The sequence below is a fragment of the Porites lutea genome, chromosome 1, assembly GCF_958299795.1.
Source record: "Porites lutea chromosome 1, jaPorLute2.1, whole genome shotgun sequence".
NCBI lineage: Eukaryota > Metazoa > Cnidaria > Anthozoa > Scleractinia > Poritidae > Porites > Porites lutea.
The window spans coordinates 32,505,915-32,578,003 of record NC_133201.1 but is presented as its reverse complement, the minus strand read 5'-3'; the positions used below and the strand labels follow the sequence as shown (position 1 = coordinate 32,578,003).

The following is a 72,089-nucleotide window of genomic DNA, read 5'->3' as shown; positions in this document are numbered from 1 at the left end:
GGCGTGGTTCGATTTCGACATTATTGCAGATCTTTGCGCTACAAACCCCCCCTTTTTACAAGAGAGGGCCTGACTAACGGTGAATTTATCCCCACATATGCAATGACTTGGTAAATCGACTAAGGGTAAGTCATAACGCAAGCGTAGCGAGTCTCTGAACTCTTGCTTGTTGAGGGCTAAACCTTTGTCTGCGAGAGGCATCGCATTCAGCCAAGAACTTACGCCCTTGTCCCTCGATTGATTAACCAGACGCAGCAGGCCTGGGGAGAGGCTTGAATCAATGCTATCCATTTTCTCTTTGGCACTTGCTCTCTTAAGTGATTGTTGATGCCTCTTTAGCTCCTCCGTAGATCTTTCTCCTGGCACCATGATGGAACTCTGTGATGTAATAGAATCTACGTGGGCGGTGGTTGTTAGTCTCGAGGCAGCAAACTGCTGCGTTGCCTCTGATTTCAGATCAGGAATGCCTAGACCCCCTTGACCCGTTGCTAAGGTAGCAAGTCTGCGCACCTCGTTAGGGAGAGGCTCTGATTGACCGAACAAAGTAGGGAGTAGTAAATCTTCAATCACTTCCTGGATTGGATCGACATAATCTTCAAACGATTCAATCGTGCGCATGAAGTAGGTGAACTTCGACTTGTAGCCTTTTGTGAAAGCAATATACGCCGCATGGGGCTGGCTCTTCGCTATTTCAGAGAGACGTTCGATTTCCTCTTTCCATGCACGAACCTTCTCCTCACAATACTGATCTTTGTATTCTTGCGACGCAATAACTGCTCCCAGATGGCGCTGACCTTCAGTCGTTATGTTGACTTCCTCTCCAAACACCCTCTTTGCTTCCTCCGCTAGTTCCCTAGACTTCACAATAAGCCAGCTCTTTGTCCCATTCACAAGGTAACCAAACTTTTGACCTTCCTTACTCAATTGCCTGTGCCAGTTGTATAATAGTTGTTATTATTATTATTGTTATTATTATTATTATTATTATTATTATTATTATTATTATTGTCTCTATTATCACAGTCTTTGCTGGTGTTCTTTTTGTGCATCAGCCGGGCGCAAACCATGCACCTAGAGCGTCAGTGACTCAAGTCAATCATTCTGTTCATGCACTGAGCACCTTTCTAAGGATTCGTGCAGATCCCAGCATGCAGATCTTTTGAATCTCTGTCATAGTAGCTCTCTCTGATACTTTCTTGATGTTTTCTACCATACCCTTCTTCACTGTACCAAGCGCACCAACAACCACATGGATCACTACGGTTTTCATATGCAACATTCTCTGTACTTCTAGTTCTAGGTCTTTGTACTTGCATTTTTTTTCAGTTTCCTTCAGTGCGATGTTTCTATCTGATGGAACAGTCATATCAATAAGTTTGCAGGTGGAATTCACTGAATCTTTAACAATGATATCTGGTCTCTTCGCTGTTATAGTTCTATCAGTATTGACTGGCATGTCCCACATGATGGTGATGTTGTTATCTTTATTGTGTGTCACGGTCTCTGGCTCGTGTTCGTACCATTTGTCTGTAATCTCTATATCATGATCTTTACATATGCTCCAATGGAGATATGCTGCAGCATTATTGTGGCTGGAGATGTACTCTGTTTTGGCTAATACCTCACATCCAGATACAATATTGTCCACTGTCTCTTCATGTTGCGAACACAATCTGCATTTGCTCTCCACTTGCTGGCCACATATTACTTTCTGGTAGTTTCTGGTGTTTATTGCCTGGTCTTGAGCTGCTACAAGTAATCCCTCTGTTTCTCCTTTCAAATTACTTGACAACCATCTGTTGGTGGTGACTGAGTCTACATGAGGCTTCTCAAGGATCTTTGGACACTGGCCATGCAATGCTTTGTTTTTCCACTTTTCTTCTTTCATTGACTTCATCCTGGACTTAATCACGTGTTTCAGGGCTTTAGCATTTTCAGCGGCAGATTTATCTTCTCTGGCAATGTTACTTCCCTTTTGAATTTAGTAGCATTCTTGGATATTGAATTTTTGGCTTTAGATCTTTCATGTTCAAGCACCTGCTTTGGATATTGCCCTTCCTTGTGCTTCAGATAGTGATCAAGCCCTATTGTTGCAGTTTTGAATGCTGTTTCTACATCAATCAGGCCCCTACCTCCATCTTTTCTTGGGATGTACAGCCTTTCCACATCTGCTTTAGGATGTAACATCTTGCGCATGTTCAATAGTTTGCGTGTTTTTGTGTCAATCTCCTTCAGTTCTGAGATTTTCCAGTCAATGATGCCAAAGCTATATTGCACAACTGGGACTGCAAGACTATTGATAGCTTTTATTTTGTTTCTTCCTTTGAGCTCAGTTCTTAGGATTAATCTTACTCTCCTATTATATTCTTTTCTTATCTTCTCTTTCATTTTGCTATGCTGGATACCATTACTTTCATCTACACCCAGGTTTTTTGTATACTCCTTCCTGTTCCAACTCTTGTATTTCCGTGTCATCATCTATTACTATGTTTCCAGTTGAGGCCAGTTTACCTTTCATGAAACTGGCTTTGGCACATTTCTCAAGTCCGAATTCCATACCAATATCATCACTGAATTGTTTCACTATTTTCAGTTCTCCAACTTTTTCTTGCTCGTTCTTGCTATACAATTTTAGATCATCCATATAAAACAGATTGCTGATTGGAGCACTTGTGTTTAAGATCTTGTAACCATACCCAGATGTAGCCAGCTCTGATGTTAAAGGCACAAGGGCTGAGCAAAATAGCAGAGGTGAGAATGAATCTCCTTGAAAGATCCCTCTTTTGATCTTGATTTGATCTGTTCTGATACATCCATCATTGTAAGATAGCCTCATCGTAGTTTTCCAGTTGCTCATTGAGGTTCTCATGAACTTGATTAGTTTTTCATTAAATCTGTAAATCTGTAAGGTCTTCAGTATCCAACTGTGAGGAACACTATCGTAGGCTTTTCTGTAGTCTATCCAAGTCATACTCAAGTTCTTTTTCTTCTTTTTGCAGTCTTCTATGATCATTTTATTTATTAGGAGCTGATTTTTGCATCCATATGAACCCCTGACACAACCTCTCTGTTCTTCCGGCAATATATCATTCTTTGTGATATAGGTGTAGCGTCTTTCAGTTAAAATCGATGTGAGCACCCTGTAGGATGTTGGTAGGATGTTGATAAACAGGCAATTGGTCTATAGCTTTTGGGGTTCTCTGTGTCTTTGTTCTTTGGTAGTAAATATGTTTGTGCTGTAGTGAACCAATCAGGCAGATTTTCTGGGTTTTCTATTGCTTGGTTATATGCATTCAGTAGGTGTTGATGTAGTGCTGTGAGTTGCTTTAGCCAGAAGTTAGGAACTGCATCAGGGCCGGGTGCCTTCCAGTTGCTTGCTTTCTTTAAAACAGTCTGCAGCTCATCTTAGCTTATGTCCTCCCATGGTTGGCATTCTGTATCAGCATATTTCTGCTCCTCCCTCTTTATCCACTCTGCTGAATGGTTGTGCTCTCTATCGTTCTCCAAGATGTTACGCCAAAATGTTTCTGTTGCTTCTTTCTTAGGTGGTTTTTCAACTGATATCTGGTCTTTACCAAGCTTTCTGAAGAACTTTTTCCTATCGTTTACAAACATCTGGTTTTGACTGAATTGTTTACTTCTTTTTACATATCTCCTGATTCTTTGGGCTTTTGCTTGAATTTTCATTTTAAGGGATTCTCTTACTATTATTATTTTTATTTTTATTATCATTCTTCTTCTTCTTCTTCTTCTTCTTCTTCTTCTTCTTCTTCTTATTATTATTATTATTACTATTATTATTATTATTTGTTTCCACTTGAAGTTAGTTTTTGTTGCGGTTTCGATCGTGCACAGTATAAGTAGGTTTATTCGTATTTCCTTTTCTTAAGAAAACTTCATTGATTAATAGAACTCAAATTCAACAGTTGAATTGATCGCCCCTTCATAGGCACGTTCTTCCTAGCTGGACATTGTTGTCCGCCATTTTGTAAAACGGGTTATGTGATACCGCTTACCTAATGGACAGGCGTGCAACACCAAGCTGGCATTGGTAATTGGGCCAGTCCTGGAGTCCACACACTCACTCAGTGGTATAAACCAGTTGAATTTAGCTGACGTTTTTTTCGATAGCTAATAAATGTCGCAAAAAAATTAAAAAATAATTTAAACCAAAACTTGCCAAGAATTTTAAAAGTTGCCGAAAATCCCAAAAGTTGCCCAAAATCTCAAAAGCTGCCGAAAAGCTGCTGAGCCTATTGCTTGGACTCTTTCATGATCAACAACTCCTTTCAAAGATATCCCCTCACAGATTTTCGGTCAAAAATACAAACGCATGTCAACGTTAATTTATGGCGTCTAATTGTATCATGAAACTCGCACCAGGCCTTGCTTTTTCCTAGTCCTTCTTTTTAGTTGTTAAATAGTTAAAAAAGTTTCTGCACCAACTATAAATAAACGATAACTAACAAACATCTTTGATGAACAGATACATTTATTGTTTTCATGATCAGAGATTAAAGAGTATTTAGTAAAAAGACGCCGGTTTTTATTAGGAATAACACCAGGCTGCTTTCCTGACGTCATCAGGGTTTTCGGACAAGTTTAGCCTTCGTGGCAGACGTATTTTAAAGGAAATATGACCCTTTATTCCTTGTGTTATACACCTGCTTCTACCCTTTCTCCTTCCCTTTATAGAACCAATTTACTGCTTGTGCCTTCCATTTGAAAAGCTGGATTAGCTAATACGTATTTCCTGTATAAGATCTCTACTAGACATAATTAAGACTAAAATAAAAATCTAACAATCTATCCTCCAAAGGAAAAAAACTTTTTTGGGGAACTCTCAGGTTCAATGACACTTTGTTTGAACCAAGTCACATTTTTAACTTTAGAGGATCTGACTGTCTTTTTTTTCTTGTATATTCATCGAGCTTGTAGTATTAATACAAAGAAATTCAGCCCTCAGAAATGAAGCAATGGCCTAGCTTATCAGTGAACTGGTCACCTGTTTACACGCCGTCTGTTTTTCGTTGCTGGTAGAGGAGACCGCTATCAAATACGGTTGCAGAAAAAGACTAAACCTTAAGTAGAAAGATAAAATAAAGGTTGATAAAGCCGTTAGTGACCTTTTTAAAAGAATTAATCTGTTCGCTTGTGTTATTAAACTGTTCACAAAAGCTCAAATTTAGCTGACAAAATTAAAAGCAAGCCGGTTTGTGTCTTCCGTGGCCACTTAAGAATATTAAGAATTTTTAGATTTTCTCTTTACCTAAACAATGCGATGCCAAATAGTATGTAACTTGACGTAACGTATTCTACTGGAATTATATTTACCTTCTTTTAAAAGGACGCTAGCATTTAAAAAAAAAAAAAAACAGCAAAACGAAGACTCACCGGCGATATAAACGAGTGGAGCCAGACAAGGTCTAATGTATCCTGACCTGTTTGAGTTTCTTTGTCGATCACAAAGCACTTGCCACTGTTTAATATACTGCCTAGAAAAGATAATTATCTGAGCTTTACTTCTCGGGTGCGTAAAGGTGCTTGTTACTAGTTAAGGTTAGTAAGGGTGTACCTTGCAGAAAAGAAATTCCTCGTTACTTTTGGGATTTTTACAAAATTTGAGGCCTTCTCGAGTCCCTTCTTGGCCTGTTTTTTTCTCTAATTTTTTTCAGTGTTAAATTTGTCATTCTTGCTATTTTTGTGGTATTTGTTAGTCGGTGTTTTTAGGTAGCAAGAAAAATCCTTGTTACTTTTGCGCTTTTTGCGGGATTTTCGGGCCCTTTTTTGCCTTTTCTCTTTCTAAGTCTAGAATGTTGTCAAATTGGTTATTCTAGCTATCCTTGTGATATTTGCAAGTGATTGTCTCACAAAATTTTCTGGTGAATCATTTCTTTTGCGAAAATTGCGAAAAGAATTTGCTAGCCAATTTTTGTTCACAAGATCCTTCCAATACATATCTCAACTCTTATGAAGCTTCACTTATTCTACTGGAATTAAACTGTCTTACCTTCTTTAAAAAGGACGCTGGCAGTTTGTAAAAATGGCAAAATGAAGACTGGTCGGCGTTATGAGCGAGTGGAGCCAGACAGGGGCTAATGTATTCTAACTTGTTTGCGTTTCTTAGTTGATCACAAAGCACTTGCCACTGTTTAATATACTGCCCCCTAAAATGATTGGCATACAGCTGTACTTATTGGTATATAAAAAGTTGACAGTATTTCATTAATATGCATTTTTAGTTATTGTTATTATCATTATTATTATTATCATCATTATTATTATTTTATTTAGGTGTAAAGGTGCATGTTACTAGTAAAGGTTAGCAAGAGTGTATGTTAGTGCCACGATGCCAGTTATGTGCAAATTTAACAACAAAATGGAGACCGTGCCGGTGTTATGAACGAGTGGAACGAGACACGGGCCAATTTAGTCTGACTTGTTTGTCTTAATTGAGCAACATTTGTGGCTCGCTTTTTAATATACCGGCTAAAAATAATTACTTATTGCACTTTCAAATGTTTATTAATATGCATTTTTAGTTATACTTTTTACTGTAAATATTTGATGCGAAAGGAAGCGAAAAGGTGCATATCTACGAAGAAAACAACGGATAATTGGTGATGTAAAAACTCTGTAATATCTTACTACGCGGCCATTCCACACTAAGGCCCCCTCCCGCCAAACCTTACTGTTTTTATAAATGTTTTTGTGGTGAATAACAGCAGTCCCTCCATTAGCCTGCATGTAAGCTCTCGTGGGCGCTCTGGCGGCCGGGCGGGAAAAGGAAGTAGAGCTTACAACTACGTCTTTGGAATTTGAATTCCGCCTCCAATTTCCCTGTGGCTCCCCGTCGACTGAGCTGTCTGATTTCCGCCAATCGGCGTGAAGCTTAAACGAGCGCGAATGTAAACAAACTGACGCGGTTAACAACTAGAACAATCACTAGCTCAAATATTCGAAAGAGGCAGTTGGTTAGGATAGAGAACACCCAGTCGAAGCTTTGGTAAAATTATACTTCCTTAGAGGCCAGCTTGGGTGCTCGCTTGTCATAGCATTTTTTTTTTCTTATTTGTTGTGGGCTGGCTCTTACAGTTTTTAAACTGGTTTAATCATTAAAAAGCCTGAAAGAACAAATATATACGCATTTTCTTATGTAACTTCTTAATGTGTTTTCTTCTTGCTTACGAAGATTACGGATTTGAGCGGTAAAATGTTATTTGACAGCTGCGTAACAGGCAGTTAACGATATATCGTAACGTTCACTCAACCACATTTAATGTTAGAGACAACTAAAAATCATGCTTTAAAAGGTTGACATGCTCTTTTTCTTTATTCCTCATGAAATGAATTGGCTTTTACAATTCCTCTTCTACAGAAATAAATCAAACTTCACTGTAATTATAACGCGAGACAGCGACAATTCTTATGCTGTATTTCAGTTGAGGAGCTGTGGTATAGTCATTTAAATAACTGTTTACTGCATGGTACTTACTGTCTTGAATTATTCCAATTTGATTGGTTTCTCCCTAATTACAGCTTAAAAATTTTCCATAAATTAAAGTTTATGACTTTTTTTTTATTCTTCTAATTTTCCTACACCAAATTTACAACTGAACAGGTGTACCGGAAATTTATCATTTATCAGTTAATTATGAGAACGTGATGGATTAGATGAATAAATAGGAAGTGCTTTATGTAGAGAAGTAAAAACACACCACGACAATAAATACACCTTATTCGATGGTTTAGCATATGATACGTGCGGATATTTTGAGAGTTGCCTAGTATTTTTTCGAGCCCCGCAGAGGCGAGGAAAAATACGAGCAATGAGCAGAATGTCCGATCATATGATATGCTAAACCATCGAATAAGAGGTTTATCATTCTACTAAAAAAAAGTGTTCTTTTGCAATTGGCCTCTATTTCTATTTTTAGGTAAGAGTTTTCACTGAACATCCTAATTCCGTCTGTAAAAATGATGTTAACAGTGAGCAAAATGTTCGCCCATATTATATGCCAAACCATTGAATGAGAGGTTAATTATTTTACTGCGAAAGAAAAATGTTATTTGGGCTTCTATTATCCGGTAAGAGTATCCAAAATATCCTCGGCTGATTCTCTCAACCATAGTTGCTCCTTTTCCATCCGCTGGTATTCCCCCTGTTGTAAACCGGCTCAACCAGACCATTACAATGTACTAGGGTCTAGTATTTTTCGCGTTCTCTTGACCTTATATGGTAAAGTGACATAAGGGTGGAATAATAAATGTAAATAACTATTTGTCTGTGTAATTTGTAGCATCTTGTTTGTTATAAATTGTGTTCTAATGTCATATTTTTGTTTGTTTGTGTTACGCGGGTAATCTTTTAGAGGACGGGTAGCTTGCAAACTAAACTGAACGCAGGGTTGTCGGAACAGCAACAAGAAGATTTATTCCAAAATGAACGTAGTTTCCACGAAGTAAAACTCCACAACAGCACGTAACTCGTTAAACTTACACGGCCTCCGCCAACTTCAATTAAGTTGATCAACTTACACGGCCTCCGCCAACTTGAATAAACACTGCTTTCGTCACACTTGACTAAACACGACTAACGTCGAACTCTCCTCACTTGTGAAAACTAGTTAAACCTTAACTTGGGCTAGCCTACTTATATATGTTTACAATAAGATTCTAGAACTTTCCAAATAGTCTAATTATAGAAAGATTACAAAATATACCGCTTTAGGAACGCTTACGCAAGATCCTAAAATAAACAAACTACGAACTCTCGCGAAGCTTCTTGAAAGTCACGCTAGTCACGCAATACAATTTTTCGTAACATAACCCCCTTTCAGAAGAAATTTCCTAAATTTCCACTACAACAGAAAAATTGTACGCTAATATACAACAGGGGTAGTCCAGTGTCTCTCAGGTTACTCTTCTGCTCGACTGAGATAATCCGCTCCAACATTCTCTGATCCTTTGATGGCTTCTACCTTGAAACTGTAACTTTGTAGAAGTATGGCCCATCGCATTAGTCGTGCGTTGGTATATTTTAGACTGTTCATGTACTTCAGCGGCTCGTGGTCTGTCTGCAGCACAAAAGGTACACCGTACAAATATAGATGGAATCTCTTGATTCCCCATACAATCGCTAGGCATTCTTTCTCGATTGTAGAATAGTTGCGCTCCGCACTTGACAATTTCTTGCTTGCATAACAAACTGGGAATAATTTCTCATCGTGCGTTTGCATCAATACTGCTCCAATTCCATTGTTGGAAGCGTCCGTCCGTAAGGTAGGGTGTGAACCAATATATCATCCCAGTAGAAGTCGACATCATCTAGATCTTCTATCAATTTCTTCATTGCACTCTTCAGTGTCGCCGCCGAGTTCATCATTCCAAACGGCATCTTCAAAAACTCGTACGACCCGTCAGGTGTTACGAACGCAGTTTTCGAAATGTCCTCCTCTGGTATAGCTATCTGCCAGTATCCCTTGCTGAGGTCAATTTTTGAGAAGAATTTGTCTCCACTAAGCTTCTGGAACAAGTGTTCAGCGGTTGGCATAGGCTCAGGATCAAATACAGTTAGTTTATTCAATTTCCGATAATCAACGCACACGCGGTTTGTGTTGTCTTTTTTCTTCACTACTGCAACAGGTGACGCGTACGGAGAACTGGACTCTCTAATAACTCCCATCTTGATCATGTCAGTAATATCTTTTCTCAGTGATTCTCTCATGCTGTAAGGTACTGGGTAAGGTCTTGATCTGACTGGCTCGTCTGAGGTGAGTTTAATCTGATGCTGAACAAGATCTGTGGTACCTGGTGCTTCAGTAAACAAATTCGTGAACTGCTTAGCCAGATCCGTAAATTCAGTTCGTTGCTCGTCCGTAAGATTTGGTCCAGTTGCAATATCCTCAATTGATTCCTTGGCTACATAACCACCAAGCTCTAGGAAATCGACCTCTTCTTCCTCTGCTTCATCAACTTTAGCCGCACAGTCGACAGCATCGTCTATACTCGTAGCGCCTGCTCCAACAGCTACTGCTCCTTCGACTGTAGTCTCCTCTCGCTCAAAATACTTTTTAAGGAGGTTAGCGTGGTAAACTTTCTCCTTGCCTTTTACTTTCACTTTGTAGTCATTGAGACCTACTACTGAACTGACTTCAAAGAGACCTTTCCACTGCATAAGTAACTTGTTATGGTCGGTAGGTAGCAGCACAAGACTTTCTCACCTGGTTGAAACTTCCTAACCTTAGACTTGCGGTCGTAATAGTGCTTTCCTTTCTGCTGAGCTTTCTCCAATTCACTATGGGCGAGCTTAAGGGTATCTTCTAACTTCTCTCGCAACTCAAAAACGTACTGGTAACTGTTCTTTACTTCAGGCTCCTCAACTTCCTTCGTCCACAGCTGTTTGAGTATGGTCATTGGTCCTCCAGCAGCTCTTCCATATAACAGCTCGAACGGCGAAAAACCAGTGGACTCTTGGGGGACTTCACGATAAGCAAACAACAGTGGGTTTATGTAGCGATGCCACTGTCTTGGCTGCTCACTACACAGTCTCTTCAGCATAGACTTCATCGTTCCGTTGAACTTCTCCGTCAAACCGTTACACATCGGGTGATAGGGCGTTGTTGTAAGCTGTTTAATGCTTAGTAGTCGGGTTACTTCTCTCATGCACTCCGAGACAAACTGTGTGCCCAGATCACTCAGGATTTCTTCGGGTACTCCTAGACGGCTAAAGATATCCACCACTGCCTTTGCTACTGTCTCCGTATCAATGTTCTTTAGTGGTACAGCCTCAGGGTAGCGAGTCGAAAAATCTACCAGCGTCAATATGTACCTGTGTCCTTCTTCACTCGGAGGACTGATAGGCCCAACAAGGTCTATTGCTACTCTCTTAAAGGGCTTATCAATCAGCGGCATCTTCTCTAACGGTACTTTCGGCACGGCTCCCTTACTTACAGTCTTCTGACAAACGTCACAGGACTTGCAAAATCGAGTCACGTCACCTTGAATTCCAGGCCAATAAAACGCACTCTGGATCTTGTCTGTTGTTTTCTTGATGCCCATGTGACCGCCCATGATCGATCCGTGAGCCACTTCCATTATGGGGCGACTCAACTTTTCAGGTACCATGACTTGTTTAAGCGGTTTTCCACCATTCACATAAGGGTGCTTGTACAGACGGTACAGTACTCCACATTTTTCTTCAAATGAAATCTCCGCCTGACCCTTTACTAGCACATCGCCTCGATCCCAGTACTTTCGCAGGCTCTCATCTTCACGCTGCATCTGCTTGAGCTTCTCTCTATCCACAATAGGGCTCTCACGGCTACTTGGCACCTTCAACGCTGTGCGTTCATCCTTTTTCTTAGCTTGACTTCTTGTAGTTACTGTACAGGCCTCTTGCCAACTGAGGTCTGGGTTTTGTGCGTCTCTTGCCTCAGGTACGTTGCCAATGATCAGGTCATAGATAGGATCTGAAAGGCACTGCGCTTCTACATGGCCCTTAAGATAAGGGGTATCAACATAAATTCTCGCTATAGGCACTTTCCTTGCCGTGTTGTCAATAAGCAACATAACGTTAAAGTCTCCGGTGAACTGATCCTTGCCGACAAGGTCCTTCTTGACTACTTCTCCGCTGCAACCAGTATCTCTTAAAACGTCAACAGTCTTCTCTCCAACTCTACCCTTTACAACAGGCATCTTACTTCTTACTCCAGTTAAGGGTTTCATACAGGCATTACTCAGCAACGGGACTTTCTTGCCACAGGCTAACAGAAGCTGATCATCTTGAATACACGACTTGACTTTCTCGGGGGTAGCGTTAAGATCGGGTGACTTAACCAAACAGCCAGCACTAACTTGAGCACGTTGCACAGGGTTACCATCCTTACCTTGGCCTCCTGACTTTCGTCCACCTGATCGGCAGTTCCTCGCTTCATGACCTTGCTAGCCACACAGGAAACACCTTTTAGCTAGGGTTGGGAAGTTAATAGCTTTGTGTCCGCGAGCATTACACTTGTAACACTGGAGGGTTGTTGCGTCACTCTGTGTAGTCTTTGTTTCCTCCGCCTTGGGCTGTACTTGTGCCTTCTTGCTCGCAGAGCTGAACAGATGCTTTCCATGTGATTCCAAGTATTGATCGGCGATCTTCGCTATCTGAGCAAGCGTTTCCGGGGCTCTTTCACGGAGGTGAATATCTAACTCTTTTGGACAAGAGTCAATAAACTGTTCTTTCACTATTAAATCTTTCACGCCTTCGAAAGAACGATCAGTGTTCGACAACTCTAACCAACGTAACAAGTATCTGTCCAGTCTCACTATAAACTGTTCAGGACTCTTGTCAACCTCCGGCTTTAATGCTCTAAATTTACGGCGATAGCCGTCCTCTGTAAGGTCATATCTCTTCATTAAAGCTAACTTCACTCGGTCGCAATCTTGGGCTGCTTCCTCAGATAATCGTGAATAAACCTCTAGCGCACGTCCAGACAAAAGAGCACTGAGTTTCAAAGCCCATCCTGTCTTCTCCCATTTAGCTGTGGTTGCGAATCTCTCAAATCGTTGCAGGTAAGCATCCAAGTCGTCCTTACCATCAACAAATGAGGGAAGCTTGGGTGCCTTGGCCCTATCCTCTCTCACTTCAGGGTGTTCGGCAACGTTACCGCCTTGTCCAAGACGAGCGAGCTCTAGTTCATGCTCTCTCTAAGCGGCTTCAATAGCTTCTTTCTGCTTCAACAGGTCTGCTTCCAGTTCTAATTTCCTCAGTTCGCGTTCGAATTCTTGCCGCCTAGTTTCTCTTTCTTCGTCTTCTCTTCTACGCCTTTCCTCTTTCTCTTTTTCTTCCTTTCTTCTTTCTTCCTTAAGTTTTCGACGTTTTTCTTCTTTTTCCTCTTCTAATTGTCTACGTTTTTCTTCCTTTTCTTCTTCTTCCCTCCTTCTTTCTTCTTCTAACTTTTGTTGTTTTTCTACAAACTCGAGCAGCTTTTCTCTCTCCAATCCGAATTCTTTGCCTATCTGCAAAAGCTTTTCCATTTCCACAGCAGTAGTTCACAGCAAACTTACATGATATACTTCCTCGTAGCAGTTCTTCTCACTTCTCTGTACACTCCTTTTTCTTGAACTGTCCTTTCCTGGTTACTGTAGTCGGCAAACAATTGAATTCCTCTCCCGGACAGGCCCCCAATGTTACGCGGGTAATCTTTAAGAGGGCAGGTAGCTTGCAAACTAAACTGAACGCAGGGTTGTCGGAACAGCAACAAGAAGATTTATTCCAAAATGAACGTAGTTTCCACGAAGTAAAACTCCACAACAGCACGTAACTCGTTAAACTTACACGGCCTCCGCCAACTTCAATTAAGTTGATCAACTTACACGGCCTCCGCCAACTTGAATAAACACTGCTTTCGTCACACTTGACTTAACACGACTAACGTCGAACTCTCCTCGCTTGTGAAAACTAGTTAAACCTTAACTTGGGCTAGCCTACTTATATATGTTTACAATAAGATTCTAGAACTTTCCAAGTAGTCTAATTATAGAAAGATTACAAAATATACCGCTTTAGGAACGCTTACGCAAGATCCTAAAATAAACAAACTACGAACTCTCGCGAAGCTTCTAGAAAGTCACGCTAGTCACGCAATACAATTTTTCGTAACAGTTTGTTTATTTCTTTGTTTTTAATGAAAATTCATTGAAAGGAAATGGTTTTTGAGGGGGAGGAACGTGAGGACGACGAAGATGATGATGATGATGACAATGTTGATGATACGAACAGTCTTGAGCTAGCAAAGAATTTGACAACTGATAATTAATTGGCCCGCACACACTACTTCGCCGAGTTTTTCTTGTCCATGCATTGTACGTGAATCGACTCTGATAAAATTATAATCTGTGGCGTTAAATTTTGGTTTCACATGATGTCATCAAAAATTCAAACTAGAATTGTCGATCCTTCAGATTTTTCACTTTCATAAAGTATGTAAGAGCAGCTAAAAACTAATATTGAGACAAATTTTCACTTCGAAGTGGTTTTCGTTTTGCGATAGTCAGTACGCTTAATTTCTTCTCTTTTGCGTCACGTGCCATTTACATGGCAGCCTAGAGCGACTATCATGTTGGTTAAAAAAGTGTGGTATTTGAGGGGTATCTATTGTAGTTTCGCCGTAAGAGAAAACCTCAAGAATATTGCTACACTTAAGTACTCACACGGGACGAAAAATTGGATTTACTGCACTTTACTACGTGTCAAAAGTTACGTCAAATATGGTATTGGCTTTGACTTTACCTTTGACTCGCGTCAAAGATGTCGCCAAATATATAACCACTTTGCTTACTCCTTTCACCTCGGTAAAGGTGAAGTCAAATTGCTAACAATTTTGACTTCTCCTTTGACGCGCGTCAAAGATGAAGTCAAATGAGTCGATGCTTTGCTATTCCTTTAACCCTACTTTGACTTTACCTTTGACGCACATCAAAGATGAAGTCAAAAGTGTAGTGGCTGTGACCACACCTTTGATATTAGTCAAAAATGAAGTCAAATACGACCGCTACACTTTTACAACACTTTTGAATGGTTTCAAAGGTGATAGCAAATATGCAATGAATTACTTCTACAAACACTTATGTCGAAAGTGATATTAAGAAAGGAAATTAAAAAGCTGTATTTGAATACTGTTTTAAAGATATTTATACGACAATACCGAACACAGACTGGTAATCATGGTAATTGCCGTTTTATAATTATTTTTGAAAACGTTTTGGAATATTTATTTTTCGAAGTTTTTTTGTCTTATCTTGAGTGGATAATTTTCCCTTTGATCGATCAATATACGATTTATTTTATTTATTTAGTCACTCGCAAAACCTTATACAACATGAACAAAAGTTGTTAATTAAATTATAGAATTAATGTGACAAGGAAGCCTAACAAAGCTTGAAGCTTATATCAATAGGTTTCCTTCAACTACCTAATGAACTAAATTCATGTCTGAGTGCAGAGTAGGGGTGACGAATGGTCTTTGCGAGCATTCGCGAGCATGCGAGCACTGCGATTTTTTTTGCGAGCACGAGCAGAGATAAAAAGTTTGCTTTCGAGCAGCGACCAGTGTAGAGAGTACAACTCGCGAGCAGCGAGCACTTCTTATATTTTCCGCTTGCAACAATCCATAGGGAAATCCTTTTCTTTAAAATAAAACAGAATATAGCTTAAAACGGGGTTTTAATTTAGAGCACAAAACCCTAAGAGAACTTCGTCTAAAGTAAAAATACAGCTGTACGCAAGCGATCCCAAAGATTGTCTAATATTCAATTACAAGTTCACCGCTCAGGTAGAGAAACATCTTGTGATTGGAACCGTTTGGGAAGTGCAGTTCACAGACGAAGGTTTTCATATCGATTTAAACCAAGAGCTCAACGAAGAATGTCTCGAGCGTACAAGGGGGGTTGAAGAAAGGGACATGACTGATGTGGATGAAGAAGAACTTGAAGAGGAACAAGATCCTCGGGTCAGAACAACCTCTTCTGGAAAAATTCTAAAGCTTCCAAACCGTTTTAAAACACGACCCAATTAAAGCCCAGTGAGTATAGAGCGCTAGAGAAACTCGCAAGAACTCAATTGGTAACAACATCTTCTCTTTTTAACCATATATACCTAGATTAGCTAATTTATTATTTATCTTTCATTTTATCCCGTGCATTTCTACTGAACTTGATAGCCACATTTATAGGAATTAAGCACCATACAGAATTAGAGTTACTATTTCTCTTGCTTTAACCCAACGAAGTTTCGAGCAATACTGACAAGAAAGCGAGCATGCGAGCAACTGCAAAAATTTGGGGAGCACGAGCAAGCGAGCACTGGTTTAAATTTTGCGAGCAAATCAAGCAAAGGTAAAATTTTACGAGCAGTTAAAAATTTTAATGAACCATTCATCACCCCCCAGAGTGAGCAAGATCAGAAAATTAAGAGACAGATCAGCTATCATTGAGATAATTCTTTAAATTTTTTTAAAAAACAAATATAGAAGGAGAGCTAATTAGTAAAATAGGCAACGAATTCCGATTTTAGGTCCTCGGTAAAGGATACTGAATTGCTTTATATTTGTTCTACAAAAATGAGGTCTATACTGAGAGGCTAGTCGAGTTTCGTATTGATGGACTTGATTATTACTTAAGAACAAGTCACGAAAGCTACTAAGATTGTGGTGATAAGAATTCATAAAAGTAGCGAGAGAAATGAATTAATTCTAAAATGTCAAGGACTTTAAGCTGGCTAAATAAAGGGGCGGTATTTGCTAGATAGTGAGCTTTTGTTATGAGCCGCACTAGGCGCTTTTGTAAAAGGTAAATACAGTTTAGGTTAGAACAGTAGGTGGAGGGCCAGGCGACATTACAGTATGTTAAGAAAGGATATACAAGGGAGTAATACAAGGTCATCAAAGTTTGGGATGATAGGTAAAAGTGGGCTTTCGCAATTATTCCAACACTTTTCGAGATTTTTTTTGAGACGAAATCAATATGTGGTTTCCAAGAGAGATGCTGATCAATGAGAACACCTAAAAATTTTGTCTCCGTGACTTGCTTGATCACAGTATTTTCCAAAGTAAGAGGGACATTAACATTGACTTTCTTTTGCCTTGGATGAAAAATCATAAGATTTGTTTTAGTCAAATTTAGAGATAACTTATTCACTTTAAGCCAAATAATTATTTTGGCAAGTTCATTGTTAACAATAGAAACGAGGTGGGTTTTGAGTTTTGTGCCACCACAGTGGCAGCTGGTTATGTTTCAACATTTAATGATAATCATTTAAACATACCGAGCTGACCCTTCTTTATTGTGACTGGATAATAACTTTGGAGGTTAAAAAGGTATAAAAATAGCCCGCTAAGCAAGCTTTTCCGCGCGAGTTTTGTGTGAGAGACTAAGTTTGTAGAGAGCAAAAAAGAGGAAGGAGAGGCTGAGAGGGGCTAACTCGCTCAATTACTCGATTGCAAACGCTTGTTATGCAGGCTAGGTATAATATGAAGTGTTTCTTTAGTTTAATTTTAAGCTTTGGTCATAGAGGGAAATTTTGATTTTATTTTCCTGGTCCTTAGGATTCAAACGTCAAATTTCACACGTGACAAACTTAATGACAATACACGAAATGTAATGTTCCCAGGTCAAAAGCATTAGGTTCGCTACACATTTTTAACCGGGTCTTTAAGTTCTGATATTAATAAATGTTAATGAAATGCCCAATTGCTTAGAAAAGGCAACTATTAGAACATTTGCTGATGGCACCAATCTATTGTACTCTTCCAACCCTCTAGCGGTATTAGGACTCATGGCAAACTAATGATTATACTCAACCTACTTCTGAAATGATACCGAATTACACAACATATCGCATAAATTTAAAATTCAGTTCAGTATATAGAGTCAGATAAAGGTTACAAATTTGTACTGAATAATAAGCTAACATTAAAGAATAACAAAAATGTGGTTACAGGCGCCGTAAAAGTAATCATTTATTTACGTACAGGCAGTACATGCAACATTATGTCTAATAAACTAATCTATTAAATTTACAAGGTGCTAGATTGTTTTCTCAGTGTATTTCATGTATTTGCATAAGCAGTTATCCATTACAACAACTTAAAGCATTTACTCTATATATAATGTCTAATCAGACAGGATTGCAAATAAATTACTGGATGAATTCTTGGAAATACAGGTTTTTAAATTGATTTTACCGTTGAATATTATCGTTTTGTTCCCTTTACAACTGAACACATTTTTAAAAACGTATCAAACCCCCTTTCCTTTGAGGAAACCATATCTAGGTTATTAAGCAGGAAAAAGAGGATAATAAATACTCGTAAATGTACATGTTTGGTCAGTAGTGTTAGTTTGTTACTCTTACGTGCTTCACAGAAGCCTCCGAGCATTATTTTGGCCTCGACACATTCTCCTCACGCAATGGCGGCTCCGCTGTCAAAATTTTTCCCGAACTCGAAAAAGTGAGCCTGCTCGCGGGCTAGCTATACTGACTTCGAAGGATGCAAATACTGCCGGCACTGGCGACTTAAAATAAACAAAACTCTGTAAGAACGTATACTTGGGCGTCTGATGAGTGAGTAGTAACACAGTGCTTTTTATTGTTAAAAGTTCGTTGAGATATGTGTAGTGAAAACGTCAGAGGTGGAGGTACATTTCAGAGTCGCTTATCAAAGTTGCAAGAGCCCAGTTGTATAGTTGCGACTTCTTTTATCAGTGAATTCCCATGGCGGTGGTTCTTTACTATTGCTTTGGGAGTATTTGAAATCAAGGTTCAAGAGCATAAATCCTAACATCCAGTTTATCAAGTTTCTGAAAAACATGATTATGTATGTATGTTATGTATGTTACTATAAATTGATACTTGAAAAGGGTGACGTAACCCAAGTATTTAAAGTATACCTATGAGGCTAATACAGAAGACGTGGACGCTATTTATTGAAGGTACTTTGGCGTTCAGGCTTCTTGGTAACAGGGAAAATCAGCATTTAAGTTCAGTTTTCACGTCAATCTCTTCCCCGCCCTCCTTTGCGAACAAATTTTTATCGAGAGAGACGTCTGGGTATGAGACAGTCACCATAGTATTTAATAAGGACAGCTTCTTAGCTAACACATTTTTTTCCAGTGTTCAGCTCGTTTTCCCAATGATGTAAGCGGTGGCAAATTCAACAATGGCAAAGCATATTTGTTCGGTTCAATTATCTTTATCTGCCGGTGAAACTCAGGTCTACATTCACTTACATGCTTAATAAAAAGCATACCCATTACATCGTGCACTATTACACAAACTATATCCATGGCCTACTCTTACATCATGTAATATTAATTACACGGTGATCGAATACACGTACTTTAACATGAGTAGGAACTGTAAATGCTGTCCTCTTTTTCAGAATCAGAAGAGAGGGGGAGGCGACAAAAAGGCGTGCGCTCACTTTTTTGAAAAGAGTATCCTAATGCAAGCATTTAAGTACCTTAATGAGGCTAAAACAGAAGACCTGGACACTATTTATGGAAGGTAATTTGGCATTCAGGCTTCTCGTAAAAATCAGCTTTTATGTGTACTTTAGCATTAAGTAGGAATTATACCGTTAAATACAGGTTGTTAAATCCATTAAAAAGCTAGTTATATCTTCTTTGCAACAAATTTGGAATGAATTTAGCTCCAACGAATCTTTTTATGTTAAATTTTCGAGGACGGAAGAGATGCTTAACTCTTTCACAAGAATCGGTGTTAAGACCTGGAACTAAATTCCACGCTCAATAAAACTATTTAGCCGAACCAAATGTCGGAAAGTGATCAAGTCGAGTTTACTTGAAGACTTCCTCCAGTCTGAAGATGACTATGTTAAAGTCCCTGCCCCGTTTTATTGAGCGTTTCTCTTCCCTATCAGCGTTACCTTCATAGTTATTTAGCTCTATTACCATAACATTTTCAAGAATTCTCCTTGTCCTGTATATAGTGTTTTCTTTTTACAGTGTTCTCTTTAGTTATTTATAGTTTATTTAATTATTTGTTAAATCATCGTAAGTTTTCTTTCCTTTCTTTCATGATCATTTTTCGTTTGTTCAGGCAAACGAGATTTAGATGGGGTGGAGATAGTTTAAAAATAGGTACGATGCTGATGGCCAATTGCTTGATTTAAACTAGAATCGTTTGGAATTAGTTTTAAAATATTGTAACTGCCACATGAATGCTGGCTTTTGAGCAGAACAAGAACTTGTCTAGGTGCATGCAAACATACACGGAGACGGTGAGGACCATGATGAGCGAACGCAAAAGTCATTATGGCTCGAAGTCAAACCAGAGCAAGCGTCAATCGAGTGAGCTAATTCACTTCCAGTTTCCACTCATTTCCAAGACGCCTACGAGCGCAAAATCGTTCGAGACGCGTAAGCATTTGAATATATTTTAAAAGCTTAATTGATAAAACCAGCTTTAAACTCTCCCACCGATGCATTAGGAGTGTACCTTTAGAAATAAAAATCCTTATCGCAGCGTATAAATTTATATCAGCAAATATAGCAACTGTGACAGTCGCACATAAAAGGCTATTCCCGCATTCTTTTTTTATCCTTGACATCACACACTTTTTGCGCTTAGCATGTATACTATATCAAAAACATTAACTTTACCTTTTTCACATTGAGCTTATAACAAATCTCTTTTTCCCTCGAACAGAGAAAATTGTTAATTACACGATGTATCGTCATGTACTCGAATGTTTTAAATCATCACAGTCACAGCTCGAATTAATGAGCATTATATTGATCACTAAAGTATATTTAGGTATTCTTGTCACTAAAATCAGTAATGATTTTAAGATGACTAAATCTAAGAATACAGTGGATATAATCGAGAAGCATGGAACATGACGTATATGGGTAACAGTTTTGTACCGTTTTCCTTCGGAAGTTGTTGATGCGAGTTCGCAAGTTTACGAAAGCGTGCGAAAGGAAGTTACATATACAGCTTTACATAATTATTTCGGGATGCAATAGTACAGATGTAAGATTTAAAATATCTATTAAGACAATACATATTGCCAGGAAAGTTGTGAGGTTACCCCTGTGTTAAAACTCCCCAAAGTTTATTATGAATGTAATCCAAGTAAACGTTGACTACAGCACTCCAGACATTACAAGAGTATGCGCAATTTTTCACCGCCACGGAATTTTGCAACAACATTACATAAAAGTTAATATAAAAACATAAGTGTTTAAGAGAACATACAGCATCTAACAAGTGTACGTATACATATTTGGTAAAACATAGCGATAGCTCAAGAGGCCCTATTCATATCAGATTTACGGATGACACGAACTCACAACACTCGAAGTTTTGCGGGAGAGCGCAAACATTGATGCAAGACGAACAAAAATTGTTATTTTCTCTAAGAGCGATTAATCACTTACGGATGTTCAAGATATACAATGAACAGGAGAGCAATGATTCAATTCATCACTCGACACTGATGTACATTGCATTTCAAAAGGGCACAAGGAGTGTCGCTAAAGATAATTTGTGTTAATAAAGGAATACGACAGTTAAGGCCGAACTATAGACACCAAGTAACTGTAGGTTCACGAAAGCAACGCAAATTAACGACAACCATAAAGCCGTGAAGTGTGGGAATTTTTGAGACACGCGAAGCTGATGAAAGACGATCGGTGATGAAGATGATGATACCTTTATGTAAGTTTCTAAATGTAATAGCGGTGTAAGACGCTAAAATAAGTTTAAAAGAATAAATGAATAATTAAAGCTAAAAAAACCAGGAGGTTAACAAATTAAGATAAACTATATTCAGTATGTGCAAATAAGAAATTCGTGAGAACTATAGGCGAGAGTATACACAATATGTACAAATGTATCCATAATCATATTAAATTAAGAACTTCAAAGAGAGCAGTTTGAGCAATTTTTGTCTCCTAATAGCATACTAAGATCCACTTTTCTAACGTTATATTTGAAAGAAGACAACGCGGAAGCTTCTTTCGCATTTCTAGGAACAAATCTCTATACCTTTGGGCTCATCTCATATACCTGAGCGACTGCTTTCCAAAGGAGAGCGTGTTAAATCTGGGTATAGTGAAGTCAAGTTTGCGCAATTTATACTTAATTGCAGGCTGTTCAAACAGAGTGCTTTGACGCCGGGCACATGTTGTTTTTAACTTTATACATGAGCATAGCTATGTCCTGTAATCGCAGGTAGGAAGAGTATCACATCACTGTAAGTTTACGAATAAACCGAATGTTTATTGCAGTGTGTGCAATTTGACGGAGACAAAGGCAATGCTAAGTAAACAAGAGCATAAACGCAAGCCGAAGTACGTGGACCATAGTTGTCGCAAGTTATCTATAGTAACCCGAAGGGCGGACAGCGTGCAATTTGGCAAAAGCATAATAATATGGTTTACGATAGCGCGCGTTCGTAGTAATGGTACGTGACTGAACACAAAGATTAATGCAGGCCGAAGTAGTCAGCAGTGCACGGTCGCAGGTAACTGACAGTATCCGAAAAAATGGCGCAAGAGTTTCATTACAGTGTACGCAATTTGGCAAAGTCAAAAAAGCGTCTACCACAGAACACGTTCGTGAAGTAAACACGAAGATAAATGCAAGCTCGAGTAGTCGACAATGGTCGTAAGTTACCGACAATACCACAAAGGATGGCGATAGTATTCATTACCAGCTGAATACAGTGCACGCATTTCGGCAAAAGCATCTAGTAAGTGATTACGATATATTGAGCGCTCTTAGTGATAATAAGTGAAAACGGAGATAAACGTTGAGAACGCCAGCCGAAGTACTTGACGATAGTGGTCGAAAGATACCGAAAGTACCGCCGAATGATGGCAAGATTGTTGAGTACAGTTTACGCCATTTGGCAAAGACAAATAAGCGTTTCCGATAGCGTGTGATCGCAGTAATGTATAAATTATAATCAGGAACATTTAACGGAAGCTAAAGAATCCGAGAATATAGTAGTTGAATGTGACCAATAGTGACCCGAAGGTAAGCGAGAGTCCAATAAAAGTATTGAAACGCGCCTATCCTTAGAAAAAGGTAACTAAGAAACAGAATAAAAAGGCCATTGTTGCTTGGTAGCAGTCATTTTAGTTAGAAGAAAACCTCCTCCTTTAAAAATGACTGCTACGCAAGCATAATTCTACAAAGTGTTTATTCACGTTTTACGCTTTTGAAAACATTATTAGATTAAGTTATTTAAATATTTCTTCTTTAACGAGACATCTTCGTGATGATAGACTTGACTGTAATTGTGTTGTAAGTCGCAGGCACATTTCATTTAGGGGAATCCGACAGCCGGTGAGATAGTGACCATGAAGTCCATTTAAGCAACATGTCCTAAACGTAACAGAAGAAAGTCCAACGTTAATTATAAGTCAAACCGTAGATTAACCATGGCAATGGTTAGTTCTAATAAAACTACGATAAATGAATGCCTCGGAATACCCCTGCTCGAAAACGCTTGTAACAAAAGCTACTAATTATTTGTTACTGACGAAATCACATACCTTACAGAGTTGATATTCTTGCATCAATGACATGTTTTTTATCAGATGACGAACAAGTGCAGTTGGGAACGAACCTAAACTCAGCAAAGATAACGATCAAAGCAACCATTCGTTAACAAAATAAAGCATCTGAAATAAATACAGGTGCTCGAGCAACACCCATCACAATTTTTGGGGTTTACCCGCACTTAGTGTGATAAGCGCTATAAGAAACTTTTTATTCCTGTCTCCTGTTTTGCAACAGGGATAAATGAGTTCATTACTGTTGTTTGCTTATTAAGTGCTCTATTCTCTGTTAAGTAGACGACATGTACTACGTCATGCTCTTATAATAGATTTTATCGTCAAATAAAGGATACGTGTATCAACCCTATCTTCATAACTGGTTTCAGTGCTTAACTATCATGGGGCTTGATATGCAAGTTTGAAGAGAAAATCGAGGGTTAATAGAATACAACTAAAAAAACAGTTATAGTACAAATTACATGAAGTTTAATAGACGTTTTCCCACTCGATGCCATGAGCAAACTGATTCGGCGACTCAATTTCATTCCAAGGTATTTTTCGGATACATTCAGTCTAGAAAATAGAGATGCTCAAGAAAAACAAATAATCCGTTAGAAAATGTTACCAGCAGATATCAATTAAACTAATATTGAACCTATCAGTAATGCGAATTACTGCGCTGGTTTCTGTTTATTCTTTACAGACCGCCTCTTCCCGGTGCAAAGAGATCCTAAAATTAGTTCTAAAAGTGAGTTTGGCTTCTTTAAGACTCAGTCATAAGTTACTTCTTCTTTCGTGTTCTCTTAACACAAGAACATTTACAGCTGTAGGTGTATAGTAATACATGTACTCAGTAAAGCTATGACCAATTCTTCGTAGTACTTCAGAGAGCATCTGTCTCAAATATTTTGCTGAGCTGGAATCCCAGTTTACCTAACTATATATTCATTACTTTAGAGAAATATCAGAGTTCCTCGTAATAGTTCAGGAACCGCATGTCTCCAATATTTCCTGGGTTGGAATCCCAGTTGACCTATTATAAACTATGTTTTACTTAGAGTATCCCTGCAATAGTTCAGGAACCGCATGTCTCCCATATTTGCTGGGTTGGAATCCCAGTTGATCTAACTATAAATTAGTAAGAGTATCTTTTCTTGTTGGGTTGGAATCCCAGTTTACATAGTTTCAATACTAATATTTAACTTTCATAGACTGAAATATCAGTCCAAGGAGCTCCTGTGTCCCTTGCTTACTAGGTTTGAATCCCTGTATATCTAGATTTATTACTACAATTTAACTATCACAGACTGAAATTTCAGTCCAGGGAGTTCTTGTCTCACTTGCTTGCTGGGTTTGAATCCCAGTTTATATAGTTTTAATACTAAAATTTAACTACAGTATCATAGATTAAAATATAAGCCCAGGAAGGTGCTGTCTCCCTTGTATGCGGGGTTTCAATCCCAGTTTATCTACTTTTAAAAGTAATAGTTGACAAGTATAGGTTGCAGTATCAGTTGAGGGAGCTCCTGTCTTCCTTGCTTGCTGGGTTGGAATCCCAGTATATATAGTTTCAATACTAAAAATTTTACTATCATACACTGAAATATCAGTCCAGGGAGCTCCTGTCTCCCTTGCTTACTGGGTTTAAATCCCTGTCTATCTAGATTTTATACTACAATTTAACTATCATAGACTGAAATATCAGTCGAGGGAGCTTTTGTCTCCCTCGCTTGCTGGGTTTGAATCCCAGTTTATATAGTTTCAATACTAAAATCCAACTATCATAGACTAAAATACAACGGAGCTCTAGTCTCCCTTGCTTGCTGGGTTGGAATCCCAGTTGCACTAAGGGCATATTACTTTGAAAATCAGTGATAATCTTCTTAGAGCAACAACTCTTCCCAAGAAAATCTTAAATTATACCTAAAATAACTGAGATTTTTTTATTATTTGAAAAAAAAAAACAAAACAAAATTTAAAGGCTTGAGAAAACCTGGTTCGTGAGAGAAGCTGAGATATGGCATAACCTAAAGAAAAGGGAGATGGCCTGTGCAGTATCCGAGACGCACGTGAGTGCAACGGCCATATAAATTGGGGGACCTCCGCTTGCGTCCATACCGGGAAACCTGGGCATGAGCGCTTACAACAGACTTGTTTCGTGACAGAAGCTGAGATATGGCATGACCCGATGAGCAGTACACCGCTACGGCCCGTGTAGTATCACTCGTAAAGCTCTGCACCACTGCAGAATGAGTTCATAAGCACTTGAGTGCAACGGCCGTTTTCTTAACAGGTGCCCAATACATCACCTGTCGGTCAGAGGCGACCACCTAGACCTCGGTGTAACTGATGGCTCACTACCACTCTCACCGCATAAGTAGACAAGCACCCTGTGGAACGCACGAAACCCTCCACCTGGCTTGAGGCCACTGTATTGGCAACAATACGCCAACTTTGTTTTGGGACTTCCCTTTTACTACTTAAAGCTGCTATTTTAAATTTATGGAAAGAATTGCTGCTGCTCAAACAGTATTATACTATTAATAATTAAAGGTAAAGATGTAATGCGCTTCATGTAGTAGTTCAAGAATTAGAGTATTAAAGGTTCAACTACATGCATAATAGCTAGACTGTAGTATCACTCCACGTATTACTTATCTCGCTTCCTCCGTTGGAATCCCAGTAGATGCTTTCTTTTAGCAGTAAGTTTCATCTATCATTGACTGAAGTATCAGTCCAGGGAGCCCCTGTCTCCCTTCCTTGCTGGGTTGGAATCCCAGTTTATCTAGTTTTAATAGTGAGTTTCATCTATTATTAACTGAAGTATCAGTCCAGGGAGCTCCTGTCTTCCTTGCTTGCTGGGTTGGAATCCCAGTTTATCTAGTTTTAATAGTAAGTTTCATCTATTATTGACTGAACTATCAGTCCAGGGAGCTCCTGTCTCCCTTGCTTGCTGGGTTGGAATCCCAGTTTATCTAGTTTTAATAGTAAGTTTCATCTATTATTGACTGAACTATCAGTCCAGGGAGCTCCTGTCTCCCTTGCTTGCTGGGTTGGAATCCCAGTTTATCTAGTTTTAATAGTAATTTTCCACTATTTTTGACTGAAGTATCAGTCCAGAGAACTCCTGTCTCCCTTGCTTGCTGGGTTGAAATCCAAATTTATCTAGTTTTAATAGTAAGTTTCATCTATTATTGACTGAAGTATCAGTCCAGGGAGCCCCTGTCTCCCTTGCTTGCTGGGTTGGAATCCCAGTTTATCTAGTTTTAATAGTAATTTTCAACTATTATTGACTGAAGTATCAGTCCAGAAAAATCCTGTCTCCTTTGCTTACTGGGTTGGAATCCCAGTTGCCCCTAAGGGCATATTACTTTGAAAATCAGTGATAATCTTCTTAGAGCAACAACTCTTCCCAAGAAAATCCTAAATTATACCTAAAATAACCGAGATTTTTTTATTATTTGAAAAAAAAAAAAAAAAAATTAAAGGCTAGAGAAAACCTGGTTCGTGAGAGAAGCTGAGATATGGCATAACCTAAAGAAAAGGGAGATGGCCTGTGCAGTATCCGAGACGCACGTGAGTGCAACGGCCATATAAATTGGGGGACCTCCGCTTGCGTCCATACCGGGACACCTGGGCATGAGCGCTTACAACAGACTTGTTTCGTGACAGAAGCTGAGATATGGCATGACCCGATGAGCGGTACACCGCTACGGCCCGTGTAGTATCACTCGTAAAGCTCTGCACCACTGCAGAATGAGTTCATAAGCACTTGAGTGCAACGGCCGTTTTCTTAACAGGTGCCCAATACATCACCTGTCGGTCAGAGGCGACCACCCAGACCTCGGTGTAACTGATGCCTCAGTACCACTCTCACCGCATAAGTAGACAAGCACCCTGTGGAACGCACGAAACCCTCCACCTGGCTTGAGGCCACTGTATTGGCAACAATACGCCAACTTTGTTTTGGGACTTCCCTTTTACTACTTAAAGCTGCTATTTTAAATTTATTGAAAGAATTGCTGCTGCTCAAACAGTATTATACTATTAATAATTAAAGGTAAAGATGTAATGTGGTTCATGTAGTAGTTCAAGAATTAGAGTATTGAAGGTTCAACAACATGCATAATAGCTAGACTGTAGTATCACTCCACTTATTACTTATCTCGCTTGCTCCGTTGGAATCCCAGTAGATGCTTTCTTTTAGCAGTAAGTTTCATCTATCATTGACTGAAGTATCACTCCAGGGAGCCCCTGTCTCCCTTCCTTGCTGGGTTGGAATCCCAGTTTATCTAGTTTTAATAGTGAGTTTCATCTATTATTAACTGAAGTATCAGTCCAGGGAGCTCCTGTTTTCCTTGCTTGCTGGGTTGGAATCCCAGTTTATCTAGTTTTAATAGTGAGTTTCATCTATTATTAACTGAAGTATCAGTCCAGGGAGCTCCTGTCTTCCTTGCTTGCTGGGTTGGAATCCCAGTTTATCTAGTTTTAATAGTAAGTTTCATCTATTATTGACTGAACTATCAGTCCAGGGAGCTCCTGTCTCCCTTGCTTGCTGGGTTGGAATCCCAGTTTATCTAGTTTTAATAGTAAGTTTCATCAATTATTGACTAAACTATCAGTCCGGGGAGCTCCTGTCTCCCTTGCTTGCTGGGTTGGAATCCCAGTTTATCTAGTTTTAATAGTAAGTTTCATCTATTATTGACTGAAGTTTCAGTCCAGGGAGCTTCTGTCTCCCTTGCTTGCTGGGTTGGAATCCCAGTTTATCTAGTTTTAATAGTAATTTTCAACTATTTTTGACTGAAGTATCAGTCCAGAGAACTCCTGTCTCCCTTGCTTGCTGGGTTGAAATCCAAATTTATCTAGTTTTAATAGTAAGTTTCATCTATTATTGACTAAAGTATCAGTCCAGGGAGCCCCTGTCTCCCTTGCTTGCTGGGTTGGAATCCCAGTTTATCTAGTTTTAATAGTAAGTTTCATCAATTATTGACTGAAGTATCAGTCCAGGGGGCTCCTGTCTCCCTTGCTTGCTGGGTTGGAATCCCAGTTTATCTAGTTTTAATAGTAATTTTCAACTATTATTGACTGAAGTATCAGTCCAGAGAACTCCTGTCTCCCTTGCTTGCTGGGTTGGAATCCCAGTTGCCCTAAGGGCATATTACTTTGAAAATCAGTGATAATCTTCTTAGAGCAACAACTCTTCCCAAGAAAATCCTAAATTATACCTAAAATAACTGAGATTTTTTTATCATTTGAAAAAAAAAAAACAAACAAAATTTAAAGGCTTGAGAAAACCTGGTTCGTGAGAGAAGCTGAGATATGGCATAACCTAAAGAAAAGGGAGATGGCCTGTGCAGTATCCGAGACGCACGTGAGTGCAACGGCCATATAAATTGGGGGACCTCCGCTTGCGTCCATACCGGGACACCTGGGCATGAGTGCTTACAACAGACTTGTTTCGTGACAGAAGCTGAGATATGGCATGACCCGATGAGCGGTACACCGCTACGGCCCGTGCAGTATCACTGGTAAAGCTCTGCACCACTGCAGAATGAGTTGATAAGCACTTGAGTGCAACGGCCGTTTTCTTATCAGGTGCCCAATACATCACCTGTCGGTGAGAGGCGACCACCCAGACCTCGGTGTAACTGATGCCTCAGTACCACTCTCACCGCATAAGTAGACAAGCACCCTGTGGAACGCACGAAACCCTCCACCTGGCTTGAGGCCACTGTATTGGCAACAATACGCCAACTTTGTTTTGGGACTTCCCTTTTACTACTTAAAGCTGCTATTTTAAATTTATGGAAAGAATTGCTGCTGCTCAAACAGTATTATACTATTAATAATTAAAGGTAAAGATGTAATGTGCTTCATGTAGTAGTTCAAGAATTAGAGTATTGAAGGTTCAACTACATGCATAATAGCTAGACTGTAGTATCACTCCACGTATTACTTATCTCGCTTGCTCCGTTGGAATCCCAGTAGATGCTTTCTTTTAGCAGTAAGTTTCATCTATCATTGACTGAAGTATCAGTCCAGGGAGCCCCTGTCTCCCTTCCTTGCTGGGTTGCAATCCCAGTTTATCTAGTTTTAATAGTGAGTTTCATCTATTATTAACTGAAGTATCAGTCCAGGGAGCTCCTCTCTCCCTTGCTTGCTGGGTTGGAATCCCAGTTTATCTAGTTTTAATAGTAAGTTTCATCTATTATTGACTGAACTATCAGTCCAGGGAGCTCCTGTCTCCCTTGCTCGCTGGGTTGGAATCCCAGTTTATCTAGTTTTAATAGTAAGTTTCATCTATTATTGACTGAACTATCAGTCCGGGGAGCTCCTGTCTCCCTTGCTTGCTGGGTTGGAATCCCAGTTTATCTAGTTTTAATAGTAAGTTTCATCTATTATTGACTGAAGTTTCAGTCTAGGGAGCTTCTGTCTCCCTTGCTTGCTGGGTTGGAATCCCAGTTTATCTAGTTTTAATAGTAATTTTCAACTATTTTTGACTGAAGTATCAATCCAGAGAACTCCTGTCTCCCTTGCTTGCTGGGTTGAAATCCAAATTTATCTAGTTTTAATAGTAAGTTTCATCTATTATTGACTAAAGTATCAGTCCAGGGAGCCCCTGTCTCCGTTGCTTGCTGGGTTGGAATCCCAGTTTATCTAGTTTTAATAGTAAGTTTCATCAATTATTGACTGAAGTATCAGTCTAGGGAGCTTCTGTCTCCCTTGCTTGCTGGGTTGGAATCCCAGTTTATCTAGTTTTAATAGTAATTTTCAACTATTATTGACTGAAGTATCAGTCCAGGGAACTCCTGTCTCCCTTGCTTGCTGGGTTGGAATCCCAGTTGCCCTAAGGGCATATTACTTTGAAAATCAGTGATAATCTTCTTAGAGCAACAACTCTTCCCAAGAAAATCCTAAATTATACCTAAAATAACTGAGATTTTTTTATTATTTGAAAAAAAAAACAACAACAAAATTTAAAGGCTTGAGAAAACCTGGTTCGTGAGAGAAGCTGAGATATGGCATAACCTAAAGAAAAGGGAGATGGCCTTTGCAGTATCCGAGACGCACGTGAGTGCAACGGCCATATAAATTGGGGGACCTCCGCTTGCGTCCATACCGGGACACCTGGGCATGAGCGCTTACAACAGACTTGTTTCGTGACAGAAGCTGAGATATGGCATGACCCGATGAGCGGTACACCGCTACGGACCGTGCAGTATCACTCGTAAAGCTCTGCACCACTGCAGAATGAGTTCATAAGCACTTGAGTGCAACGGCCGTTTTCTTAACAGGTGCCCAATACATCACCTGTCGGTCAGAGGCGACCACCCAGACCTCGGTGTAACTGATGCCTCAGTACCACTCTCACCGCATAAGTAGACAAGCACCCTGTGGAACGCACGAAACCCTCCACCTGGCTTGAGGCCACTGTATTGGCAACAATACGCCAACTTTGTTTTGGGACTTCCCTTTTACTACTTAAAGCTGCTATTTTAAATCTATTGAAAGAATTGCTGCTGCTCAAACAGTATTATACTATTAATAATTAAAGGTAAAGATGTAATGTGCTTCATGTAGTAGTTCAAGAATTAGAGTATTGAAGGTTCAACTACATGCATAATAGCTAGACTGTAGTATTACTCCACGTATTACTTATCTCGCTTGCTCCGTTGGAATCCCAGTAGATGCTTTCTTTTAGCAGTAAGTTTCATCTATCATTGACTGAAGTATCAGTCCAGGGAGCCCCTGTCTCCCTTCCTTGCTGGGTTGCAATCCCAGTTTATCTAGTTTTAATAGTGAATTTCATCTATTATTAACTGAAGTATCAGTCCAGGGAGCTCCTGTCTCCCTTGCTTGCTGGGTTGGAATCCCAGTTTATCTAGTTTTAATAGTAAGTTTCATCTATTATTGACTGAACTATCAGTCCAGGGAGCTCCTGTCTCCCTTGCTTGCTGGGTTGGAATCCCAGTTTATCTAGTTTTAATAGTAAGTTTCATCTATTATTGACTGAACTATCAGTCCGGGGAGCTCCTGTCTCCCTTGCTTGCTGGGTTGGAATCCCAGTTTATCTAGTTCTAATAGTAAGTTTCATCTATTATTGACTGAAGTTTCAGTCCAGGGAGCTTCTGTCTCCCTTGCTTGCTGGGTTGGAATCCCAGTTTATCTAGTTTTAATAGTAATTTTCAACTATTATTGACTGAAGTATCAGTCCAGAGAATTCCTGTCTCCCTTGCTTGCTGGGTTAAAATCCAAATTTATCTAGTTTTAATAGTAAGTTTCATCTATTATTGACTGAACTATCAGTCCAGGGAGCTCCTGTCTCCCTTGCTTGCTGGGTTGGAATCCCAGTTTATCTAGTTTTAATAGTAAGTTTCATCTATTATTGACTGAACTATCAGTCCAGGGAGCTCCTGTCTCCCTTGCTTGCTGGGTTGGAATCCCAGTTTATCTAGTTTTAATAGTAAGTTTCATCTATTATTGACTGAACTATCAGTCCGGGGAGCTCCTGTCTCCCTTGCTTGCTGGGTTGGAATCCCAGTTTATCTAGTTCTAATAGTAAGTTTCATCTATTATTGACTGAAGTTTCAGTCCAGGGAGCTTCTGTCTCCCTTGCTTGCTGGGTTGGAATCCCAGTTTATCTAGTTTTAATAGTAATTTTCAACTATTATTGACTGAAGTATCAGTCCAGAGAATTCCTGTCTCCCTTGCTTGCTGGGTTAAAATCCAAATTTATCTAGTTTTAATAGTAAGTTTCATCTATTATTGACTGAACTATCAGTCCAGGGAGCTCCTGTCTCCCTTGCTTCCTGGGTTTGAATCCCAGTTTACCTAGCTTTAATAGTGAGTTTCATCTATTATTAACTGAAGTATCAGCCCAGGGACCTGCTGTCTCCCTTGCTTGCTGGGTTTGAATCCCAGTTTATCTAGTTTTAATAGTAATTGTTGACTAGTACAGGCTGCAGTATCAGTTGGGGGAGCTCCTGTCTCCCTTGCTTACTGGGTTTGAATCCCTGTGTATCTAGATTTAATACTAAAATTTAACTTTCATAGACTGAACTGTAAGTCCAGGGAGCTCTAGTCTCCCTTGCTTCCTGGGTTGGAATACCAGTATATAGTTTCAATACTAAAATTTTACTATCATAGACTGAAATATCAGTCCAGAGAGCTCCTGTCTCCCTTGCTTACTGGGTTTGAATCCCTGTGTATCTAGATTTAATACCAAAATTTAACTTTCATAGACTGAACTGTAAGTGCAGGGAGCTCTTGTCTCCCTCGCTTGCTGGGTTTGAATCCCAGTTTATATAGTTTCAATACTAAAATTCAACTATCATAGACTGAAATATCAGTCCAGGGAGCTCCTGTCTCCCTTGCTTACTGGGTTTGAATCCCTGTGTATCTAGATTTAATACCAAAATTTAACTTTCATAGACTGAACTGTAAGTGCAGGGAGCTCTTGTCTCTCTCGCTTGCTGGGTTTGAATCCCAGTTTATATAGTTTCAATACTAAAATTCAACTATCATAGACTGAAATATAAGTGCAGGGAGCTCCAGTCTCCCTTGCTTGCTGGATTGGAATCCCAGTTTATTTAGTTTTAATAGTAAGTTTTAAGTATCATAGACTGAAATTTTAGTCCAATAGTTCAGGGAGCGCCTGTTTTTTTATATTTGCTGGGTTGGAATCCCAGTTGACCTAAATATATCTTACTTAGGGTGTCCTTGCAATTGCTCAGGGAGCACCTGCCTCCCATATTTCCTGGGTTGAAATCTCAATTCACCTAACTATATTTTTCTTAGAGTATATTTGCCGTAGTTCAGGGAGGACCTGTCCCACTCATTTGCTGGGTTGGAATCCCACTTGAATTAAGTGTGTAATTTATCACTTTATAAAAGTCAGAGTTTTCCTGTTATAGTTGAGGGAGCACCCGTCTCCCATATTTCCTAGGTTGGAATCCCAGTTCACTTAAGTGCATTATTATCTTAAAAATCAGTTACAATTATCTCAGGGCAACAACTCTTTCCCAGAAAATTCGAAATTAAACCTAAAATCACCCCATTTTTTTATTACAAAAAAACAGCAACAACAAACTTTAAAGGAAACTGGGAACCGAAATGTGTGACCTCCGCTTGAATCCAGACCGGGACACCTGGGCATGAGCGCTTACAACAGACTTGTTTCGTGACAGAAGCTGAGATATGGCATGGCCCGATGAGCGGTGCACCGCTTCGGCCTGTGCAGTATCGAATCGTAAAGCTCTGCCCCACTGCAGAATGAGTCGATAAGCACTTGAGTGCAACGGCCGTTTTCTTATCAGGCGCCCAATACATCACCTGTCGGTCAGAGGTGACCACCCAGACCTCGGTGTAACTGATGGCTCAGTACCACTCTCGCCGCATAAGTAGACAAGCACCCCGTGGAACGCACGAAACCCTCCACCTGGCTTGAGGTCATCGTATTGACAGCAATAGGCCATCTTTGTTTTTATTATCCCCTAACTTTTTTAAAATTCATTGAAAGAATTGCTGCCGCTCCAACAGTCCAATGTTATCATTTGAAGTAAAAAAGCAATTCGGTCAATATTTGTTTCTAGAATTTGGGCACAAAAAGAGTAAGTTCCATCTACATGAATTATAGATTGATATATTACTCCAGGGATCACTAACTTCCTGGGTTCAAAACTAACTTCATCCAGGGTTTTAATAATAAGTTTTCACTACCATAGACTGACCAATCAGTCTCCCTTGCTTCTTAGGTTGGAATCCCAGTTTTATTATTTACTTTTAATAGTAGCTTTAAGTTATCATAGACTGAACTACCATTCCAGGAAGCTCCTGCCCTGCCTCCTTTCCTTGCTGGGTTTGATTCCCAGTTTATTTTGTAATAGAAGGTTTTAGCTATCATAGACTGAAATATCAGTCCAGGGAGCTCCCGTCTCCCTTGCTTGCTGGGTTGGAATCCCAGTTTATCTAGTTTTAATGCTAAAATTTAACTATCATAGACTGAGATATCAATCCAGGGAACTCCTGTCTCCGTTGCTTGCTGGGTTAAAATTCTAGTTTATCTAGATTTAATGCTAAAATGTAACTATCATAGACTGAAATATCAGTCCAGGGAGCTCTTGTCTACCTTGCTGGCTGGGTTTGAATCCCAGTTTATACAGTTTTAATACTAATATTTAACTATTACCGACTAAAAATATCAGTCCAGGGAGCTACTGTCTCCCTTGCTTGCTGGGTTCGAATCCCAGTTTATACAGTTTTAATACTAATATTTAACTATTACCGACTAAAAATATCAGTCCAGGGAGCTACTGTCTCCCTTGCTTGCTGGGTTCGAATCCCAGTTTATCTAGTTTTAATACTAAAATTTAACTTTCACAGACTGAAATATCAGTGTAGGGAGCTCCTGTCTCCCTTGCTTACTGGGTTGGAATCCTAGTTTATCTAGATTTAATGCTAAAATGTAACTATCATAGACTGAGATATCAATCCAGGGAGCTCCTGTCTCCGTTGCTTGCTGGGTTAAAATTCTAGTTTATCTAGATTTAATGCTAAAATGTAACTATCATAGACTGAAATATCAGTCTAGGGAGCTCCAGTGTCTTCTGCTTGCTTGGTTGGAATCCCAGTTAATCTTTATTTAATACTTAAATTAAGTATCATAGACTGAAATATCGTCCCAGGGAGCCCCTGTCTCTCTTGCTTGCTAGATTCAAATCCCAGTTTATCTAGTTTTAATAGCAAGTTATTACTATCATTGACTGAAATATCAGTCCAGGGAGCTACTGTCTCCCTTGCTTGCTGGGTTGGATTTTTTTTTAACCTTATTTTAATTTTAATAGCTAGTTGAAATATATAGACTCCAAGTAGTACTTGCAGGGAACAGCTGTCTCCCAGACTAGGCCCTTGAACCTTTAATACAATTATTATTATGAAGTATGATATGAAAGCTTAGCCCTCTTACTGGGTCCTTAAAAGGAAATTATTTTGGTTATTGAGGTACAATGCTAGTTTATAGTCATTACTATACAGGATAAGAGACAATGGTGCAGATTGTACTTACAGTTTTGAATCTCTCAACTTCTTGTTTCATGAGTTGAATTTCTTTTATTTTCTGCCAGAAATTGTGTCTGAACCTTTTCTGCATGTTCTTTATCTGTTAAAATTGAAAGGTAACAAATTAAACAATTGGACGTTTTAAAACATGAGTACTGTAGACTGGTTTGTGATTGACTTTTGGAGTAGAGAAATTAATATACCCCTAACCCTCATCAATATTTTAAAAGTGTCAGCCGAGAGGTGAAACTTTCCAAAACATATTACGTAAAAGGTGAATTATGGTAATTTAGGAAATGAATTAAAGTCAAAGGGGAATTTGTTTCAATTCATACATCTTGGTCAGTTAAAGCAGTCTGATTGGCATTTTCTGACAAGAGTTCCACAGGAGAAATAATTAATGCTAAAAAAAGGCCATATTATTTTTGTGAAAATGATACTTAACAAGTAAAACATGTGAAGCATTCCTAGGAATAATAAAAGTTAAAAATTTAAATGCTCTCAAAAGTTAAATCACTGTTGGTATTAATACCACATTCCTCAGTAAGAGAACATTTCCTTAAAAAGTTCAATAGAGAGGAGAAGTATGACCTCACGTTACCATGGTAGCACATTATTTCTAGATGAGAACAAAACCAACGATGACGGCGACACCAAGGAGACAGGCAAAAACTAATATGTTTATATTAGCAAACAACAACTTTGAACATGCATCATGCTATTTTGTACATTTCTGTGCCGTCGTTGCACCACTACGACATGAAACTTCCAAATTTCACGAGCCCGCTTTATGGAGTAGGTGAACACAACACAAAAATTGTCGCTTTCTTTTTCTAAACTTAGATGTCGATAGATACGGTCCCAAAGAAAATAGTTTCACCAAGATTAGCCAATTCAATACCATCGGTGAAGTTTGAAATAGTGCGAATAGACTTTATCGGTTTGTTGTGATCCAAAAATTTTGCTACCACGGCAACGTGATGTAACGACTTCTCCTCCCTATTAAGTTTGTATTTTATAGTGAGACATCCACTTTCACATTTGGAAAAAAGAACAATTATCTGCCAAAATTCCAGGTACATGACTGTATAGGGGTGGTCAATTTTCCAACACAAAAACGAAGAAATTTAAGGGAACGCGTCCAAATATCGGCATCGGGTCACGCCGATGCCGATCAATCGGGTGCCGATTTTTTCCGATTTCGTTTTCAATCGGTACCGATATTATCGGTACCGATTGAAACGGAATCGGCACCGTTCAAAATTCTTCATCGGGCCAATTAACAGAATTCATCAAATCTTGACTTATATCTGTCAGCGTTTGTCAAAGGGTTGAAATCGTCGGTCACGCTACGTTACTGACAAAAATTATATAGGGCAATGTTTATGTCAACAAAAGCAAAGCGTGAATGATTGAGTTTTCAATGCACAAACAGGCTGGGTAAGACCAAGTGTTTATCGCCGTATTGTATCTTGTCTTTCTGAAATGTGTATTGTTTCAAAAAAAAATTAGCGACAAATGCCTTCATCGAAGAGTTCTTATGGAAGACAATACCAGACAAGATGAAGAATTTTTGTATCGAGCATCTTTAAGCGAAAGATAGCGCGCTGAATGCATTTACGACCTTAGAATCCAAAACGCGTGATTGAAGAATCCTTGTTGGAGGAATTTTAAAATCGTTTAGCCAAGAAAATAGGGGACAGAATACTGTCAGATCAGGCATTCATGACATTGCGTGTACAGGAGCGAACTTGAACCGGCTAGAATCAGGCAAGTTGTTTATTTGCTTGTAAACTTCTCTCGTCGAGTCAAACTCACTGGATCTTTCATTGTTACGTTGATTGCACATTCCGTTGACGCTCAGAATTTTTTAAAAGAAACAACTAATTTTTCGCTCTTTTCTGAAACGAGATAAAACAAAGCTTTCTATAAAATGTATTAACTCGAGTTAAAGAAAGGAAAGAAAACTGCTTTTAACGATCCGGCTTGCGACGTGCGATACGTATTGGATACGTAGGCAGAAGCAACTTGAAAACGCCGTTCCCTATATTTTCAGCTCATCAGAAGTGAATTGAATTATGATAAACTTTTACTTGCAAGTGAAACAAAATACAAAATACAAAACTAGCTTGAAAGCAATGTTTACAAGTTATAGTTATACAGGTGACAACTACAAGTTTGAATAAGCTTTGTAAATAAACAGCAAGTTAGTACACTTATTTTATATATAATCTATTATAAGAATGTTGTTTTACCGGCCTACGCTGAATATTCTTATTGTTCTGTCGGTTTTCAGTTGAAAATATTCTTGAATTATTCTTAGTTATAAATTTTATTACAGCTTATGCTTGGCATTTCCGCTTTGGACTGTATTTGGCCGCTAGGCAGTCACGAATTTTTATGAGAGGTTTCGAAATATGACTCGCTCTATATTTTGTTAGAACAGCGTGGAAAAGTTTGTAAGCAATTACCGATCGGCTGACAGAAAACAAATCGTCGAACAGCCTTGTAGACATCTTCGAACCAACTTATAAGGCGAAAAAACAACTACTGAAGTATTGTTATAATTATTTTACTATTGAGAACAAAGCAAGTTTTAAAGCCTGTTTTGTTGAGTGAAATGACTCTTTCATTATTTGGTTTCGTGACATGTTTGCAGAGTCACATATCCTTATCAGATGAATGTGATACCCCATTATCCACATCGGAATGTTTCTGGCTCCGATTGAATCGGCAAAGTTTTTATCATTATCGGAAACGGCAACTAGTGCCTACAGATAGGTAACGATTGTTAGAAATTATTGCGTCATTGTGGCGGGAAAACTCGTCACGTGATCTGAAAACTGAGCTTTTGCATGAGAGTCTTAGAACTGTGTAGTCGTTCGGAGTCGTGGAGCTGATCAAGTGTGTGGATTGAGTGTAGATCATCGAAATTTTTACGTGAATTGATGTCGATGAATCCTTTAAGTGTAGAACAGAGTACAGAATTCTAATATATGAACATGTGAAGAAATATGCTTTAATGGAGTGAAGAATTAAAACTACAGAGAACTGATTATATATACAAATTTGGTTACATGGTCCTTCGCAGTCGCCGGATCGGCGAAACAAGTTTAATCAATTAATCGTCAAGAACAGGATTACAGTACAAGAAGAAAAGAATGGACAACGAAAAAGCAAAGAGAATTAGAAATGCCCACAGAGCTTTTGTGGAGAAAACGATGGAAGGTGCGACGAGGATTTTAGTCGAGCAAACTGCCGATCACGTGGAAGATTCATCAAGGGAAAAACTTATGGGACTGAAATTCACCCTCAATGAAAGGCTAGAAACTATCCAAAAGCTGGACGAAACAATTCTGGAAAATAGTAAGGGGAGAGACATTGAGAAAGAAGTCGAGGATTGCGGTGAGTTTTGTGCAAAAGTTTACCGTATTTTGGCTAGAATTGACTTGAGTTTAGAGGATGCTAAAAATAGCACACACGTGGGAACTTCACCAAGCTTCAGTCAAATTAATAACAATGTCAAAAGCAATGAGGGCGCGAAAGTGAAGCTACCTAAACTAGAATTAAAGTCATTTTCAGGCAACTACGAGGAATGGCAGAGTTTCTGGGACACTTTCGAATCTGCGGTTAACAGTAACACTGACATCTCAAGAATCCAAAAATTCACCTATTTGAAGAGTTGTGTGACAGGCGCAGCCGAATCTGCAATTACTGGGTTGCCACTCACCGAAGATAATTACGAAACTGCCATTGATATACTTAGAGATAGATTTGGTAAACCACAGCTGTTGATTTCTAACCACATGGACGCTTTGTTGAAATTGCCAATAGTCAGTTCAGTGCATGAAACGAAGAAACTCCGTGATTTGTATGACAAGATAGAGATAAACATTCGAAGTTTGAAGGCACTAGGCGTCGAATCAGAGTCCTTTGGAAATTTATTAGTTCCAGTTGTAATGGAGAAAATTCCCTCTGAGTTGAGATTAATCATCAGTCGCAAGTTTGGCAGTAAAGAAACTTGGGACCTTGATGTCCTGTTAAATGCACTGAAATCTGAGTTGGAGGCAAGAGAAAGGTGTAATGTAGTGAAAACAAGTAGTCCAACCAATTCTAACCCTAGATTTGACCAGCATAAGGGAAGATTCAAACAGCCCCTTTCCTCATCCGCACTTAATGCGGGCAGTGAAGAGTGTACTCTGCAATGTGTCTTTTGCAAGAAAAATCACAAGTCCATCACCTGTAGTACCATTACTGAACCAAAGGCTAGAAGAACTATACTGAGACGAAGTGGCAGGTGTTTTGTTTGCTTGAAAGCAGGGCATATTACACCAGGTTGTCAGTCAAAGGTCAAATGTTTTAATTGTGGAGCTAGACATCATGTGACTATCTGTGAAAACCCTAAGAAGCCTGTCCAACCTAGTAGTTCAGGAGCTGAATTAGCATCACTTAGTAGATCTGAGGCTTCCCAGGAGAGATCCAGAGATGTTGGAACATCAACAATGCATGTTGGCAGCAATAATAACTCTATACTGTTGCAGACTGCCCAAGCCTTTGTTTCTAGACCAGATAATCAAGAAACTGGAATGTATACTCAAGTCATTTTTGACTCTTGTAGCCAGAGATCTTATATAACCAGTAAGACACGTGAGCAGTTAAAATTACCTACTGTTGGTAAGGAAACCTTGCTAATCAAAACATTTGGTGACAATTCAGCATCTGTAAAGGAATGTGACATTGTGCAATTGTGCATCAGAACAATAGATGCAATGAGTGTGTACGTCACTGCTTACGTTGTACCAGTAATATGCAGTCCAGTATCGAACCAAGAAATTCAAAGTGCAGTAGAATGCTATCCATACCTTCAAGGGCTACAGCTTGCATGTGGAGCTGTTAATGGAACAGTTAGTGTTGACTTACTAATAGGAGCAGATCACTACTGGTCTTTCTTTACTGGAGGAATAATCAAGGGAGATCCTTCTGGACCCGTAGCTCTTGAGACCAAGTTGGGATGGGTACTGTCAGGACCAGCTGCAGTTCCAGCATTGACAGAGTCATGCACAGTTAACCTAAGTGCTACACATGTTTTGAAAATTGAGTCAGCTGACATCAGCCATGTGAAAGATGATTTGCAGAAATTTTGGGACTTGGAAACCTTAGGCATAAGGGACACTGAAACTTCAGTTCATGACAAGTTTTCAAATGAGATAAGATTCACTGGTGAAAGATACCAAGTCAAGCTACCATTCAAGGATAATCACCCTATGTTGTCAGATAATTATACAAATGCTTCACGAAGGTTGGCAACTGTGATTAAGAAGCTTAAGACCCAACCAGAAATACTGGAACAATATGATCAAGTGATTAAGGAGCAATTAGAAAGTGGAGTAGTTGAAGAAGTGCGGCAAGATCAAGTCCTAGAACTTGGAAATGTGCACTATCTCCCACACATGGGAGTTGTGAGACTTGACAGAGATACAACAAAGGTTAGAGTTGTATACGATGCCTCATCCAAGGTGTTTGGACCAAGCTTAAATGACTGTCTGCATGTCGGACCTTCATTAAATCCTCTTCTACTGGACATTTTGCTGAGATTTAGAGTTCATGAAGTTGCTGTAACTGCTGATATTGAGAAAGCATTTTTGAATATTGAGATTGATCCAGTACACAGAGACTTTTTACGCTTTCTATGGGTAGATGATGTCGATAAGGAATCACCTAAGATTAAGTTACTTCGCTTTACAAGAGTTGTATTTGGAGTGAATGCTAGCCCCTTCATTCTCAATGCTACTATCAGACACCATGTTAATACATGTATGCTGAATGACAATGCTCTTGCACTTGAGCTTTTGAAGTCTTTGTATGTAGATGACTTCGTTTCTGGGGCCAAGGATGTGAACAATGCCTTTTCTTTGTCGAAGGAGATAAAACTCTGTCTCAAATCAGGAGGGTTCAATATGAGAAAGTGGAACAGCAACTCAGCAAGTCTTTTGCAATCCCTGAAACAAGATTCAGCCTTCGTTGGAGACTTTGCTATAAACAGTAAAGAATGTGTTCAAGAGGAAGATGAGAGCTTCTCGAAGTCAGTTTTTAAGCAAGATACTGAGAAAGAGCAGAAGGTCTTGGGAATGCTTTGGAACCCTAACCAAGATGAACTGATCTATGACTTGACTAAGATATTGGAGGGTGTGGACGTTCAGCCAGCTACAAGGAGACTGATTCTCAGTACTGCCACGAGATTCTTTGATCCCTTGGGGTTAATATCTCCAGTTATTCTACCCTTCAAGATTATGTTTCAAAAACTGTGCAAGGCACAAAGGGACTGGGACGAGTTAGTGGATACCGAACTCAACCAAGAGTGGTTGTCAACTTTGTCAGACCTAAGACTAGCTGGAAGAGTGAGTTTTAAAAGGTGTTATGCTAAAGGTCTCGGTGGGAATGAAGTTAAATCGCTCCAACTTCATTGTTTTGCAGATGCGTCGGAAAAGGCGTACGGAGCCGTTGTTTACATGAGAGTAGAATATGAGTCAAGAGTAGAATGTGAGATTGTGGCGTCAAAAACCCGAGTAGCTCCGTTGGATAAGCAAACCATACCGCGTCTAGAACTGTTGTCTAACCTTACTGCGTCAAGATTGGTGAAGAGTGTGAGTCAAGCTTTAGAAAACGTTGTGAGAGTTGATGACGTAGTCAATTGGACGGATTCTATGATTTGTTTGTGGTGGATTAGGAACACTGATAAGGAATACAAGCAATTTGTGGAGAATCGCGTGAGCGAAATCAGACGAAATGCACCGCCTGAGCAATGGAGGTACTGCCCTACGTCAGAAAACCCGGCTGACATTGCATCAAGAGGAATTAAGGCCACTGCACTTAAAGAAAGTAGTTTGTGGTTACATGGTCCAGAATTCCTGTCTAAGGAAAGCGCCTACTGGCCAGTTCAGCCTGTAAATGTACAAGCCAAGGAAGAGTTGTGCGAACTGAAATCGGCCAAACCTACAGTCTCCAGCTTATTGAACACGTGTACCGAAAAAGAAGCAAATCTGGAGAGTATCATCAATCCTGGATCCTACAGTTCCCTTACGAAGCTCATAAGGGTTACTTCACTTGTGTTGCTATTTGTCAAGAAATTGAAAAGAAGAAGGGACGGATCAACTGACCAAGAAGAATCCTTGCAAGTTTACAAACAAACTGAGAAGAAGTGGATTAAACACGTTCAAAAGGGTATCCTGAACAGTGACAAGTACCAGCAAATGAAGTCGACCCTAGGACTTTATCAGGACAGTGAAGGTGTAGTCAGATGTCAGGGAAGAATAGGTCTGTCGTCGTTACCCTATGATACCAAATTTCCTGTACTTCTGCCTAGAGAACATTGCTTTACGAGATTGGTGATCCTCAAGTGCCATGAACAAGTCATGCACAATGGAGTAGCAGAGACACTGGTTCAACTGCGATCAAAATACTGGGTCGTTAAAGGGAGACAGACAGTTAAGAAGATATTAAGCAAGTGTGTAGTATGCAAGAAACTTGAAGGTCGCCCCTATGGAGTGCCTCCTACCCCTCAACTACCTGAATTCAGATTGTCTGACGACTTCGCATTTTCAAGTATAGGAGTAGACTTTGCGGGTCCCATTTATGTCAAGGATGTGTACAACAAGAGTAGTGTTATGAACAAGGCATACATTGTGTTATATACGTGTGCATCTAGTCGTGCAGTTCATCTAGACCTTGTTCCAAATATGTCAACTCAAGCGTTTGTGAGAAGCTTCAAACGGTTCACTGCTCGACGAGGTGTACCAAGGCTTGTTGTATCGGACAATGGTCCGCTTTCAAGAGTGAAGAGCTCAAAAGGTTGTTAGCAGAGTATAGCATATCCTGGAAATATAACGTGGCATTAGCACCCTGGTGGGGTGGATTCTTTGAACGTCTCGTTAAATCAACAAAGCGCTGTCTGAAAAAGAGTTTAGGAACAGCTCGAATCACTTATGAAGAACTGCTTACAATCATTGTCGAGACCGAAGGAATCCTGAATTCAAGACCTCTAACTTATGTGAGTGATGAAATGCGAGATCCTCTTACACCGTCGCAACTTGTTATTGGTCGTCGCTTGTTGAGTTCACACGGAAGCGCTAAACAGCCAAGTGGGGGAGATCACACTGTGCGTGATCTTTCAAGACGTGAGAAGTACTTGAATGCTGTACTTTCACATTTTTGGAAACGTTGGCAGAAGGAATACTTAACAGAATTACGTGTTCATCACAACTGCAATTCGAGTAACAGGAAGCCAACGATTAAGGTCGGAGATGTTGTTTGCGTCTACAAGGACAAGGCGCCGAGACAACTTTGGAGTATGGGAGTCGTCAAATCTCTCATTACAGGACGAGATGGTTACCACAGAGGAGCTGTTGTAAGAGTGCGTAGTGGAGGTCGAGTCGTGGAAGTGACAAGACCCCTAAATAGGCTTTACCCTGTAGAAGTCGAATCACAGGTGCGGGAAGAGCGTCAGAACAGAAACACTGATTTCCCCATTACCTTCGTGGGAAATGCTGAACAGGAACATGTTAGTGAACATTAACATTAAGTCAAAGAACAGCGAACTCGTTTCCTTTCATTTGTTATTTTATTCGTTTCGTTGTTGATTGACCTGTGTCAATCAAGGCGGGGAGTGTGTTAGAAATTATTGCGTCATTGTGGCGGGAAAACTCGTCACGTGATCTGAAAACTGAGCTTTTGCATGAGAGTCTTAGAACTGTGTAGTCGTTCGGAGTCGTGGAGCTGATCAAGTGTGTGGATTGAGTGTAGATCATCGAAATTTTTACGTGAATTGATGTCGATGAATCCTTTAAGTGTAGAACAGAGTACAGAATTCTAATATATGAACATGTGAAGAAATATGCTTTAATGGAGTGAAGAATTAAAACTACAGAGAACTGATTATATATACAAATTTGGTTACACCGATTCCGATCAATCGGAAAATTAATCGGGTCCGTTTCCCATGATCGGGTTGCCTACCGATATTTGGACGCGTTCCCTAAAAGAACTGGCTCGAGAAACAAATAATTTAAAATGATAGCTACATATGTAGCAATTTCATTAAAATAGTCAGTAATTTATTATCAGGTCCCTCAGTATAACAATATTATGTAATATTACAGTGCAACTAGTACTTTTACGGGGGCCACACATAGCACAAAGCTGGCCAATCATATAACAGGAAAGTTGGTAGTGGGCCAATCAGCAGCTTGTCACAATGATCAAATACTGATTGCTAACATTTTTCAAAATCGCATGCAACAATTAAGCAGGCAATTAGAGGAAGAAAAATACAAACAAAATTCTTGACAATGTGTTACTATTCACAACTTTACATGCAACACCCTGTCTAGAGACATATTTGTATTTGTATTTATTCATTTATTTGCCACACGATTACAATAATTACAAAGAAATGCCAAAAAAAAATGTAGGAAGAAATGGCGATGAGGCCTAAAGGAAACTATAGGGCTTATGTTAATTAGGCCTCCTCAATTACAATTTTTCGAAGATGGCATAAAAATTACGGCGACGGATACAAAATAATATCAGGTGGAAAATTAAACTACCAGGTAATCAATATTACGGAAGTTTATAAATAATGTTTAATATTAAAAGGCTTTTTCGCAAGATTTCTGTTGGAGTATACTAATAATTATTACAATAAATACCTTAAGTGCTCTTTTAAGGTGATTCCCTAGTAAAAGAACCTAACATCTGATTGTAGATGAAACTTGGTACACTGATGTAACAAGTCAAGAAGATGATAAAAAAGTAATAAAAAGTGGGGGTCACCGTGCTCCTTTTGACGTCACAATGCTGACAAATACGGCTATTTTGGACCCTTTGACAAAAACCGCGCACAGCCCAAAACTAGACAAAAAGTCAGACTTTCCCTCGCCCCCACTATCTGCTAATGAGTCTCTTTGAATGAATGTCTTTTGCTATTCTTACAATTTTTTTACCTTCAGCTTTTTCGATAGCAAGAACAATAATTTGTTACACTGTACTTTTGCAGTTTTTTGCAGCATTTTAGAGGGTCTTATTTGCCTTTCCTCTTCCTAAGTTGAGAATTTTGTTCAATTTCACTTTCTTGCTATTTTGTGATATTTGCAAGTACACATTGTAAGTGTCTGACAAAGGTTTCTTGTGAATCCATTTTTCAAATTGATCTTTGCAATGGAGTTCAATCCTAGAGGCACTCAGCCTTTTGGGAAAACTTCTGTACCAGTTAGGAAAAACAAAATGGAACTTACATAAACAAGCTGACCTACGAAAGCTTCAAACAGGTGCAAAGGATTAAAATGATGAGAACAGATCTCTGTGTTCATGTTCACTCTAAACAATTACCCTTAATCAAATAGCATGGAGCCAACGTTTTGCCTGAAACCTCTAGTCAGAAATTTTCTCCAGTTCTGAATTTTCTGGGAGTATAGTTTGGCACACAACAATGTGATCACTGTTATGAAATAGTCTGAGTCTGTTTATTCACTGTAAGCTCATATTATAAAGCTCTCTTGAATAGACTTAATTCTGATACATTTGACACTTTCCCCAGTAATTTTTCATCAACATCATAATTATACATCAGGGAGGATAAACTTAATTGATAGTCCAGCACAAATTGTTGTCGTTTAAGAATTTACACCGTTGTAGTGAGTGTTGTTTGCATTACGCAACTTCAGCACCAAAGGAGAAATACGATATACAAGAAAAACACGAGGCATGATATTATTTTTTCAATGTTTGAATAATTAGTTTCTTTGCTGGTCCCCTTCTCACCTCTGGAATATTTACTTTACAAAAAATACTGTACCACCATGAAAGGTGTCCACTCTGCAAGTTGTAAGAACATCGCTTCTTGGCCTAGACCTCATCTCTTCCCCCACTGGCCCGCGTCATTCACTCTAACAGACCTCTCGGGAAATACGTGCTGATTCAGCAGGTTTAAAAGGTCATGTATGGAGGTTGTACATGTAATTGGTTTATTTGATCCATGTTGTTTATTTTATTTCTCGGTAATTATGATTGACAACTAACCTTCTCTTCTGAAATCCGAATGGTCATTTTTATCAAGGTGGCCCCGGTTTATACAGTAGTAACACTGTAATCTAATTTTGAGGAAATTGCAAATTGTTTTCCAGTTGGTAAGATTTCCCTATAGCCCCATACATTTATTATGCATACAGTAATTTCATACTTTTTCTCACAAGTAGATTAATACGAATAGAGTCTCTTCATTTTTGTTTTTGAAAATTAATGATTAATCATTTCGAACGCTGTCTTAAGTTTTGAGGAAATTTTCTTGAAGCTAATAATAAATAGATCTGTTATTTACCCTTGGCATTGTTTATAGTAGTAAAGCAAATGCCTGAAACAAATAATTCAAATTAAATGTAACAGGGTTAAGAATCCCAACTGTCCGGAACCAAACCATTTGGCTATTTACAAGCGTGGCCAAGGGTTTGAACTTGGGACTACCGTGAACAAATTCAGCTAGCAGTCAGAGTGGGACTTGAGTTTAGGGCCTCTGAATTGTAAGTCCAGTGCTCTAACCACTCAGCCATGCTGCCTCCTCCACTTTACAAAACAACAAAATTTGCCATAAATACCTTAATGCAACTAGATCAGTTACAATATTCTCCCAGCGTTGTATCAGTTGGCTGTAAAATAATAATCTGTAAATGGAGAGAGATAACAAGAAGGAATAAATATCTCCTAGATACTGCAGGTGCAATTATGTGTGCGAGCTAAAGAAGGGAATTCTGCTGCAATTATGTGTGAGGGGCATGTTAACTAAAAATACTCAAAAGGGACAGCCAAGAGTATAAAATATTAAAAAAAAACAAGTTGAATTTTTTTAAAACTGTCATATTGCACCAATTCCCATATACTAGAAAACAACTAAGTAACGTCGCTATATCCGGATGGGAAACATTTCTTCTACGTCTGATATTCTGCGATCAACACTTTTAGAAGACTAAAATGAAATGATGTTTCAAGCAGGGCTTCTGATGATGCGAGCGCACATTTGGCCTCAAATCGCATCCGTTCGCACAATTTCAGGAAAATCGCACAATTCGTAAAAAATGCTAAATTGAAGTAAAGCATACAATAAATTTTAACTTTAACTAAACATTTTCCCAATCTTAATGTTATTTAAGGTGATTTACCATTAAAGAAAGCCTTGCAAGACAAGACATAGGCAGCCATTTTGATTTCAGAGACAAGCAGTGTGGTCAGCGGTCTAACGGCGTCGTGTAATATTTAACAAGTGTCCTTTTTCATTCTTTCTATTTGTTCTCATTTCGGGGTCAAGGTAGTTGGACACATTAGACTCTTTTGTTTTAAAATAGATGTTTAATTATTCTTTTGCATTCAATTTGCCTGTTAAACAACATTAAAGTGATTTTTCTTCTTGGAAACTTGGTTAAACAATGCTAATTAGCCCTGAAAAAATCGCATAATTTATCGCATAATAGTCCTATCCGTATCGCCCAATCTGCCCTGAAAAAAGTCACATGATTTCTGATTTTTGATCGTACTCTATCAGAAGGCCTGTGAAAGTTTCCAGGTGGTTCTATGATATTACCATAACTTCATAATTTTGTTTTTATGAGACCAATTGACTCAAGTCAACTATTGCACATGATTTACATTGCTAAAACGCCACATCGCTTAGACCTTCCCCAGCCGTGGATTCACCAGACGGGTACATTCCGGGAAGGGAACCTGGGTTAATTTTTACTGGGTATGTGCCGCTGGCCTCTCAGAGCCCCTACCCCATTATGTATAGTCTATCCGAAAATGTGCGACCCTGAATCAGGATTTGATTTGACGAATCTTTTTTTCAAAAATACTTACCTCTACCATCTACAGACTCTGATCCCTGCTTCACTGTTTTCTTTATCAGACTTCCTTGGGCCCTAATCGTCCACGGCTAATGCATGCATGTCAGTGATCTCAACACAGTGCAACTGGTGGCAAGAAAATTAAAAAAAAGCTTGTGTTAAGAAAATATGACTGAGTTAAATTTCCAGAGGACAAAGGCAAAGGTACAGCTGCTGAAGGCAATACTTTAGATACCGTAAAATTCCGAAAATAAGCCCCTCCATGTATAAGCCCCTCAAACTCGTGACGCAAAAAACCCTCTGTTAAGTTGCCCCTCCAAATATAAGCCCCCCAGGGGGCTTGTACTTGGAAATTGCCCGCAATGAAAAAGTAAAACAAAGCAAAAACGGTAAATTTCCTTCCAACTATAAGGTCAGCCCAATCGATTTTGAAACGCAAATTTCTCTCCAAAAATAAGCCCCTCAAAAAGGGCCTTTGAAAAATATAAGTCCCGGGGCTTATATTTTTCAAATATTACGGTAATATTACGGTATTACGTGGAATTTTACGGAAATAATTTCTCATTTTTTCATACCCTCATGTTTCAATGTTGGCTCTTTTCTTTGGGAGCGCGGCGTCAGGCGCGGGTGCAATTTATTTAATGCACTTTATGATAAAAGTAAACTCTTTATAGAGAAAGGCAAGAAAATAATCAATCAAAGCATGAAAATAAACCTAACAAAAATTAAAGGGAATTTTTGTACGTTCGCAGGCTAAGTTGGACAAGCTAAGGATTGATCAATGTGAGATTGTTGGTCCACGGTTTTCCAAGCAGCTCATCGAACAGTCTTAGGCTCGTCAGCAAAGACAGCTATATATGTTCCTGCGCAGATTCACAAAACTTTGAAAACATTTGAGTTGTGACAAATATCGTGGCGTTTAACTATAAAATTATAGATTCTACTTACCCCTTTAATACCAAGTCGTCAACCAATTCAATAATATCGCCACGTCGGTTGGTCAAGAAGCAGGGATAGTCTTGAGGTTCCGAGCTCTCTTTGCGATCAGAATCGACACATGATACATTTTCAGTGAGTTCGTGAGACTTAGCAGTGGTTCATGATGAGATCTTCTAAACTGTTCATAAAGTCATCCTGGCAACTTGAATTTCCTCGGTTTTCATACTGAACTGAATGCGAGCGATCCGCAATCTTTCAGTGGAAGAGTAACACCTGACCACACGATGCCGTTAAAAAAATTTCAAAAATCATGTTGGCCGTATTTGCGCATGGGTGAATAAATTTGAATTATTATTGTATTTTCTCGCAAACATTCGTGAGAATCTATTGTAAGGAAAAAGAAGGAAAAGGCACCTTCACAAAAACGCGCGTAAAATATTCAGCCATTAGCATTGCATAAAAGTTGGACCGCGTGAGTGAAATTATGACTGTACCGAGTTGGCGAAGCGAGTTAAACAAACTTACTTTGGGCGATTTGGTTATTGATTTGAGACTAGTTTGGGCTGTTTCTTTTCGCGTGCATCAGTTCTGATCAGCATTATAATTCTAAAATAGGGGTTTCGCCTGGTTAAAAACTAGAATCATGATTCCCTCATTTGAAGTTAAACCAAGAATTTTGAGGCCAGTCAGGTTATAGCCGGGATGACTACATAATGTTCAACAGATTTCTTGAAATAACTTAGTCGTTTTAACAATGATTCCATAAAGCAGTTCACAACCCAAATCACCCATAATTTTCCAAGACTAAAGTTCAACTGTGAACGAGAGGAGCGGGAGAAAGAGCGCAAAAGATACTGGGACCCTCGAAAAGAAAAGAACTGCTAAGCACCTATGGCGTTCTGCATAGCCGCTGGCGTTTTCATCCGACTCCCTCTCCTCTCCCCTCTCAGCTGTTCTTTCTCCCACCCCATTAGGTTTCGCGCGCCCAACGTTGTCGCGGAAAGCAAGGTTTTCTGAATTCAAAAGGAAAAAAACCAAGTCATAAAGCGATTTAAGGCTATAATGTACTTGAAATCTGGATCATGGCCAGAAATCTCGGACATCGAATTTAACTTACTCAAGTACGCACAGGAAGCTACGCCCCTGCTAGCAAAGTTAAGTAAGAGCTTCAATGAAAAATACCGAAAAAAAGGAGTTCATGGCCTCTAAACGTTGAGATTTTCTGTAGCAATTGCTGCCCTAGCGGCTCAAGTCTTCGCGATCGTGATCTTGCCGACGTCAATGCTAATAATGAACTTCCGTAACAGGACGGGAGAGGATCCGAAAGAAGTAACGGCAAACCTTTTTAGACTTTTTACTCTTGTTCCAACTGCTCTCGACGACGGAACTCGTCCTACTAAAAATTACTTCAATTTCTTCTATCTTATTTGTAGCAAAATTGATTCAAGAGAGAAGCTGAAACTTGTAAGATAAAGAGAGAGAGAAAACTCGGCTCTTTGTGCTTGTGCCACCACTGGTGCTTTGGTTCAGGCCGTTTTTACGTTAAATGGCGGCTGTGTCTCGCCCCATATAAGGAAATCCAGGACAGTCTTGGATTCTGGATTCCGCGCTTTGGATTCCGGTTTCCTTTACTGGTTTCCAGTCTTTGTAAGTGGAACGTTGGATTCTAGAATCCAATCGTTGGTGGGATACCGGATTCCACAAGGAAATAATTGTCGGATTCCAGAATCTAGATTCCCTTACATGGGTTGACGTGTGTTTGCCTTCTTGCTTGCGTCACTAAATGAATGTATTGTCTCTTCTATTGCATAGTGCATAGTGTTATTATCTTATCCTTTATTATAGAGGTAAATAAAATGACCTGAATACCGGCGACTATCTAAATGCTCATTTGGTCAAACTGCCTGTAAAATACGTTATCATGATTTATGCAATAGATAGGTTAGGCACATGAAAAGTTCGGGGTCTGAATGAAAGCCGTTTCAAAGTCTAGGCGGGAAGAACGGCTGAGCCGTTCCAGATTAAAGTAGGCGTTCCTTATTGACTCAGATGCCGAACTTTTCACTCTATGTACTTAATTCAAAGTGTTAGGTTCGGCTCATGAAAAGTTCGGCGTCTGAACCGGGCCTTATAGATCTGTCCACTATACACTATGGACCTAAAAATGCAATTTTGAGAAGCCAATAGTATTATTTGACCAGCCAGTACCGATCTTTAAATAATCTGGTTTTACCTTAGTGATCACAGGCATGATAATTCACTATAAATATTCAATGATCTAGGTCTAGTGACATGATGTGAAGTAGCAATTTTGACTAATCAATATTATCTGGCTTCTTTTTGGACAAGTAATAAACGTCTGAAAAGGAGCCAGTGGTTTTGCTGCTGGGGTTAAGGCCTGCATTGTCAACATTTCCGGGAGATAAGAAAAACGCACACCTGAAAAGCTCGAGATTTTGGTTCGAGCGACGCTGCACTATATCACATTATGAAAGGTTGGTTAACAGATGGTTTCTTTCTCACTTTGTTTTCAGGTTTTCACGACCTACTAGAAGGAATTAAAAGTACCTATTCTTCGCCCTTGATTTTTTGCTCATTTCATTGATTTTGTTTTTAATTTTGTAATTAATAACCCTGATCACTCAACAGCTTTTTAATCATGCGTTTAACAAATGATGTCACAATAGACCTCATTACCGATACGGCGGCCATATTGAATTAATTCGATTTAAGGACTATTATGGGATGCCCAAGGGGCATGAGCACGATCCGTAGTACTCGCTTAGTATTAGAAATATCACAAATCTTTTTCGGGAAAAAGGCGATCATTATTACATCCTAACACGGCACAACGTGTTTTTATTTTTTATTAAATTTTTTTTTTCCCTTTACAATCTTATTGTTCAAAAAGACATACTATACGAAAACTTTAAGAAAAATGCCCCGAAAGACGCGCGTTAATACTAAGCGAATACATCGGAATGTGCTCATGCCCCCTGGGCATCCCAAAAATACTTCTTAAATGTAACTTATATATGGGTGCCGTGAAAAGGTCTATTAATTGGTAGGCCCACAGTTATCTTATGTGCTGGATTTTATATCATTAGTACTGAGATCTACATTTCAAATTACAGTAATTAAACACGTTGTTGTTATGGTAAATAACTTTTTGAACTCGTGAATCTATCTGGTTTTTCTGCAGAGGGATGTAAATAGTTTATTACTGATGATAGATGATATTCTTGTGTGCTAGCATGCCGGCCGTATATTAGTTGTGTACCATAGTATAACGTGTATATAATGTGTATTGGTTTTGTAAGCTCCCACTTATATTGCTAAAGTGTACAGCCTTTATTGGCTTTAGAATTACGAGAGAATATTCAAGAACGATTTACCCTCTGGATTTTAGTAGTGCAGTGCATGGTTAGGAAAAACAGCTTCTCCGTCGGTCGACAACATTTGCATTACCGGTATGTATAACGAAAAAAAAATTTTAACTCAAAGAGAGTACTTGTTATGCTATCATCATGACCTCAACAGTCTGCCTTACAGTACTTTATATTTAGTCTAAATTTTGATGCAGCTTTCACCTTTATCATCTGCCTAACGCACATTTAATCTTACTTTATGCTCTCAAAATGTCACTTGATTTTGGGGGGAAAAGGTATAGAAAAGCTAGAGTCTAAAGATATTGTTAGAATCTGAAGAAAGCGGATGTGTTTTGTTTCCTGTCTTCGTAGAGTTAGAAAATTTGAAATTATAAAGTGAGTGTCTCGATGTCTTGAACATCTAGATGCAGGTGATCGAAACTCAAAACTGTTTAAAAATTTAAGGAAATCAGTTTTATACCCCTCCTTTGTCTAAGAGATCCTAGTTTGCCTACTTATTTGTCAGAGATCTTATTTTGTTCGCTTGACCAGAGTGTTTATGAATTAAGAGTGAGTCCATGGGTGCACCAGGCAGGTGTGCTACATGCTATCTCTCCGATTTCAATGAAACTTGGCCAGTTTAAAGGGTCTACCCCAAAACTCAAAATGACAAACTGGTTTACAGTTTGGATCTTTATGGTGGGAGATAGCCCACCCAACTGGTTTAATTAGATTTTTTACCAATAAAAGTGCATTAAGAACAGGCAAAAGTAGAAAGCTCTCAGGACAATTGTTTTTAACCTTTGACTATGAGGGTTTGTGTATATGTTGATACATCTTTGACCAATGCAAGGATGTAAGTTTTAGTCAATTTGATTGACAGCTTGTCAATTACCGGCCTTGAATATGGGACCACCTTTTTAACCATTCAAATACTTGCTGATTTTGAGATCAAATATCTCTCCTTGCCAGAAAGCTATGACAATAATTTTGCCAATCCCTATTTACCAACCCTTTGGTCTATAATAAACATAAAAAACATTTCTGGGCTCTGCCTTTTTTGGGTGTCAGATGCCACTTGAAAACTGCCCCTAAATCAAGCTTATTTCCACTTCACCTGTTAAATAATTCAGCAATTAACGGCCGCTGAAGTGACTAAACCGACACTTTCCAGCCCGTTATACAAGAATAATGATTGAGGAGTTTAATGCATGCTTAAAACGCTCGAGATTTTGCAAGAAAATCAAAGATTTCACACTGATTAGTGATGTATGTCACCAAAATATCGAAAGCAAAATCGTAATGTTTGTTACCTCGTTTTGATTTTGTCGCAAAAACAGGTATTCTTCTTCATAGAAGTTCAACTATACATCAGTCCTTCATTCAACAAGTGTTATGTGACAAGACCAAGCTGTTTTTAATTTCCTGGGGAGATTTCAAGGCCACATGGTTCGCGGTTGTTGACAAGCTTTGAATCACGCCAGTATAGCGCCAGTCACAAAACATCGTCAACTCGCACATCTAAAAACAACATTCAATGATGAGAAATTCTTCCTTACAGCGATAAAGAAATTACGCCTAAAACGTTCGTTAAGTTGAGGCTACAACCTCAGAAAAAGAATAGTGTTAGTTTTACTTACCGCCGTCAATCTACGCAGAATTATTGTGTGCTGCGTGACCAGACAACATTTCTTTACAATCCACTTCTTTGCCTCCCAAAGGCTTTCAGAAGGTCCTTCTTGTTTCTATAACTATATTCATCTGCTCCTATCTTCATTTGTTTTTACGTCACCCTCGATCAAGCTTATTTACGACCAAGTATTACGTGACAAAAAGAAAGAGCCTGCAATGTTTTGATCAGCGAATTTCCCGTGCCTTCCCCGGCAATTTACATATATTCTAAATAATTTGCGGCTGTCTAAACTGGAAGAGAGAATGAATAAAAATAAACCTAAAAGAAATAGCTGCGTTGACCAGAAATCTGCTGAAATCAAGTAAGCACCCTTCTCTGTTGGAAAGCTACCCTTCCTGCACGCTTATTCGACTTAATAAGAACTCGGGAATTCAACCAATAGGAGTCAGAGAGGTTTTAAGACGAATAATTGGCAAGACCATATCCACCTTCTTAAAGGAGGAGATCAAGCTGGCAGCCCGTCCCCTACAGGTTTGTGATGGCCACAGTGCGGGTGCCGAGGCCGCCGTATATATACACGCCATGGCCCAGATTGTTGATGATGATGGTACAGACAGAATCCTGTTGGTTGACTGCAACATCCAAATTACTTCCCCTGAAATGTCCGTATCATCAACACGTACAGAAGTCCCTCGAGATTGTTCACCTGTGGAGGGGAAGAGATCTTATCCCAGGAAGGGACAACACAGGGTGACCCTCTAGCGCTAGGTGGTATGGGATCAACACATCCATCTTGATTCAGAGTCTAAGAGCGCGTATACTTGAGGTTAATAAGCAAGTATGGCTGGCTGATGACTCGGCGGGAGGCGGCCCAACTGAACTGTTATACAACTGGTACAAGCTTTCTTGTCAAGAAGGAAAGAAATGTGGCTACCTAGTCAATGGCTCCAAAAGATAGCTGATAGTAAAGCCCGGGTAGTAAAGACACAAGATCTAGCAGATGAGGCCGAATTGGTGTTTGGAGAGGAGGTCAGAATAACAACAGAAGGTCAACGACACCTAGGAGCAGTCATTGGATCCCAGGAGTACAAAGACCAATAATGTATTGGAAAAGTTCAGGGATGGAGGGAAAGCATTGAGTTGCTGGCTGAGATCGTAAAGGGTCAACCCCATGCCGCCAAGGACTACAAAGGAAAGGACTACAAATCGAAATTTGCATATTTTATGCATAAAATTGACTCATTTGAAGACTGCGTGGAACCAACTGATGACGCGATCAACGGTATTTTCCTTCCAGTCCATTTTGGTCAGACGGAACCGCTCCCTGATGAGTTGCAAGAACTATTAACAAGGGGGTCTAGGTATACCAGATCTGAAACCTGAAGCCTCACAGCAATACGTTGCTTCAAAGTTAATAACAGCAGCGTGTAGCAGCTAGACGTTCTAAGGTCAACACTGCAGGCCAGAGACAAGGGTGCAAGCGCGTGGCTCAACTCCGTTGCCCTTGAAGAGCAGGACCTGTGGTGTAAGAAGAAGGGATTCGTTTCACAAAGCCATGATGGCATCCAGAAACTTCTCACATCTCTTCTCAGCAAAGTCTGCAAGGATGTCGAGGTAGAGCCCCACCTACCGATGGACAATGACGTATTCAACCTAAGCTCCGCCGTCACAAGTCCTGAGGCTAGACTGGACATAATCGCACGAAGTCTCTGGTCACGAGGAGAAACGTAATTCTTCAATGTATGTGATGCATCTGAACTCAACGTGTAACCAGAACAAATCGATCTTCGTGGAGCAAAGAGAAGAAAAGGAAGTACCAACAAAGAGTTATGGTCGTGGAAATGGGATCTTTCCTCCCCCGCCCCCCCAACTGTGGTTTTCGGCACAAACGGAGGAATGGGGAAAAAATGCAAACTTTCTCTGAGCAACCTAGCGTACAAACTTTCCCGAAAAAACGGCGAGTCGGATGCCAGTGCCATATCTTTTGAAATTTTAAGATCTCTCCACACATGTTTACGAGGGTCCAGAATCTCTTTTCACAAATCGAACGCAATCGAACGCGAAATCCGAAAACGGATCTAAGAAATCCAAATCCGGATTTCATGGATTTCCTTTTTACCGTTCGATTACGGATTTGCAACACTGTTCTGGTGAACAGCGGTCTTCTTTTTCCTAATTATGCGTGCGCGTGCAAGACCGCTGTTCTAAAGGACAGTTTTTCAAGTCCTTTTCGGATTTCCCAATCGAACGGTAAACATGAAAATCCAAAAACAGATATCTCAGCGTTGAAATCCGTTTTCGGATTTCGCGTTCGATTGCAAATCTGAAATCCGGATTTTGAAATCTAAATCCAGATTTCCCAATCGAACGCACCCTAAATGATATACGGTGTAGCATGAAAATTTGGGGGCATTTTTATTTTGCGGATTGGCCATTTTTTGTGGTTTGCGGGAACAAATTTTTGCGGTTCGAGGTGACTGAAATTTCTGGTGGGAACTAATTTTTGCGATTCTCTGTTCAAGTAGCAGAATATTTAAGTGGAAGAAACCTTAATATGGTATTTTCAACTTTTATTTTACGGTATGTTGGAGAATAATACGGTAATCACTGTAATATCTTACTGCACAAAGGGACTGAACAACAGCAAAACAAAACAAAAGCCTATCCCTACCATACACAACAAGTCCATTAAAAGCAGAGTTTTTAATTTGACTGAAGGGAGTTAATTTTTGCGCCGTTTTATTTTGCGTTTTTTTTTCTGCGGGAACTAATTTTTGCGGATCGAGGTCAATCCGCAAAACTCGCAAAAATTGGAACCCGTAAAATTTTCATGCTACACGGTATGTTGTTGTTATCATTGTAATGACAATAAACGCCTTTTTAAACGAATAATCGACAATAAATGTCGTGGCTTTTAAACAGGAAGTAAACACGGAATATTTAGTAACAAAAGATCAGGTGATTCGGTGAGTGGAGGGGGCTGGTGGTGTCTGTATACAGGGTAGTGTTTCTCAGTTTTGGCCTTAGGGAGACAAAAACGAAAAAGGAAATATCTATTTTTTTAGTTATGCTTTGTGTTGTTTATTTTTATTCATTCTCTCTTCCAGTTTGGACAACCGAAAATTGTCTTAAAAGATTTATGTAAATTGCCGGGGAAGGCGCGGGAAATTCGCTGATCAAAACAGTGCGGGCTCTTTCTTTTTGTCACGTAATACTTGGTTGTAAATCATCTTGATTGAGAGTGACAGAGATCTTCGAACAACTTGTATTTGAAAAAAAATGAAGATAGGAGGAGATAAATATAGTTATAGAGACAAGCAGGACCTTCTGAAAGCCTTTGGGAGGCAAAGAAGTGGATTGTAAAGAAATATTGTCTGGTCACGCAGCAAACATTATAGTTTGGCGTACAGCTGTAGGTCAACGGCGGTTAGTAAAACTAACACTATTCTTCTTTGTAATACTATTCTTTCTCTGAGGTTGTGGCCTAAACTTAATGAACTGTTTAAGGGCGTAATTTCTTTATCGCTAGAGGGAAGAATTTTTCATCATTGAATGTTCTTTTTAGACGTACGAGTTGACGTTGCTTTTATGACTGGCATATACTGGCGTGATTCAAAGCTTGTCAACAAACGCGCACCATGTGGCCTTGAAATCTCCCCCCAAACAGCTTGGTCTTGCCACAGTAGAGACCAAAACACTTGTTGAATGAAGGACTTCTGTATAGTTTAACTTCTAAGAAGAATAATTTCTGATTTTGTGAGAAAATCAAAACGAGGTAACAAACATCACGATTTTCCTTCGATATTTTGGTGACATACATCACTAATCAGTGTGAAATCTTTGATTTTCTTGCAAAATCTCGAGCGTTTTAAGCATGCATTAAACTCCTCAATCATTATTCTTGTATAACGGGCTGGAAAGTGTCGGTTTAGTCACTTCAGCGGCCGTTAATTGCTGAATTATTTAACAGGTGAAGTGGAAATAAGCTTGATTTAGGGGCAGTTTTCAAGTGGCATCTGACACCCAAAAAAGGCAGAGCCCAGAAATGTTTTTTATGTTTATTATAGACCAAAGGGTTGGTAAATAGGGATTGGCAAAATTATTGTCATAGCTTTCTGGCAAGGAGAGATATTTGATCTCAAAATCAGCAAGTATTTGAATGGTTAAAAAGGTGGTCCCATATTCAAGGCCGGTAATTGACAAGCTGTCAATCAAATTGACTAAAACTTACATCCTTGCATTGGTCAAAGATGTATCAACATATACACAAACCCTCATAGTCAAAGGTTAAAAACAATTGTCCTGAGAGCTTTCTACTTTTGCCTGTTCTTAATGCACTTTTATTGGTAAAAAATCTAATTAAACCAGTTGGGTGGGCTATCTCCCACCATAAAGATCCAAACTGTAAACCAGTTTGTCATTTTGAGTTTTGGGGTAGACCCTTTAAACTGGCCAAGTTTCATTGAAATCGGAGAGATAGCATGTAGCACACCTGCCTGGTGCACCCATGGACTCACTCTTAATAGTATTTTCAAAAGAGTTTTATCCCGGGGGAGCTCCGCATATGAAAAGGGTGGGGATGCTCGTCGTCTCGCTTAGGGGTGTAAAATTCGGATTTTGGTCTCACTTAGGGTGTTTTGGGTAAAACGCCATCACATTTAGCCGTGAAGGTCTCGTTTAGGGTTGCATGCAAAAAAATATAAATATATATATTTGATATGTATATTTTTAATTCATTTTATTTACTCCACTCATATAATCTAGGTTTTCTGTAACATCAATACTTAAAGAAGACGCCTTTGTCCATTGTTTTCATCTGTCTGTGTTTTAACATGGTCTCTTTTAGGGGTCAAAAAAGGCTTGGGCCACGCCCAGGTCGGTCTCCTTTAGGGGTTTAATTCAAAATTTCCGACGAGCATCCCCACCCCTTTCATATGCAGAGTCTCCCCCCCCCCCCGGGGTTTTCATCTAATTGAGTGATCCTTCCTCCTCACTGCACCACACACACACAAGCAATGTACAGAGGCTGAATTGCAGATATGCGTGTAAAAAATGTTTACTTCAATATCAATCTAAAATAAGGTCAAGTTGCGCTCACTTCCCCTAATGACAATGAACTTATCCGAGCATTTGTTTCGACAGTTTTCTGGCCAAAACCAGCTAAGACCAACAAGGATTCAAGATGTTGTCTTCTATCGAGTGCATCACCTGGCTGGTTATATTCCTAACCGAGTCTGTTGCTATAGTGACAGTGAACCTTCTTACCATAGTCATTTTTATAAAGAACAGCAATCTTCGCACTCGTTCATTGTACCTGGTTATACATTTGACCGTGGCTGACCTGTTTGTTGGAGTACTTTCCGGAAGTGTTGCACAAATCTATTCTCTGATGGCTTGTAACTTCGTACCAATCGATTATTCTTCGCAAGTACAATCTTTACTATTAGCTGGCGGTTATTTCTTCCCTCTCGTCTCCCTGACAAACATTGTTGTGATTTCTTTAGAGCGATTTCACGCCACTTTCTTTCCATTTAGACATCGTGTCACCAAAACGTGGGTCTACTTCTTAGCAATTGCTGCTATCTGGGTTTTACCTGGTATTGTACAAGCGATTCTCTAATTACCAATCTACCTGGTCTCAAACGAGCGGAAGTATTATTTTTCGTTTCCAATATATTGTTGTTTGTGTCTCTTTAGTATCTTCGTTTCTTACACACTTATTTTCTTAAAGTTTCGTTGTAGAGCCCATCCTCAGCGCGTTGCTGCAGCTAGTTTAAGACAAAGAAAACTTACTGTGACATTGTTAGTAACAACTTTGGTATCTTTAGCGTTGTGGCTGCCATATAATATATATTTTTGTGTCGCCTGTTCAACCCCGAGTTTATATTCCTTTTTATCTCCCTTACAACCTATCCGTTTAAAAAATGCATTGCTTGTTTTACTTCATGCAAACTCCCTTGTAAATCCCATTGTGTACAGTATCAGAATTCCAGAGTTTAAAAAAGCTCTGTTGTCATTATGTAAGCGTTAAGAAAGAGACGCTAAAAATAATTTTCCACTGAAAGGTAACTAAATTATGTACTTTGTAACGTTACCTTTTATTGTATACGATACCCGGTAACCTATATTATTAACCTATTAACCTACCAGTTATCCATATTGCTATATGTTATTTAATTTAATTAAGCCAGCGTCATTGATGCAATTTTCATAGAATTTATTGTACTCATAAAGAGGAGATCGCCTTAGAAAACTATAACAAGCTTGCAGCTGAGATCTTCTTGCTACTAGATATGTCTTACAAACTTACTACTGTAAGAAGAATATGAGTGGCGAAAAAAAATAATAACCTCGCTTTGATTTTCTTCTAAATAGGCCTTCTGTAAATAAAGATAGATTTAGAAATCAAAGCTTATAGTTGACCTTCTCTCTATAATGGGTCCATCAATGTATAAACAATCTGTGGCAATATAAGCAAGTTCCTTATTCCCCTACGGCGCTTTGTCGAGATAGTTCTTAGCATGATTTCGAGGCCAATATGGGGAAATTCTTGGCGACAAGACACAGAAACAAGAGCGGATCGCAAGGGTTTGGGGTAATGCGGTTTTGCGGTAATTTTTATTTCAAAGTACGGTACTGCAGTGTTCAGAGTCCAAGCCGGGTGGGCGGCAATTGTAATTTTACGTCGCGGTATTATTGATGAAAAAAAATTTTGCCTCGCAATGATCTGCTTCCTTTTTTAAAGTATGATACCTCTACAAATCCTAAAAGGTGAACACGAACTGGTTATTTGAAAACTGAATGGAACAGCCGTCTGCATCAGATCCATTTCCAGCTAGATTTGTCAGTATGCGTAATTTACACGCGCGCGAGTGCCAGTTAATGAAAAAATATTCTGCTAGCTCAATTTTCGATTTTATTGATTTCAATATTATTATTACAGATGTTTTCTTGTCTGTTACGAAAGTTTTCATAAGAAAGGCTAAAAGATTGTCTAAGTATGAGGATGGTGTGGTCTAAAAATTGCTACTCGTCCTACTGGTTGTGAATGCAGGACTATAGAATTTAATTTCATACTTGAACTAGTATTCGTGTCTGTGTGCTATGTGCCCTTCGAAACCCAAAGGCAGCCCAACGTAGTCAATCTGAATCCCCTTCAAGGTCGAGAACTAGGTGAAACAACCTCATTAAAGTCAACTGTTTTCCCTCAGAGTTTATGATTCATGTCAGTAATGAATATAGTACTAGACAACTCCAGCTGTTGTAGTAAGGTAATGAACAAAAACGAGCTCGACGATCGTATGTTTATCGCACGCTTAACATCTACGCACTTGATTTATAAACACTGCGGTTTCGGTATTTGGGTTAATTTTGATGCACTATTGTGCAGAATAATTTTTCAGGCTTCCTTTTGCACATGCAAAATTTGCCTGGAAATCTGCATAATATAAATGTAATCTGTCAGTTTATTGTCACCAGAGGGTCACAGTATTGTGGCAACCTAATGTTAGACCTTTTTTAAGTAAACAATTTGATTTCGAATGTAATTCTAGTAGACTAAAACATTTTACTAGAATTGAACTCACGTTTTTCTTAAAGCTACTTTTTTTTCATCGCTTTCCCACAGAAGTTATGAAAGAGTAGCGGAGCCAGAAGCAACCAAATAATTCTTGTTTAATTATCTTCCAAAGCAAAAAAATCCGTCAAAGCTAAAATACCTCGGAAAATGTTAATCAAAACAACAAAAATCAATTTAATGTGATGTGCATTTTCCATTTTTTAGTGTTGTGAAGGCTTGGAACCTTTGTAAGAATTACCATGGCCATTCCATACTAAGCCGCGTCCGCGTGTGCGACCGTTTCATAACAAAATAAAAACGGTATCTTGATTAGCATCACCCCCTGTAATAAGAATTATCGCAAGGTGTTAAGAGAAAGGCAGTTAAGATAGAGAATGGTCAAAACACGGAACAACCATTCACAACATTAAGTGTCTTCAGAGATGCCCGTCTTTGTGCCCGCGTTTGTTAGTTTGTTTCTTTTTTCCTTTTTGTTGACGTTTTTCAAAGGGCTTTCTACGACAGCAATAAACAGAAAAATGACCAGAATCTTTAAATTCTGTAAGCTCCATTATTTATCATCTCTCGGTACCTTCCAGGCGTTATTTAATGACTTTTTGTAATACTTGACATAACAGTCACAGGAGCGTTGATTGTTTAGATGTTCTCACATATAATTGATATTTCAATAGCTCTAGTATGAGCCGGCAATTAAATTTTTTAACATTTATAGACAATTAAAAAACATTTTTTTAAAAATGTAGCTAGTTGATTCAAAGGTTGAGGGGATTTTCTTCATCACTCGCTTGATTTGACTCGCTTCCTTTTTCAACTGGCGGGAACATGTTCTATTACTACAAGGCAAGTGGCCTTTTTCGGTTTGCCTTCAACGCTTTTTTCAAACGCACATAGGCGCGAGTTCAGTTTATGGGCCTTTATTGACCTAATATTCCAATTAAAGGAATACATATTTTGATTGTCTACAGCCAATTTGAAGTTTCTGTTAAACCATCACATGGATTATTATCGCCATTATCATCATTTATTATTGTTTTTTCTTTGAAGTTTCTGTTTAAATCCAGACAAGCCAGGCGTCTCGTCTTGTCACTCATACTAGTTAACGAGTTTGGACGTCATGTCCAGAGATCTCTTTAGCTTTCCTTTTAACTAATTAAAATGCATCAGAACTGTTTGAAAACTTCAGTAGAACTAGAGGATACGCGATATTTTTAATGTTAAGAGAATTAAAGCGGTTATTCATCTTTCTCAATGTACGCTCCTTCTACACGGGCGTACACGCAAATCCATACCCCCACGTGGTACACGGGAGGGGGATGAATGGAACCCTTCCCCAGAGGTTTTGATATGTTGCAGTATTTCAAAACGATTTTACTTTGAGTGGAAAGCCTTTGATCTTCTTAACAAGATGAGGTATATTTTGTGGGTGGTGGCGCTGCTGGAGGCCTGTGACGTCACCAACAATGGTCACCATCTTGGATTTTACCAAGATTTAGAAATCAGGTTAAAACCGCAAGAACTGGCGATATTTTTGTGCTTGACATGATCAATAACACATAAATAAGCACTTTGCATGATTTTAGCCACGAGATTTAATTTTATTGTTGAAAAAAAAAAACAATGGCTTGACCACCTTCTACTTATTACGTCATATCTCGTAACTATAGAAACTGACTATCACTGAACTTGACTAAAAATGCACGCGAAGGATAAACGAGCATGTACTGAAAACATCAGGTGCTGATGTTTTACCCTCTAAAAAAAAAACTCAGAAAAAAGCTCAAGGAGAGGGAGGCGGAATTGGGTGGCGACCACCACCCCCAACTCCTTGTACGTCCGAGGGTTAAAATGCATTTAAATTTACCAAAGCAATAATAGCAGATTGTTCTAGCTAACTTGTAGATAATTAGGATATTATAAACAGGGGATCGTTGTTGATAGCGTATTATACGAAATGGACGCAATGTGGGACAGTGCAACTGGTTTGTATTCGTTGACTTAAAGCTGAGTATTACTAGAAACGAAGAGCTGGGTTTTTTTTTGGAGTTTCTATCATGTGAGATTTGTTAGTCGATATTTATCCCTACGAACAAGGAGCAGGGGCCAGCCCTCTGAAGTTTTTCTGTTTTTTTTCTTCCTAGACGATAAGAGTTTAGTGATGGTCAGCTGCTATGGTTACGAGATATTACGTCATACGAAGCCGCTTTTGAGTGAAAACTTCTTTCAGCAATAAAAATATAGTTTGTAGATAAAATGATGCTAAGCAATTAATTATCGGTTATTTAATTACATTTTAATGTAAACAAACTGACGCGAATATTCGAAAGAGGCAGTTGACAAGGGGAATGTTTCCGGTATGGTTTCCTGCTTCCGCGATGGCTATCCGGCAAAGTATTAACATAACCTCATTTATCTTCCTACATCGCATTCCACCAAAACAGAGTTCGCAATTGAACACACTTTAACCACTTCTTCATCACGTCTAATCTTTATTTCTTCTGTAAAGCTTTCTTACCATATAGCCTAAAGTAGCTTTAAATGTGCTTCTATGTATGTTTTTACACAAGTGCATTAAGGGTGTCTTCCATTTCCTTAATTCTTAGCGACTTACAAAGTTGACTAATTAAATTTTGCGATAGATAGCTCCATTAGTAACGATTTAGCGCGATAGCAACATTTTCTCTTTGATGATGTCTGAACAATGAGAGCAGAGCTTTTTTAAAGTCTGGCATCCTGATTGTGTATAAAATGGGATTTACTAGGGAGTTCGCATAAAACAAAAAAATCAATGAATAACTCAAATGAAAATCTTCTTGGAAAGAAAGGGAATACGAAATATCAGTTGACCAGTAAAGAAAAAGAAGTATATTGTATGGTAGCCACAACAGTGAAGATACTAAAGTTGTTATAAACAATGTGAGAGTTAGTTTTCTTTGTCTTAAAGCAGCTGCACAATATCGCTGAGGATGAGCTCCAAAACGAAACTTAAACAGAATGGACGTGTAAGAAACAAAGGTAACAATTAAACACAAAAGACAGTAGGATTCCAGTATGTAAAGGTGATATCTAATGAAATAAAGACACTCTACCCCCCAAATGACTGAAACAATTAGAGGAAAAACCCAGACAACAGCAATTGCCACCACGTAGACCCATATCTTGATGACCCGATGCCTAAATGGACGAAACGTGGCGTGAAATCGCTCTAACGAAATCACAGCAATGTTTGTCAGGGAGACAAGAGGCAAGAAAAAATCCAAACTCAATAATGAAATTCTAACTTCCAGAGATAAATTCAATTTAATAAGGCTACATTGCCGTAGGAGAAGAAATTGAACGTAACCCCCGGATAGGACTCCAACCACCATATCCGCCACGGTTAAGCTTATAACCAAGTACATGCTGCGAGTGCGAAGGCGTCTGTTCTTTATAAAAAGAAGGATGGCAAGGAGATTCACGGTTATTATAGCAACAAACTCGGCGGTGAATACGGTTAACCAGATGATACACTCGGAGGATGAAACAACCATGTTGAGTTATTTTCGTCGTTAGTTTTATTGTTTCTTGATTTTGTTACTCGTAACTGTTAACCTGTAAGAACAATATATAAACTTTTATCAGTGTAAAGAAAGATCATTATAATTATTAGACTCTTATTCCTGGTTTTCAGTGTCAAGCCATTCAAAGTAGATCAAAATAAAAATCAAAACCGTTCGACAGATTAAGTCCAGAATCTGGGAAATGAAAGGAGGTACATATACAATGACCCTCGCCAAGATTCAGCTCAGAGGAATATTTCGTATACGAGATATCCGAAGAAAAGTTTTATGGAGATTTGTATGGAGACGCCATGCCTGTGTTCACCTGGATGAGCTCCAACATGGTGGACGGAAACCAACAGAAACATCTGTTACCGAGTTTTGCTAAAAAAGCGTGAATTTATTCTTCGAGAAACTCATAAACATTAAAGTAATAATTTTTCTAATACATGAACTGTTTAGAGAGCAAAATTTCCTAAAATAAGTCATTTATTTAACCTACATAACACCTCTCTTGTTGAAGCGAAAATTTGTATGAAAATTAGTTTTCAGCTGCTCTAATGCATCGTGAAATTAAAATTTCGGTAGGAGCGATAGTTTTTCAGTTTGAATTTTTGTGCCGTCATGTGAAAGCCAACAATTAATTTAAATATTCTGGAAAAAGACAAAGGACGAGGTTGAGTTGTTTTGGTAATGATTAAAAAATGGGGGAACATTTCACTTGTTTTACGAGAAAGAAATAGGTAACGTATAATGTCAATTAAGCCAACCATGCTTCAATGTGATTTAGTGCCGAACTTTCTCAAAACTCAGTTTCAGTAAAAATAAACTGTAGCACTTCAAAAAAAACAATGTTTTTGGTACTTATTGGGAACTTAAATTAGAGGCCGTTTTTTACGAAAAGTCAAACATATATTCACTGAATGTTTAATGAAAGTATTAGTTGCTGTTCACACATGTTTTTTTTTTTTTTTTTTTTTAACAGAGGCAGAGGTTGGAAAATGAAACTGTACGCTGCTGTGTTTTCTTTATAAGTCGGATCTGGCAGCTGGCAGCTGGCAGCTATTGTAATGAAGGACTGAATTCATTTTTCAGAAGATGCAGTGCCAGTTCAAGATCCGTTGCTTGGTTGGCTTAGCCACATATTTGGTCGATGAATTACCAAAAGGCTGCCGACATAAGTGTCTAAAAGTTGACGAAAAGTTCCCATTATTATTACTATCATTATCGTTATCATTATCATTATCGTTATCGTTATCGTTATCGATAATAGTAGACTAGGGTCAAAGATAAGCCCCGTTGGTGCGTTCCCTTTGCGTTCCGTGTGCGTTACCTTAATTAATAGGCATAACGGTCTAGTCTATGACGTCACCCATTGTTATAACCTAGAGAAAAAAATGGATTTCCTGCATACTAATTAAGTGCCTAGTCAGTGTCTTCCTGTATACTAATACGGTATAGGTTTACTAATAAGCGTCACTCTACTTCAATAGGAACAATAGGCTTGCCTAGACTTGCCCGGTAAGTAATTGGAGCCCGGTTTTCGGACCGTCTATTAAAAGAAAAATAGCAATAAGAGAAGCGATCACCTAGCAACGCGAGAAACGGCTTCCTATGTCTTATTTAGCGCTAAAACTCAGATATACATAAACAAAACACATACAGAAAGTGGAGTTGAAAAGTCTTTATTGCAATTTAGTTTACGTCTTCTTATTTAGCGCTAAAACTCGGATATATATAAACAAAACATACACAAATTGGAGCTGAAAACTCTATAATTCAAGTTTGTCTGACATTTTCTCCTTTCTGTCTCGAGGAAATGAAAGTCTTGTCATTTTCACGCGCTGTTAATCAGTTAATTATGCGAGTTCACAAGCCCAAAGTTGAATACAAATAAGCTCTATAGGAAAAACCTCAAGGGAGTAACCTTGACGTATTATCACAGGTAACCCAGGCTCTGTGATAGTACCACAGTACGGTTCCAGTAAAATTAGAGTGTTTGTATGGGGTGAAAATATCATCTTAAAATTTCTAGGAAATACTACATAAAGATCAATGAAACTTACTCTGCAGTTAATTGTTGTTGTCCTTATTGCTCCAACGAAGTTTCGTGATAATTTGCAGTAATTTGTTCAAATTCACTCTATCTACAATAATAATATACAAGGTAGGAAACACGAGGTGCCATTTTCGCCGACATGCTCTCATTCAACACAACCTTTTCCACGAAATTCGAACTCCAACGGAAAATAAACATGCCAGGATCGTAGAAATAGGATAGCAGCAGATATAGAAACCAATGAAGCTTTCCCAGATAGAGAAACGAATCCCACAGACTTTGACAAACTCGAAGAATATAATCCAAACACACCGAGAATACGCTCGCCGAAGCAGCCGGGCCAGATCAACGCGCGGCCAAGAAAATGAAGCCTGGGCACTGTATAAAAAAATTCCATCCCGGGAGTCCTGGGGTGACCTTTCTAGGGACCGATACATCATTTGCCCAAAGCCACCCTCCCCTGCTGGAAAAATACTTGATAGAAGGCAATTGTTCTTCCTAACCAATCACCATTGACGAATTCAATGCTTGGCAGGGCGACTAACATTTGTGTATACGCAGGCTGCCATTGTGAATAACACCAAACGATCCTATCCGGGGGAGGGTAAATGGTCTCTGAAGCTTGTTGCATTAGCGATCGAACCCAGGCCGTTTTTCCGGACCCGGCTATTCCAGCAATCATGGAGGTGAAAGGGTGCTCGAAGCGTAACTGCTGACATTTCTGTGAAAATATTGGAACTGTTTGAAATGGGGTGAGACCAGCATTGCGGTGTTTAGACATCACGTGCCTTTGCATACTATCTTTTCTACGAAAGGATTTTTCGCAGATAGAACAGAACCAACTCATGTCAACTACGCAGGAGCAAAATGTAGACTGAGAAAGAGGTAGAATGTTGCGCATTTATATAGGTTTTCAGGCCACAAGATTCTACTGTTTTCCTCCCCCAAGACCACCACTACCACCACCACCACATTTCTATTGTTTTCTTTCCTCCACCACCACCACCAACACCGCCACCACATTTCTATTGTTTTTCCTCCACCACCACCACCACCACCACCACCACATTTCTATTGTTTTCCCTCCACCACCACCACCGCCGCCACCACATTTCTATTGTTTTCCTTCCACCAGATTCTATAAAAGACTACCAACTGCCATTCTTATTTCATTTTGTAGCAATGTCTCGTGTAGTGAACAACAATCGTGGTTTTCTTCAGCTGTTAGCTGCTTCCCCTGCTTATCAGCGCCAGTTTCTTTTAAAGACAGCTACACCACAGCAACTTCATGCACTAGTCCAAGTTTTATACAATTTACTCATGGGACACATTCCTATCTCCGAAGAAAATAAGCTGGTATTGCTGCCATATAAGGATGCTTTACTTAACCTGGCCAGTCCAAATGTCCCTTTCAAAACAAAGAAGCGAGTCCTTATTCAAGAGGGTAGTGGTTTTATTGAAGATATATTAGCCCCTGTCGTTTCAAGCTTAGGATTTCTAATGCTATAAAAGAGGTGACACATCGCTAGGTTGATCATTCGAAGCTAAGTCTGTCACGGGTACTCATCAAAAAGAAGAGAAAGATAGATTTGGTTGAAGAAGAAGATCACGAGAGTGAACATGAAGAAAGCGAAAGTTCTGGTGATGAAAGCGAGGATGAAGAACCAAGAATAAAAGATGTTTTGAGTCATCTTTCCCGAGCAGTGCCGGAACAGCGTGCTTCTGATTTGCTGCATAGTATGGCCGCGTCCAAAGATATTTTTTTCTGGACCCCCAGCGGACAATTACTTCGAAATAATCGCTCTATTCCCGTCAGAAACATCGCTGAGCTAGTTGAGTATGTGTTACTCCCTCATAACAATGAAGTTACCAAGCCTCGTGCGCTAAATACGTTTCTAGATAGACTTGCGGAGTTAGGGATAGATAAAGGTTTAATCAAGAACAAAAAATTGTTAAGTGATTTAAGGTGACTCGACCCAGTTTTTTTTGGGGGGGTACCATCCTACTTTGAAACTCTCTGGTATCCCCACCTTTACTTTTATCGTAAGTCTAACACATAGAATGGATAACATATAGATCAATCTACAATATAACATAAAATTTTTGGCGATCGGAGTAAATGTCACGTGGTTATAATGCCACGCCCCTTTGAGGTCTGAGTCGAAAATTTGCTGTTGCCGGCATTTTTTCGTGAAAATCTCTCGGCTACACATAGTGCGCATTAGTGCCTTGCGCTGAACAGAGTTTCACCAAAATCGCAAAGACCAATTCGAGAAATTCAGCGGTTTCCAAATTTAGGTCATAATTTATGCGAAAATGATAAGAAAACTTTACACGGATTATATCTAATAAACTATGAGATTCATCTCTTTATTTTGGGCATCGTTTTAACGGATGGGTCCTTGCAAGTCAGCAAAACGCTTTAAGGCCTTGTAAATGCGCGCGATTTCGAGCAAAGCAAACATATAGAAATTATAGTTTTCGCTATTTCTTGACGTTTGTCAGCGTTTAAGAGTCCTTCTCACGAAAAAAGCATTTTCTTAAAAATTCGTGGTTTTTTTTCCTTCAAATTTTTTCAGGGCCACAATTGATTAACTAACTACCCGGACTCTGAATTTCATGGTCATTGAAAAACTGTGACATTATCTTCTATAAGCCCAAACTTGAGTAAACATTGAAGATTTTTAGCGTTTTGGCTGAGTTTGTGCTAAGGGAGTTGTCTATTGTTTCTAGTCTGTCATTATACAGCATTCTTGTTCAGCACGCGTGCAAAGACCGCGCTTGGCTGACTTCCGAAGCTCCAATTTGTGTATGTTTTGTTTATATATATCCGAGTTTTAGCGCTAAATAAGAAGACGTAAACTAAATTGAAATAAAGACCTTTCAACTCCACTTTCTGTATGTGTTTTGTTAGGCAAGCCTATTGTTCCTATTGAAGTAGAGTGACGCTTATTAGTAAACCTATACCTAGCCTGCGTGGCAGGCGTTTGAAAGGGAAGGGAAAGGGAGTTTTGGGAAAGGGAGTTTTAGGCGCGAGAGAAACGCGAGGGGCGCGCGAGGAAGGAGGGAGGGAAACGCCTGCCAGGAAGCCATTGTTTTTCTCGTTTTCAACATCTACCAGGCGAATGTTAAAATCCTGATTGGTCAAAATTTGATAAGATCTAAATAGCGTGTTCTAATTGGTCACCTACATGTCATTCAGTAACTTGAGTGTTACCATTCACAACTAAACATATGTCGTCAGTGAAGCGTGTTGAGATTTCTCTACGGGAATTCATCGTTAGAAGTCATCAATTTCAGCTTCAAAGGAGAATAGAAAAAAAAAGTTAAAGAACCGTATGAAGGAAAAGGCCTGTCGGCAGATGAGTTTTACTGACTGGTTCTGAAAAGCATTATTTCCCAACAGCTTGTCGGTTTTACTCGCCAGTAGAAAGAAACGAAAAATCATGCTGCATGAGTGCTTTTTATCTGCTGTTTCACCCGCGTTATCAACGGCAAGATAATTGAAGACGAAGCGATCAACAACTTTTGGCGATTTTTGGTCGAGGACTTCTTCTTGCCGGTTACAAAACCGCCAGGAACTTACTTTAATAATAAATTGTTGCCTTCTTGCAGATCTTAGAAGTTCAGCTCTTCTTTCCCCGCCACCAGCGTTCTTTTGTGTGCTCCACTGGATCCAGTTCGTCCTGATAGAAATTCAAAGAGTGCGTGACGGAAAAGTGTTTAAATTTTTCCTTGACAAACATTGCATTGAAAGTTGCGAAGAACCGCTACATTTCTTATTAAATAGTTTTCCAACCCGATTCCTTCAGCAACAACTTAAATAGACTTATGTGGGATTTTATGTAACTCGGCATACGTCGTTGCAACTTTCAAGGAAGATTCCTTCGAAGGACGACCGCATTTGAACTTTTTTCATAGCACCTTTACTTTAGATTTCTTTAGGAAAACAAAAGAAAAGCAGTGCGAGAAATACGACTAGAATACGTGCATCGCGGCCAGACTTATTTGACAGCTAGTCATTCACAGTTGCGTTATTTTTGTTTTTTTTGTAATTAGTAAGCGGGAAGGCGAAAACAATGGCTTCCTTGCAGGCGTTCCCCTCCTCCCTCCTCCCTCCTCCCTCCTCCCTCCTCCCTCCTCCCCCGCGCGTGGTCTCGCGCCCTAATTCCCTTCCCCTTCCCTTTCGAACGCCTGCCACGCAGGCTAACCTAAACCGAATTAGTATGCAGGAAGACACTGACTAGGCACTTAATTAGCATGCAGGAAATCCATTTTTTTCTCTAGGTTATAACAATGGGTGACGTCATAGACTAGACCGTTATGCCTATTAATTAAGGGAACGCACACGGAACGCAAAGGGAACGCACCAACGGGGCTTATCTTTGACCCTAGTCTACTACTATCGTTATCGTTATCGTTATCGTTATCGTTATCGTTATCGTTATCGTTATTATTATTATTATTATTATTATTATTATTATTATCATCATTATCATTAGTATTATTTGTTTGCGCTTGAAGTGGGTTTTTGTTGCGGTTTTGATCTTGCACAGTATAAGTAGGTTTAATTCGTAGTTTCTTTTTTTTTTAAAAAAAACTTCATTGATTAATAGAACTCAAATTCAACAGTTGAATTGATCGCCCTTTCATATGCACGTTCTTCCCAGCTGGACATTGTTGTCCGCAATTTTGAAAAACGGATCATGTGATATCGCTTACTTCATGGACAGGCGTGCAACACCAAGCTGGCATTGGTAATTGGGCCAGTCCTGCAGTCCACACACTCACTTGGTAGTATAAACCAGTTTAATTTAGTTGACTTTTTTGCGATAGCTAATAAATGTCGCAAAAAAAATAATAATAGACCTTTTTACCGATACGGCGGCCATATTGAATTAATTCGATTTATGGAGTATTATAGGATGCCCAGGGGGCATGAGCACATTTCG

At 39.2% G+C, this 72,089-nt stretch overlaps 1 protein-coding gene and 1 long non-coding RNA gene across 2 annotated transcripts; both read right to left on the bottom strand.

Moving 5' to 3' along the window:
• Positions 1-9,238: 9,238 nt before the first annotated feature.
• LOC140928155 (uncharacterized) lies at positions 9,239-13,026 on the bottom strand. The gene is made up of 4 exons (XM_073377862.1): positions 12,964-13,026; positions 12,079-12,696; positions 10,243-11,943; positions 9,239-10,171 (listed from the first exon to the last, which is right to left on the bottom strand). Exons 1-4 carry the CDS (start codon positions 13,024-13,026, stop codon positions 9,239-9,241), a joined length of 3,315 nt encoding a protein of 1,104 aa, XP_073233963.1.
• Positions 13,027-22,680: 9,654 nt separating this feature from the next.
• On the bottom strand, positions 22,681-46,850 carry LOC140937265 (uncharacterized). The gene is made up of 3 exons (XR_012165447.1): positions 46,785-46,850; positions 35,147-35,239; positions 22,681-22,906 (listed from the first exon to the last, which is right to left on the bottom strand). It is a non-coding gene; the product is annotated as an uncharacterized lncRNA (long non-coding RNA).
• Between the last annotated feature and the right edge of the window lie 25,239 nt (positions 46,851-72,089).

Coding starts and splice junctions, on each gene's coding strand:
- LOC140928155 (XM_073377862.1), bottom strand. CDS start 13,026: ATGGAAAAGCTTTTGCAGATAGGCAAAGAATTCGGATTGGAGAGAGAA. Junction 12,697..12,963: donor GAGAAAAGCTGCTCGAGTTT/GTAGAAAAACAA, acceptor GAAGCCGCTTAG/AGAGAGCATGAACTAGAGCT. Junction 11,944..12,078: donor CTGCGAGCAAGAAGGCACAA/GTACAGCCCAAG, acceptor CTGTGTGGCTAG/CAAGGTCATGAAGCGAGGAA.